General features: G+C 32.6%; 4 protein-coding genes across 5 annotated transcripts; 1 reads left to right on the plus strand and 3 right to left on the minus strand.

Moving 5' to 3' along the window:
- Positions 1-10,180: 10,180 nt before the first annotated feature.
- On the minus strand, positions 10,181-10,648 carry LOC131647022 (uncharacterized). The gene has a single exon (XM_058916940.1). The coding sequence runs from the start codon at positions 10,646-10,648 to the stop codon at positions 10,181-10,183; it is 468 nt and encodes a 155-aa protein (XP_058772923.1).
- A 15,236-nt stretch (positions 10,649-25,884) lies between these two features.
- LOC131647033 (putative F-box protein At5g55150) lies at positions 25,885-26,946 on the minus strand. Its single transcript, XM_058916952.1, has one exon. It carries the CDS (start codon positions 26,944-26,946, stop codon positions 25,885-25,887), a length of 1,062 nt encoding a protein of 353 aa, XP_058772935.1.
- A 5,798-nt stretch (positions 26,947-32,744) lies between these two features.
- On the plus strand, positions 32,745-36,704 carry LOC131643288 (fruit protein pKIWI502). Its single transcript, XM_058913478.1, has 5 exons — positions 32,745-33,506; positions 34,733-34,832; positions 34,927-35,022; positions 35,113-35,193; positions 36,425-36,704. The coding sequence occupies exons 1-5, from the start codon at positions 32,953-32,955 to the stop codon at positions 36,485-36,487; spliced, it is 894 nt and encodes a 297-aa protein (XP_058769461.1). The 5' UTR covers positions 32,745-32,952; the 3' UTR covers positions 36,488-36,704.
- Positions 36,705-39,427: 2,723 nt separating this feature from the next.
- Positions 39,428-41,988, minus strand: LOC131643289 (uncharacterized). Of its 2 annotated transcripts, none has more exons than XM_058913480.1 (3): positions 41,833-41,988; positions 41,609-41,684; positions 39,428-40,691 (listed from the first exon to the last, which is right to left on the minus strand). In XM_058913480.1, the coding sequence occupies exon 3, from the start codon at positions 40,664-40,666 to the stop codon at positions 39,737-39,739; it is 930 nt and encodes a 309-aa protein (XP_058769463.1). In that variant the 5' UTR covers positions 40,667-40,691; positions 41,609-41,684; positions 41,833-41,988; the 3' UTR covers positions 39,428-39,736. The 2 variants fall into 2 exon arrangements, with proteins under 2 accessions (XP_058769463.1, XP_058769462.1); XM_058913479.1 differs by having other exon boundaries at positions 39,428-40,725.
- Between the last annotated feature and the right edge of the window lie 30,101 nt (positions 41,989-72,089).

Genomic DNA, 72,089 nt, shown 5'->3' on the forward strand with positions numbered 1-72,089 from the left:
CTTCAATTCCTTACATCTTTTGGGACTATATTGTAATCTAATGCTTAACTATACTTCATAGAGGTTGTGATTCTTTGACTGTAAAATACATGTAAACCTAGCCGAGTACTTGTAAAACACAACAATAATTTAAAACCTAATACTTAAAACTAAATCATAATTTAAAATTATAAATCTTGACAAGATAGTGGGGTTATGGTGGACTTGAAATAAATATCTTACATCTGAAAAATAATTAATACACTAAGATGAGATGCCAAAATTTCACTGAGTTCAAAAGAGTTTAAACAATCAATCCCATTGAAAATGTGGTAAAATCCAAAAAGGGTATCTTCCATAATGACCACTATATATATAGATTTTTCATTCTTTATATTATAGATCTCCAAATAATCATCAAAGTAAATTGAATCTCTTTCCAACAATTTTGAGAAATATGACTCCGAGATTGAAATTGAATCACCTTTTCCCAATAATAAAATATTATCTCCCAAACTCTTACGTTTATATATTTCTTCAAGCTTTTCACTCTTTGCATCTAGTTTCAATTTGTATACATGATATATATTCCTATGCCGGGTACACGTTCTCACCATCCATAGTTCTCCATTCAAAATTTCACAAGAAATATATCTTGAAAAATATCTTCATCAGCCTTTTTGATATCAAATGGGACTTATGTAAAAGTCACACACACTTCTAATAGAGAAAAAAACAAGAGGAAGTAGTATTTAACTCTTCTTAATATTTCTTTTGAAACTGATATATTTTACAACCATAACATCCATGCCTTTGTATTAGGGGTGTTCAAAAATATGGTTAATTGAATTGTATACTTGAACTGAACTGAATTAAACCATAAAAAACTTGAACCACTTAAATGGATAATGAACTGAACCATTTAATTTAAACAATTCAAATTCAGTTTAAAACTGGTTCAAAACTAGTTTTTTTTATAAACCGGTTTAATTATATAATTTTTTTTAAAAAACCCAAATTATTTTTTTCCAAAAAAATTTAAAATAAAAAAATCCAAAAAATTAAAAAAAAATCTGAAAGTAAAAAAATATATTTTTTTCTTCATCATCTGACCTATCCCTCTCTTTTGAAAAAATGTGTTGCTTTTCCATTGTTCTTAGAAATGCAAATAAAAGTTTAGAGTTTCGAAAGTTCAGTCGTTTTTTATTTTGGATACAATGCAAGACATATATATATATAGAGGAGGGATCAAATTACACCCTAAGAGTTACACCACCAGTTACACTCATTCAATAACTACATTTCGAATTAATATTTTTTAAATTCAACCGTTGGATTGAAACATAATATCATATAGATCATACCTATAAAGTTTGAGCTTAATCTATAATAATTTGCTATACGATCAAGATATCCAAAGATTAACGTCAAAATGAGCTTTCATATAACGTTAATTTTGATCTAATTCAATGACATAGTAAATCATTATAGATTGAGCTCAAACTTTATAGGTATGATCTATATGATATTATATTTCAATCCAACGGCTGAATTTAAAAAATATTAATGAAAAATGTAGTTATTGAATGAGTGTAACTCTTGGTGTAACTCTTCGGGTGTAATTTGATCCCTCCTCATATATATATATATATATAGAGGAGGGATCAAATTACACCCGAAGAGTTACACCACGAGTTACACTCGTTCAATAACCACATCTCGAATTAATATTTTTTAAATTCAACCGTTGGATTGAAACATAATATCATATAGATCATACCTTTAAAGTTTGAGCTTAATCTATAATGATTTACTATATCATCAAGATATCCAAAGATTAACGTCAAAATGAGCTTTCATATAACGTTAATTTTGATGTAATTCAATGACATAGTAAATCATTTTAGATTAAGCTCAAACTTTATAGATATGATCTATATGATATTATATTTCAATCCAACGGTTGAATTTTAAAAAATATTAATTCGAGATGTGGTTATTGAATGAGTGTAACTCGTAGTGTAACTCTTCGGGTGTAATTTGATCCCTCCTCATATATATATATATATATATATATATATATATATATATATATATATATATATATATATATATATATATATATATATATATATATATATATATATATATATATATATATATATATAACTTGAAAACTAGAACATAAAACATTGTGCAAGAACCATAGCTCACTTTGATTTTAAGTTTTGACCCCTGATTTTGACGCGGTGATGAGTCCTTGACATGAATCCATTGTCGCATTTTATATGTTTAAGAAGAAAATATAATTTTGAAACATACAGCATGTCAAGGATTCACTTGTTGATCTCATATCCTACACGGATCAATTAATAGCATAAAATAAAAGAATGTGCAAAGAAAATGATGCTTATTCTTTGATAATATTGATGAAGGAAATTATTTTTCTCAATTAACATGATACATAGATGCATATTCCAATATTTCCTTTAGATAATACAGAAACAAAGATTTGATTCTAAGCTCCTATTCCTGTAAAGGGGAAAAGAATTATCCTACAATGAATCCAATTCAATTTCTAAACCTTGCATTAAAACTAGTTTCGAAAGATTTCCTTTAGATCAAAATACCGACTGAAACAAACAATATATATATATATATATATATATATATATATATATATATATATATATATATATATATATATATATATATATATATATATATATATATATATATATATATATATATATATATATATATATATATATATATATATATATATATATATATATATATATATAGGGAGCGTATCCAGTGAGAACTGATATTTATGTGAGAAACGAGAACTATTAATACCGATCGTTTGATTTAATTAATGGCTATGATTTAAAATTTCCATATAAAGAACACTTTACTTGATTTTTTGTAGTATGGTTAATATTTTAAAGAAAATCATTTAAAGATATTCTTACCAAAAATATTTTTATTTGATTAAATTGTTATAAAAATATTGTGAAATATATTTATTATAATCAAAATGTATTTAGTATTTTTATTTTCAATTAAAATTCTCTAAGATATATATATATATATATATATATATATATATATATATATATATATATATATATATATATATATATATATATATATATATATATATATATATATATATATTCAAGACTAAAAAAAATACTAAAAAATAAGATAAACTTTAAAATAATAAGAAGTATAAATTTTTTTAATAATTTTATTTGTATTTAAATTATATTCAATTAAAATTATATCATCTATTGTTTCTAAAAAATATTAGTTCTTACAAAATTAATATAATTTATAAAAAAAATTAACGTTTATTCTTTCATTTAAATTTTTTATAACAATATAACAAGTCTTTCTTTTTAAAACAAAACATGCTACCAAATATTTTTAAAAAAATTTAATCATTGCAATGGAAATTAATAAGTAAAAATTTAACAATAATTATATAGAACAATGGAAATTAAATTGACCGCTTTATAACAATTTATTTACCTAAATAAATTATGAAAACAATATAATTCTATAAACTGTGAGATATATACAATGTTAGATAAGCTTTGTTTAAATTTAATTACAATCGGTATATATAATTTAAAAAATTAAACTTTTAAATCATATACTTTAATTAAATTGTGATTAAAATATTTGGTAGCATGTTTTGTTTTAAAAATAAAGACTTTTTATATTGTTATAAAAATGTTAAATGAAAGAATTAAACGTTAAATTTTTCTTATAAATTATATGAGAACTGATATCTTTTATGAGAAATGAGAACTATTGATATCAGTCATTAGATTTAATTAACGTTTAAGATTTATTGATTCTATATTAAGAGCACCTTACTGAATTTTTATCAATTATGATCAATATTTAAAAATTCCATAAATAAAGTATCTTTTTAAAAGAATATTTCTATTTCTTTAATTATTAAAATATTATCAAAATAAGAGAATCCTTTTCTGAATTATTACACTTAATATTTTAATGTGATCATAATTTTTTTTTTTACTAATGTGCTATTATTTGATCAAATAAGATTAGAACATTGGTGATAAATATATTTTAATCTTATGCTTGAATAAATAATATTTTAATCATATTTATCACTTATAAGATTTATTAATTCCATACAAATAGCATATTATTGTCTTTTTATCTAGTATGCTCAGTATTTAAATTTTTCATAAAAAATATTATTCTCGATTTTTTTTACTTGTTTTAATTATTAAAATTTTAACACAAGTATAATTTATTTTAAATGGTGATGATAGTTGAAATTTTAAAAAAAGAAAAATTACCAAGCTTGCAAGTTAATAATTCAACCAAATTTATATATATCTAATAATTTTACATTCTTAAAACTTTTAATCAAATTAAAATATATCTGATAAATCAAAATTAATCTATTTTGAAAATTATATTTTTAAAAAAAATCTTATATATATATATATATATATATATATATATATATATATATATATATATATATATATATATATATATATATATATATATATATATATATATATATATATATAAAAGATTTTTTTAAAAAATAAAATTTCAAAATAGATTAATTTTAAAATAATTTTTAATATAAAATTAGTTATATAACTATACATTGGTTTTAAACCGGTTTATATATACAAATTGGTTTTAAACCAGTTTAAATATACAAACTGGTTTAAACCAATTTATAACTGAATTAAAACTGTTTTAACAATTAACTGAATTGTTATTAATGTGGTTATTAAAAACTGAACTGAACCATTTATATGGTTCGATTCAGTGCAGTTCATGAACCATGAACACCCCTACTTTGTATAGGCTTTCCATTCTTAGCTTACAAGTAAATAACCTTACATATTAAGTAAACTACTATTCTATATGGCGGTTCATTTGCCTTTTGGTCCAATTGCCTATTCTCTTAATGGCTAAGAATTAGCACACCTCATGCTATATAACTTAGTGACTAAGAACATATTTTAATATCTTAACTAGAGTTTTCTAGTCTCTCTTTCCAACCAAAATCTAGAATACTCTTTTAAAATCTTGATTTAATTCTAACATTGCCTCCCTTAAATCAAGCTTTCAATTTTATCATTCCAAGCATTTTCTTCAATTTGTAAAATAGCTCAATCTTCAGAGGTTTCGTAAATATGTCTGCAATTTGTTCTTCAGTGGGACAGTACTCGATCACCACTTCTTTCTCAGCTATCAACTCTCTTATCTTATGAAACCGAATATCAATATGCTTGGACCGTCCATGGAAAACTGGATTCTTACTCAGTGCAATTGCCGACTTGTTATCGCAATATATCTTTGTAGGACTTTTTTGTTTCTGATGTATCACTTCTAAAATTCTTCTTATCCATACTGTTTGAGTAGCACAACTGGTTGCTGCAATATATTCTGCTTCAGCAGTAGAAAGTGCAACAACTAGTTGTTTCTTCGAAGACCATGAAATTGCACCTGTGCCCAAATGAAATGCGTACCCTGACGTGCTTTTCCTTGTTTCTATATCTCCAGCCCAATCACTATCTGTGTATCCAACAAGTTTCACATCATTATTACTAGCATAAAATATACCTTCGGTAAGAGTACCTTTGATATAACGAAGAATCCTCTTTGCTCCTTGTAAATGGCTAAGACATGGTTCTTCCATAAATCTGCTGAGCAATCCAACTCCATATACTATATCTGGTCTTGTTGCAGTCAGATATCTCAGACTTCCAATCAAACTTTTATATTGGGTTGAGTCTACCCTCTTTCCATCATTTTCTCTTGTTAGCTTCAACTTTTCTTCAACGGGTGCGTAAACTGGCTTTGAATGCTCCATCTTGAACTTCTTCAAAATATCACTTGCATACTTCTTTTGAGATATGAAAATTCCATCATCTTGTTGGACGACCTCAATGCCAAGGAAATAGGACATTAGGCCCAAATCTGTCATTTCAAAATGTTGAATCATAGCCTCCTTGAATTTTGTAATCATCTCTGAATTATTTCCAGTGAAAATCAAGTCATCAACATATAGGCACACAATAAGGACATCTCCAGGATCAATGTATTTGATATATAATGTGTGCTCGTGAGGACATCTCTGAAAACCATTCTTCACAAAATAAGAATCAATCTTGTTATACCAAGCTCTTGGCGCCTGCTTCAAACCATATAATGCTTTCTTCAATCTATAGACTTTATCCTCCTTTCCTTTGACCAAATATCCTGCAGGCTGCTCAACATACACTTCTTCTTCCAGATTTCCATTAAGAAATGCAGACTTAACATCCATTTGATGTATTTTCCAACTATTTTGAGCTGATATTGAAATAAGCATTCTAATTGTATCTAACCTTGCAACAGGAGCAAATACCTCAAAATAATCAATACCTGGTTTTTGCTTGTATCCTTTTGCCACCAACCTTGCTTTATAGCGATCAATCTCACCACTGGGTTTGTACTTTGTCTTGTACACCCACTTTACTCCTATAGCTTTCTTGTCTGCTGGTAACTCTGTCAGCTCCCATGTTTGATTCTTCTCTATTGAATTGATTTCTTCATTCATGGCTTTTCTCCAATTTTCATCATCAACTGCTTCTTCAAAAGTAAATGCCTCACAATCTGCAAATAAAGCAAAGTTGATAATCTCCTCATCAGATGGGTCATTATCATTGCCCAAAACACAATCTTGCAGTCTGGCTGGTAATCTACGCGGCCTTTGTTGTCTGTTGGAGGTTTCTGGCTCATCAAGCGTTGTTTGTTGTCTATTGGATGTCTCTGGCTCATCAGGTGTCAGATTATATTCATTCATCTCTTCGTAATCATTTGAGGTCACTATTGGATCTTTTTGTGACTTTGAGGACCAATCCCACATTCCTCCTTCATCGAAAGTCACATCTCGACTAATAATCACCTTCTTTGTCTCTGGATTGTAAAGCTTATAGGCCTTTGAGTTTGAACTATAACCAACAAAGATGCATCTTTCTCCTTTGTCATCTAACTTCTTTCTCAATTGATCTGGTACATGAGCATATCCAATACATCCAAAAACTCTAAAGTGTCGGATTGATGGTCTTCTTCCACTCCAAGCTTCTTCGGGAGTCTTTTGTTGAACACTTTTTGTTGGACATCTGTTTAAAATATAAACTGTGGTAGCAACAGCTTCTGCCCAAAATTACTTAGGCATTTGTTTAGCCTTCAACATGCATCTCACCATATCCATGATTGTTCTATTCTTTCTTTCAGCAACTCCATTCTGTTGAGGTGTGTACCTTGTTGTTAATTGATGCTCAATTCCATGTTGCTCAAAGAAACTTGTACCAACGAGGTACTCTTGGCCTCTATCTGTTCTCAATGCTTTGATTCTACAACCACTTTGTTTTTCTACAAATGCCTTGAATGTCTTGAAGGCATCACATGCTTCTGATTTTTGTTTCAAGAAATACACCCAAGTCTTTCTACTAAAATCATCAATAAAAGTAATAAAGTACTTACAGCCACCAGGTGTTGGTATTTCCACTGAACACAAATCTGAATGAATTATCTCCAGTAGCTTCTTTGCTCGCCAAGACATTCCAGTTGGAAATGAATCTCTATGCTTCTTGCCAATCTGACAAGTCTCACATACTCCATTTGGAATATTCACAACAGGCAATCCAGAAACATATTCTTTTCTCGACAGGTAATTCAAGCCAGAAAAATGAAAGTGACCAAATCTCATGTGCCATAACCAATCATCATTTGGAATGATAGAACTCAAGCAAGGAAATTTTTCATGTTGAATTTTCAAAGGAAATAAGCGGTTTGGTGTCATTCTTATCTTTGTGATGAATCTGCCATTTCTATCGATTAACGTGCAAAAACCATTGTGAATCTGCATGTTATAACCTTTCTCCGACAGTTGTCCCATACTCAGGAGATTATGATGAAGACCAGGAGCATAGAAAACATCACCAATAAAGTTTTGAGTTCCATCTTTCAACCTGATAGCAATTCGGCCTTTTCCCAAAATTGGAATTTTTGAATTGTTTCCAAACTTCACGGTAGATTTTACCGTTTCGTTTAGAGAAGAAAATAATTCCTTTTTCCCACACATGTGATTACTACATCCAATATCCAGATACCAAATATCCTCTTCCTCAGAAAATGTATTACTGGCCAAAAATAAATTTTGTGGATTTTCAAAATACTCACTTGTATTTTGATACGAACTTTCTGCCACATTTGCCTGATGTTTGTATCTGCAATCAGATGCTTTGTGTCCAAACTTTCCACAGTGATAACAACTATAATTCGTCCTTTCTTGGTTGTAGATACCTCTTCCTCGACCACGATTGTTGAATCCAAAATTGTTTCCTCGACCACGATTGTTGTATCCAAAATGATTTCCACCTCTTCCTTGATTGGACGGAGTGAAATTATTGTCTCTCCATTGGTTAAAGTTGCCACGTCCTCTTCCTCCATAATTTCCTCGGCCTCTGCCTCTATAATTTCCTCTTCCTCTGTTGAAAGTATTTTGACCTCTTTCTTCTACAATATAACTTGACTCAGAAGTGTTGTTGAAATTCACCTGACTCTTTAGAGCTTCTTCTTTTACCACTTTTTCGGTATTTTCTAATATTCTGTTGACATGACTTTCAATGCTTCCCTGTAATTCTGCTACAGACAGAGTATCTGTATCGTGGGACTCAATTATTGTAGTCACCACATGGTCAAACTTCATCGGCATCATACGTAGAATTTTTTCTACCACTTTGCTATCTAGAATATCTTCTCCATATACTCGCATCTTGTTGACGAGATTTATAACACGAGAAAAATATTGTTCTACTGTTTCTGAATTAGACATTTCGTACCTTTCGTATTCTCTACGCAGCGATTGTAATTTGGACTTCTGAGCTTTCTCTACTCCTTTATGTGACAACTTCAATATGTCCCACGCTTCTTTAGCAGTTTTGGCATTTGCTATTTTGCCAAATATTGAGTAATCAATTCCTTGATGAATTTGTGAAAGTGCCAACTGGTCCCTTCTACGAGCAACTTCATCAGCTCCTTCTTGTAAACCAGGATCTACAAAGCTCCAAACATTGTGAGCTTTTAAATGTGTTGTCATCAACAATTCCCAGTAACTGAAATCTAACTCTGCGGTTAATTTTGGACCAGACCAGACAAAATTGTAATTTGCCATATCTCTCAAAAAATACTCACAATAATTTTTGACACAATGAAAACTCTTTTGTTCCTCACACACTCAAAAATATTTTTTTTTTTACACTCACACTAGCAGGACCTAACCTGCTCTGATACCAATTTGATATCAAATGGGACTTATGTAAAAGTCACACACACTTCTAATAGAGAAAAAAACAAGAGGAAGTAGTATTTAACTCTTCTTAATATTTCTTTTGAAACTGATATATTTTACAACCATAACATCCATGCCTTTATATAGGCTTTCCATTCTTAGCTTACAAGTAAATAACCTTACATATTAAGTAAACTACTATTCTATATGGCGGTTCATTTGCCTTTTGGTCCAATTGCCTATTCTCTTAATGGCTAAGAATTAGCACACCTCATGCTATATAACTTAGTGACTAAGAACATATTTTAATATCTTGACTAGAGTTTTCTAGTCTCTCTTTCCAACCAAAATCTAGAATACTCTTTTAAAATCTTGATTTAATTCTAACACTTTTCTGGTAAAATAACATTTGAAATTATCCTCTTTTTATGCAAAATATCATTTGAACCACAAATATTAATCGATACAATCTTGCGGTGGACACTAAGAGCAAATAGTAAACCCTTAATAAAATATTACATCCATAAATAAAGGTTCCAATATATCGATATAAGTCCAATTTTTTTACCTCTTCTAATGAATGCAAAATCATCACTGCCGGCTTTGGCTAATATGCATAAGGATTTACTTATGCACCATGCATAAGCCTACATAAGTCATTAGATCATATTTTTAATCCAATATTAGGTATTGAGTAATGAGTATTGAGTGGTAAGTATTGAGTATTGAGTAATAACAATTGATGTCTAAAATTTGATCCAAGAGTCCATAATAATTTATGCATGGTGCATAGATTTTTATCTATGCACGGTAACTGCATCCACCACTGCCGTAGCGGTATGGCGGCAACTACATAATCATTTGGACTTTTATAGGATCAGCAGACAAAGTAACCTTGTAAACTTCATAGAGGGGTGGGAGAATAATGTGAGGTATATCTTTAAAAGGATTCATTAGTGTTATGATAGACATAAAATCGTCTACCAATGCAACCCAACCATGGCTAGAACCACGAAATCGATGTTTAGGCTTAATAAGACCGAGTTGAAATTGAAAAGGGTACAATCTTTTGTTTGGAATTCCGAACAATCCATTTTTCTTAGTGAAAGAAGCATCTTGTAAGCATAATGATTTTGTTGGTACCATGAGCATGGGTATTGTGTTGATCTTGAATTGATGATTTTGAAGGTTGAGCTTTGCAATGAATTGCCAATTTTTGCAAACAGCACTAAACCATAGATGATCAATTTTTTCTTCTAACTTGTCAAGAACCAAACTCAGAGGTAGTGCTTGTAAATTTGCCCAATCTGGCTCCATGATGCTGAATGAAAAAGAATTGAAAATAAATATTATAATTATGTAAACCACTACTCAAACAACAATTTTGTGAAAACAGTTCGATTAATATAGTTATATAAGATTTGAGTTATACTTATCCCTAAAAAAGTTCATATTTAAATTTTCCTTAACAAACTCATGTTTAAATCCAAAGTATGAAAATCTTATTAATTAATAAATTATATTTATATAAGATTTGTTGAACATCTTATAGAGTTTAATTTGGATTTTTTTTAATTTATTTATAATATTAATTTGAAATTTTTTCTAAAGCTTTTTATTAAATTTTTTTTGTTACTATTTTTCTGTTATTATTCATGAAAATTGAAAACAAATCCGGCCGATGTTATATTTACAGAAACATTCAATTCAAACTAAAATTTTTAATTAATTTTCTTTCACAGTTATTTATTCTTTTCATAAGTCACGTTATTACGATCTCAGATTTAAAATTTCAGGTCTTTTATGTAACCGTGAAGTAGTAGTACACTTAGCTTTCACATTTATTTTGATTTTTTGATTTATATAATTATTTATTTTTTATATTTAACATAAATATATTTTTAAGAAATTATATATTGATTTAATCTTATATACTACTAATTTTATTTAATTTATTAATCACTTATAAGCTAATTTTGGGAAGAATTAATTTATTGAATATAATTCTTTTTCTTATATTTTATTCCCCAACTATTAAGATTGAATATTGACAGACTTAATATTAACTTTCATTAATTACATATATTTTCTTATTCAAAGATATAATTTACCGACGGTAATTAATGACATAAGATTCAATATCAATGATATTTTAGGAAACTACATTGAATTATATATAAAACTTATAAAAACTTCATGTTTAAATTTCCTAAAAAATTTCTTATTTGAATTCAAAATATAAAATCTAATTGATTAAAAAGTTATTTTTTAAGATATTGTCTTATATAATTTAATTCATATTTTTAAATTTATTTTAAATATTTCCAAATAAATATTCTTAGATTTTCTTATTAAGTTTTACTAGAATGCCATAGTAACCGTAAAATAATTAATGAATATTTCACCAATGCAAATTTTTTTGTTACTACTTTTACCAATTTTCTGTTTTCTTTTTGAAAAAAATAAAATAATACTCAGCTCCGTCTCACAATAAGTGTGATCTTTTTTATTTTTATTTGTCTCAAATTATTTGTCCACTTATCATATCAATGCTATATTTATTATTTTTTCCATTAACTTACTCTTATTTATTGTATTTTTATTCATTTAATTACTCCACTATCTATTATTAATAAGGCTATTTCAGTAAATATTATTTATTTTATCATTAAAATCAACATAATTAATTATTTTTTTAAAAATGTAAAAATCTAAAAAAAAAAAACACTTATTGTAAGTCGGATGGAGTAATAGTTTTCTATTACGAGAACAAATTTTAAGGATTTGTTGGCATTCAATATGGAAATATATTTAGATAAAGATCCAATTCAAATTAATTTTTTTCTCTATTTTTCTTTTTCAATTTTTTAACGTTCAACAATATTTTATTGGGAAAAAGGAAATGCACCGACAATGTAAAGTATTTTTACACTGTCAACCAATGAGAGACATGCATCAGAATAAATTTTATTTTTAAGTTTAAAAAATTGAAATTACATGGCAAATTAAAGCATTTTGATTGGCTGTACGTGTAAAACTGTTTTACACTGACAGTGCACTATCTTTAAACTCTATTTTATTTAACTTTTGAAATTCAAGAATTTGATGAAATTTAAATTATATTTCAGTCACACATTTCTTCTTAACATTTTTATAGGAGATTAAAAATAGTGCACCATTAAAAATATCTAATTAATTGACAGTATAAAAATATGTTATAATGTATTTTTAAAAAGCATTGAATGTGATTATAAATAATATGTGTTATTCTAAATTGATGACTATGTGAATTATTTGGGAGTGAATGTAATTTATTAAAATAATGCTAAATATGAATTATGTGTGCTATTATTCAAGCGGGAGTCTTTTAGTTTTGACAGTTGTTGGTCCGATGTGGTTTCTAATTCGTGGTGGTGGCTTTGTTCTTTTTATAAATTAAAATCGTGTTGTAATTTTTACGTTTGGTATATTCTACCGCTCTCTTGTTTTGAGCATTAGAAGCTTTCCGCTTATTTCTTCAGGCAGAGCACCCCTTATACTTCTTATTAATTCCATTGCCTATTAAAAAAAAAGAATTATGATCGCACGTTTAGTTTGCATATATTATACTTTAGATGATTTGTTTACTAAATCTGTGTTGTAAAATTTGTTTTATTTTTATGTGTTATTTGTTATTCATCAAATTATGTATAAAACAAGTAGTTCAACAGATTTGTTCTATATTATTTTGTTTAGTACTTATTTTTTTTCAAATTAACTATTTATTTGTAGTATTGTATTTGTATGTATATGTCAAAGGTTTTTATGGTTCATACTAGAAAAATCTTAACTCTGGTGGATGATTCCTAATTGAGAATTAAACTAAGGGATTCTTCAGGTGAATTTTTTTTTAATATTTGTAAAACCACTATGAAATAAATAAGCATTCAGGCCCAGGCCCTTTTGTGTGGTTGGATATGTGATGTGATGATGGATAGTTAAAGGATAAATGTTTAAGTTTTTACAATATATGTGAAGAGAAACACATTCTCATTAAAGATAGGTTAGTATACGATCAGGTAGAAGGGATCGGATTTTTAAGCGGAGTAGAGATCTTTCACAAGAAAAAATAGCATTAAAAAATGAAATTGGAGAAAAAAATTTAAAATATAACATTTGATTCAAAGACGAGGGATAGATAGAATTGGGGTCTAGGGTAATACTCAGTCAAAGACGCTTATGAGATTATTATGGTGAAAACATCATCAGATGAAGAAACAAATTTCATAGAAGCTTGGAATAAATATGTACCGCTAAAGGTTGCAGTTCTAGTTTGGCAATTATTTCAAAATAAGATTCTATCGAAGAATAACTTAGTGAAGAAAGGAGTTCTCAATCAACCTCAATCGGATTGCCCTTTTGGAAGTGAAGATACTGAAAATGCTTCCCATATTTTCTTTGAATGTAGTTTCTCTATATAAGTATGGTAATTAGTCCTAAGGTGGTTGAACATTTATACAGCTCTACACAACAAGGCCTTAGAAAACTTCCACCAGTTGAAGGTCTTTGCAGAATGGGCAGAGTGCAAGCGGGGAAATTTAGCATTATTTGATTCGCTTGTATTTTAGTAATGTGAAATGGACATAATGAAAAAGTGTGCAGCGATAGACCTCGAACGGTGGAGAAAATGAGCGGAAAAAATTAATATCGCATCGTGGAAATGGTTGAAGTACAAATTGAAAGGTTTCAACTACTCCCTCAATCAATGGATAATCAATTTGTCTACTTGCTTAAGAATGGGGCATCGAATGACCTTCGTATCCGTAGTAGGACAATATTAGGAGGAATATTCAAGAGTTTAACATTTCAGCATTGCGTTTATGGTTAGGTTATTCTATTGTTGTTTAGGTGTGCAATTCACTTTCTTACTGTATGGGTAGTTTTTACGCATCTGCAATATTCATTTTGTATTGGTAGTTACAGTTTGGACTTTGTACGAGTTAGACTCGGCATGGCTTATGCCTTATCTATCTTATTTAAGTTATGATATTTAGCCTTTTTCAAAAAAAAAAAAAATTGACCCATTGAAGTTGGTTTAACTTTGTAAGTGACACGTGTTGTGTATTTAATGTATATGCTAAGTTTGTGTAAAAGAAATTTAAAACATTTTTTCTTGTATATTTTCTAATATCTAATTTAATTATTATTAAATAATTTTTTTTTGATGTTACATTCTTTGTCCACGTGTCTAATAGCGATTTAATAAATATATCATTGGTGAGAGTTATATGAAGATTTATTAAATTTATTATTGAATAAGTTTAAAAGAATGTTTTTTTAGTTGGTTTGAGAAATATAATATTAAACATTAGATGTTCTGGATCGAACAAAGGTCCAATACAGACGAGATCAACGCGCTAAGTTCAATAAGACGAAATTCATTAAAATTATCCATCATTTATAACAGACACATGTAAGCCATAAGATACACACACCCTTTTCAGACTTAAACCTTATTCATTTTTGGACTTTGTAACTGACTTGTTGTTAAAGTAGTAACCTTGCACATCCACCCTCACATTATCGTCTCAAATGTTAATTCTCTGAATTTTGTAATTGGCATTTATGTTTGGCTAAACTATATATGATCATAGGGTGTAACACTTGCAATTAGAAAACAAGTACAATGCAAAACAGGTAAAACAAGAGGATATCCTATGAGATGTTAGAACATGTACTGGAATAACATGTCCTATGGAATAACTATTGACATATCGCGCCTGTTGAGCTGGGTTAACAAGATTCAGTTTCAATTTAACAGATGCAGAATATTCTCAGAATATTATGCAAATCATATAAGGTGTTATATGTTTAAAAGGTCTGAAGAATCAATAAGAAGATTTGAAGAATCATTCAGAAGAATCAAATTAGAATATTTGAAGATTATATAGTTTCTAATTATAGATATATTCTTGGAAACTAACATATTGAAGACCTTGATTGTAGCAGAAGTTACTGCTATATTGTAACAGAAAATATGCTATGATTGAAGGCCCAAATCCAGTTGGGAATAGGTTATAAATAGAAGACTTTGTAACCTTGAAAAACAAGACAACCACCGAGTATAAAAGATGTAATCTTTAGGGTTTGTTGAGGTAAACCTCCCGACCTGTGGGAAGGTTACCATTATGATCCTCGAAGCCTATAGGAAAGAGGAGTATTGTTCTTGGAGGATGCTTTAAAGAAACTCCAAGTTCGTGGGTCATAGTCAAGAGTCTTGGCTAGGGATTGTCATGGAAGTATGTCTTCCAAACTGTTTATCTGTAGGATCAAAATGTGTTGGATATTGAGTCTTCCAAATTGTAAGTGGGATGGGGATATTCCATATATAGGGAGGACCTAGGTAGAAGGGTCATTGGGTAGGGATTAAGTGAGGGGTTGTAAACTTGGGACTAGTTTAGCTCTGAATTAATACTGCTGATAGTGGACTTTATTTCTGGCTTGGTATGCCCCTAGAGTAGGTGTGATGTCACCGAACTGGGTCAATAATTACTGGTGTCATTTATCTTTCAGTTTGACATAATAATGTGTATATATCTTGCTGATGTTTCCTGACAGATCACATGTTTCCTAACCTTCAAGTTCTCTGAGCTATTGTATAAAATTGTCGTATTGCACGTAGAAAGGTCTTTTTGTGCGTTTGTTAAAATTGTCGTATTGCACGTAGAAAACTCACTATAACCAAAACCTGATTACAATTTTCTTAGACACACTCGTTCAATACTTTCTGCTTAATCTCACCAGAAAGAGACTTCTTGCCCAAACTCACTGTCCATGACTTCTTTGCTCAATCACACTAGAAAGAGACTTCTTGCTCAAACTCACTATACATAACTTATGTGCTAAATCATACTAGAAAGAGGCTTCCTCGATCAAACACTCAACTTGAGTTTGTCTTGCTCAAACACAGTTCGAAACTTTTACAAGTTCTAAACAAACTGTTTAGGATTTACAACAAGATGTACTTGATAAACAATAAGTGGTATAATTAAACAAACACACAAAAAGACCTTTCTACGTGCAATACGACAATTTTATAGAATAGCTCAGAGAACTTGAAGGTTCTAGTAGAGATGTGTTGTATGTTGCTTTCTTGTTGTTCTTGTTGTTGTGCATATATTTCATTCTTATCTCCTTATATATAGGGAATGAAAAAAGGCGTTGGAAGTTGCTTGCATAAATGTATTTGCTGAAGAAGAAGTTTCCAAGAGAGAGACGTTGGAGTTGGTACTATGAAGATCTTCATCTTCTGAATAATCTCTTCATCCTTTATGTCTTTCTCAAGTAAGGCGTACATATACATGGCGTAGTAGACTGAGGGATTCATATCATTCAGCCTTGAACCTTCTGCTAAACCTCTAGTTGACTTTTTCCATATTTCAAGGAGTCTGATAAGATGGCACTGCTTTTGCACAGAATATGGTTAGTGAACGTTCTTACTTGTGTTTTCAGCAAGGCGCTTGAAGCTCCAATTTGAATATCAGATGGTGAGTCATATATGGCGCTGAGGTTTTATTTGAACATCAGATTCTTCTTTAGTAGAATCTGGATTGCTTCTTCTTTACAAGCTAATTAACTAAATCAGAACCAAGTTAATAACTAGCTTTAATGAACCTACACACTTCATCAAACATTAGTATACCCTTTTGTTCTTTAAGTACTTTTTTATCATCAAAACCAAAGGAGAATGAGCATGAAATGATTTTTTTCCTACACTTATTACCTATTTTGTTAGGTGATTTAAAAGTTGGAAATGCACTCATAGACTTGGGTGCTAGTCTAATCTTGATACCACTGGCGGTAGTTCAAAAGATCAGTGACCTCTAGATAGAACCAACCATGAAAACATTATAAGTGGCTAACAAAATATCCAGGAAGTCAGTGGAAATGATTAAAGATTCGATGACAAAAATTGACATATTCTCATTTTCTGTAGATTTCATTGTACTAGATGTCATCATATTGAGGAAGATTCGAAGATATCTGTTACCATAGGAAGACTCGTCATGAAGATCGCATGGATGCTCGTGGATATTTACAAAGGTCAAGTGAATGTAAGGATCAAAGATCATGAGGTATGTTTCCATATGATTGGTATAACCTAGAAATAATGGTGTCAAGCTAGTGAAGTTTAATAAAGCTCTTGTTGGGAGGTAAACCGATCCTTTTTTAAATTTTTTAATTTTATGGTAGATTTTTTTAGAATCTAAGATGATGGTCATTAGGACTTAAGCTTAGAAGTTGACATGATTATGCTATGCACTTTATGTTACTATTAATAGGAATTGACGAATCTGTTTAGCTTGACTATTGATTAACTAAGTATATTCTATTAGAAACATATAGGACAAATGAAACATAGTTAAATCATGACCTAGTTTTTCATAAATCATGTTAAAACATCCTGCATAAGAAAGAAAGGTTGAATTTTCATGTATTTGATAATCTTACCTAGTAACGATTTAATCCATGTATGTTAATTAAATATTCTAGATGGCTCCAAAGAAATCAATGCATGAAGAAGGACAACTAGAGTACCCTATGATGTTCATAGGTTTAGAATCATGGTACATGAATAATTTGTTGGACATGAGGCTCCACACACAAGTGGGGGAATGAAGGTGAATTGGGTGCTTTAGAAAAATGATAGTTTAAAAACTTATTTTTATCATATGCAGAATTTAAAATCATTTTGGTATAAATGTTTGAGTAATGGCAACAGAAAAGTAAACATAAGAAAAAATAAAGAGTTAAGGGTAAGAGAAATGACACCATAGAATTATAAATGTTTGGCCAAGAAGATCTAATTGTGTCCCTAATATTTGATCTTGAGAGTTTCCAGTATTGCTTAATAGTTTTTAGTAGGTTAAACTATTGAACCCCCTTATACAATGAAAAATGAAGTTTTAGGCTAACTTCAAACCAAATAAAGAACAGTGAACTAAAGCGATTAGTCTTCAATCCAAAGAACGGACTGAAGCGATTAGTCTTCCTTCCAAACAGGAGACTGAAGCAGTTAGTCTTCCTTCCAAACACGAATTTGAAGCGGTTTGACCTTAGACTAAATTGAGATTTTATACAGACTTATCTCAAACCAAACTAGTGTTTTGAGAAGGCTATCCTCCAAACTGAACTAAGGTTTTGAGCAGACTGACCACAAACCAAGTTGAGATTTTAAACTGGGATGAACTCGAACCAAGATGATATTTTAAACCTGAAATAATCTCAAACTGAAGTAGGATTTAAACATGCCAAACTTATGTACCGAAACAGAGACTTAAGAACCAAAATCCCAAACAAATATTTTAATGAGCTTTGAACTCAAACAAACACTTCCTTATGAATAAATTATTCAACCAAGAAAAAAAACGCTCTTTGGTGAATTTACAATAACACCCTTTCAAAAATACAAAACTCCTCACCAAACAAAAAGACTTTCTCACAGTTCTATTGCTAAATTAAAGTGAGAGAAAGTAGAAAATATTTGAGAGTGAGTGATATATATATATATATATATATATATATATATATATATATATATATATATATATATATAGAGAGAGAGAGAGAGAGAGAGAGGAGTGAGATAGAAGGGTCACATTTTTATATGAAAATGTGAAAAGAGAGGACTCTATTTATAGGATAGAGGTTAACAAAAAAAGGAAAGATTCATAGGCAAACATAAGTTATCCAATCGACACGGACCGTAATCAATCAATTAGAAGCCCTCAATAATCGTTTAAAGGCTCTAAATGAAAAGAATTAATACATGGATGTTTCTCTTCATTAAGATATTGTCACAATCGTTTATGGATACTGTTTGCATTAACCCAGCCGATTGTATAACTATGTCAATCGATTAGATAGTTCAAAATTTGTCTAAAACTATTTTGGCAGTTCCTGATCCATTTGGCACGGTTTCAGAATATTTTTGAATATTTTCTTTGAGAAATATAGGCTTGAAAACATGTTTTAGTTTTTCCGCGCGCGTGTGAGATTTATCTATATAAATTTACTAAAATCCATTGTGTTTCTCGATGATTTCTTCTTTCTTGGATTTTATTAGAAAATCGTAAACACTCTCATCTTTTGATTTAAGGATTGGATCCGGTTTCTGATTCTAAATTTTAATTCTTAGATATTTGTTAGCAACAAAAGTTCTAACATAGTTTCTTATATTTCTAAAGGTTGAACACCGCATGTGAAAGTAACTCTCACGTTCATGTGGTGTTTCAACTTCTTTGTCTCGCGTGTTCATCCTCTTTTGTTCGATACTTGGATATACTCCATAGATCATTTCAAGAGTAACCCACATTTCACTTGTGGAATTAAAATTAAGTACATAGAAGAATTGATTCTCATTTAAAGACAAAACTATTTTTTTAATTTTAAAATCGATTCTAAACTTTTTTCTTCTTCGGTCCAAAGGAAGTCTAGTTTATTTACTATTTCACTATTAATACAATGAGTAGTGATAAACGAACCATTGATTATTGTTTCTCACATTTCAAAATCAAAACTTTGAATGAATATTTTAAATAAAGTTTTCTACAATTAAAACCTATCACCCTTAAACAGTGGATGGGTGTTTTTGAAAGTCCTCTTGTGAAAATAAGTGTTTGAAGTTATCTTCCTCGTGAGATAATTTGCCTTTAAACAACAGTTAAGCTAAGATGCCACTTGTTCGACATGTGAATCCATACATAAGAGAGAGGGATAGAGAGATGCATATACGGAAACATTTGATGTTATATTCGCGTCAGAATCTTCTCCTCCCTCATTCTTGAGAGAGAGAGAGAGAGAGAGAGAGAGAGAGAGAGAGAGAGAGAGAGAGAGAGAGAGAGAGAGAAAGATGCATATACGGAAATATTTGATGTTATATCCTCATGAGACAATTTGTCTTTAAACAACAGTTAAGCTAAGATGCCACTTGTTCGACATGTGAATCCATACATGAGAGAGAGAGAGAGAGAGAGAGAGAGAGAGAGAGAGAGAGAGAGAGAGAGAGAGAGAGAGAGAGAGAGAGAGATGTGTGTTTAAAAAAATATGATTTAAAACATAATCATGTGAGAAATCATTGTTTTAAACCATTTTGAAACACAATAAAAAATAAGAAATAAAATATTTAGAGTAAAGAAAAAATGTCTCTTCCTATTTGTTCAGAAGAGAAAAACGCAAGCAAAAGAATAAGAAGTTGCAAATGCCTTCTTTTTCTTCCTTTCACAAAAGTTGATCTCTTCTCTCTCTCTCTCTCTCTCTCTCTCTCTCTCTCTCTCTCTCTCTCTCTCTCTCTCTCTCTATATATATATATATATATATATATATATATATATATATATATATATATATATATATATATATATATATATATATATATATATATATATATATATATTCTCTTTTTCTCTCTTTTGACAACCAGACAAAAACCTTCCTTCTCTCTGAAAAAAGTCTAACTCCTCTCTCATGAGCAAAAACAACAACTCTCCTTTCTTAATGAAAAGGAAATCTAAAACGTATAACAAAACACAGATTTGAACCTCCAAGTTTTGATGATGGAGACGATATGGACTTGTGGCGACCCGAAATGAAGGAGAGGCGACGAAGGGATTCGAGGTAGTGTGAATCTTCATCACATTCTGTTTTACATTTCTTCTTCCTCTGTTCGGATTTACTGATTTATTGTTGTTTTTCCTTCTATCTATTTTTTCCCTACTGATTGTTGTTGTTAGTGGATGAAGAATGTGGGTTTTGAAGGAGAAGATGATGAAGGTTTTTTATTGTTAAAATGGAGAATTAAGTTTGTTTGCATGGCGTTAATGGGAGAAAAAGAAGATCAAATATTGTGTTTTCTGTAATAAAAAAAATAGAGGTTTCTTTCTTGCGTATTCTCTTTTTTTCAATGTTGTTGTATTGTGATAGTCATGTCGTATGTTTGTTGCTTTGCCCCCTCTATTATATTGTTACTCTTATAGTGGGACAATTAGATCCTTTTTTCTTATTAAAAAGAAATTATTGGTGATGGGAATTAAACTTGTGAGACTAAATTAAACCCATTTTTTTTATGTTGTTGAATAAAATGCAATAAAATAAAAAATAAAAAATAAAAAATCTACATTTTAAAATATTTTTCATGACTTGGACAAAATTGGAGTATTACACTAAGCATGTGGCCCCTTTTTGAGAATTTTCATGACTTTATCAAAATCGCTTAGGCCATTAACATTGTTGGTTGCCCTATGATTATCCTTACTAGAAAACTCCAAATTCTTAAGACTAGCCTTAGTACTTGGAATAAGATTGTTTTTGGTGACATCATAACATGGTCATAACTTCTAATGAAACTCTCCAAATATCCAAAACCACATCAACAAAGATGGAATGACTGAAGAACTTAGAACTCAAGAGAATTTGGCTCAAATTGAATTGGAAATTATTTTGGCCAAGGAGGAAGTTTTTTAGCACCAGAAATCTAGAGTAAAATGGCATCTAGACCGAAATCCAGAGAATTGTCTTGGCTTCATCTAAACCACTTAGGCCACTTACCTTGATGTTTGTCCCTTTGTTTATTCTTACTAGAAAACTCCAAATTCTCAAGACTATCCTTATGACTTGGAATAAGACTGTTTTTGGTGACGCTCATAACATGGTCAGAACTTCTAATGAACTCTCCAAAATATCCAAAACCAAATCAGCACAGATGGAATCACTAAAAAACATAGAACTCGAGAGAATTTAACTCAAATTGAATTGGAAAAAACATTGGCCAAGAAGGAAGTTTTTTTGGCACCCGAAATCCAGAGTAAAATGACATCTAGGTGAAGATAGAAACACAATTTTTTATCACATAATGGATAAAATAGAAATCTATATAAGCCTTATAACTTATATGAGGAATGAAGATGGCATTATTATAGATAAAAATGTGTTGGCCAACCATGTAGTAGAATATTTCACTAACAATATCGATTTTTAAGGCAATTGTTAAATATCATAGGAGCTTATGGAAGTCATTCCTGGTATGGTAGATGCAAACATGAACACAATGCTTACAATAATACCTTCAACTATAGGGAGATTTCCAATGTTGATTTCAACCTCAACCAGAATAGCGCCCCTGGCCCAAATGGTTTTGGTGGATTCTTCTACCAAACTTATGCCTAATTACAATGTCAACACTATCACTCTTATCCATAAAGCTAATGAGGATGACTCAGTGCATAAATTTAGGCCCATAACCCTAGCTAACATTAAATTCAAGATCATAACTAAGATTCTTGTAGATGGGCTTGCTACTTTTATGCCTAACTTGGTCTCCAAGGAACAAATGGGTTTTATTAAGTGGAGACTCATTAGAGATTGTTTTTGCTTGGCATCAAAAGTAGCCAACCATCTTCACAGCAATGCAAATGGTGGTAATATTGCTATGAAAGTGGATATCTCCAAGGCATTTAACACTTTGAGCTGGAAATTTATAGATTGCACTCTTAAATTGTTTGGCTTATATGTCAAGTTTTGCAGCTAAATCAATGTTATTCTCTTTTCTTCTCACCTCTTTATTTCCATCAATTGAGGCCTTAAGGGTTACTTTCAGTTTAATATGAGGTGTTAGGCAAGGAGACTCTCTGTCTCCTCTCTTGTTATGTCTGGATGAAGATGTCCTCAGTAGGAACATTTCTAAGCTTGTGGATAATGGTGAGCTTTAGCTAATGAAAGGAACCAGGAACTTCAAAATAACTTCTCGCGCCCTTTATGCAGATGAAATCATCATATTTTTCATAGGTAAAACTTAAAGCATTCAAGCCCTCACTAACATTTTTACCTCTTACTCTCTAGCCTATGGTTAGCTTTTTAGCACTTCTAAATCCACAATATATAGTGAATCTCTATTTGTTGGTGGGATGAATAGACATTCCAAGATGACGAATTCTTACCTGGGTGTCCCTATCTTTAAAGAATAGAATCAAAGCTACTCATTTGCAAACCATTTATGACAAAATTATCTCCATGCTATATGCTTTGAAAGGTTCCTTACTTCACATGGATGATAGAGTTATGTTAGTGAAGTATGTATATATATATATATATATATATATATATATATATATATATATATATAAATATATATATATATATATATATATATATATATATATATATATATATATATATATATATCTTTGGACAATTTCTCTTCTTAAAGATGTTGAAAGGCCATCTATAAATTTCATTTGGAGTGGCAATTTTAACACTAGGAAAATGGTGATGGTATCTTAGAAAAAACTTTGTACCTTACATATCTCTAAATGAAGCAACTAAATTGAAGCTAGGTTGGGACATGCTCGTTAGTCGTGAGCCTTGGGCTAATATTCTTAAAGCTAGAATCATGAGATCCATTGGCAGCATAAAGCACAACATCTTCTCATCCACATGGCTTGGAATTAAATCTGAGATGAATCTTCTGAATAGTTACTACAGTTGGATTCTAGGAAAAGGTAACTACATTAAATTTTAGTTGGATAATTGGTGTGGGTAATCTCTTCATCTGGAAACTAGATTGAAGTTTCTTGATTCTCAAGGCATTAACCCCTATAGCAAAGTATTTAACTTCATTGTGGATGGTCAATGGAATTTTCCTCTTAATTGGATGAACTTGTTTCCTTTTATTTTAATTATTCTAGCGCGGACTTGTTTAGATGATAATGGAGATGATGATCAGTTGATTTGGGCTCATGAAGCTTTTGGCACCCTGAGCTAGAAATAAGCTTACTTATTCAAAACAGTCCTTTCTTCTATCCTGGCTTGCACAAAACTCACTTGGAACAAGGACACCCCCTTCCAAAGCAATGTCTAGAAATTGATGCTTAGGAAGATCTCCATAGATGAGCAACTTATGGCTAGAGGCTGTAATGTGGTTTCTGTTTGTTCCTTTTGCAGGTCTAAAAACCTGGAGCATATGTTATTCTTATGCAATTTTACAAGGCGTCTCTGGAACTAGTTATTCATAAACTTAAACTCAAATCACTCACTTGTCAGTTTGGATGATTTATGAAGGATTGGTGGAATATCCCCTCAATGCTACCATGTGATAAATTCATCCATTGTCAAAATTATCAATGGATTCTAGAGTGCTGCTGGAAATGCAACTAGATTCAAGAACAAATCCCCATATCTCATGAACAATATTGCTAGCATCAAAATTCAAGTTACTTCTACAAGAAACAACACAAACCTTATTGCAGCCTTAGGACTTCATATTTAATAAAAGATTTTGACATCTCTCTTAGTCTTCTCCGAGACCCCTCTATAAAGAAGTTCATTTGGCAGCATCCTTTAAAGGCATGACTCAGGTGTAACTGCAATGAAGCCTTTTGCCATGAAAATGGTAGGTCTGGATGAGAGGGAGTCTTCTGAGATATTTATAGAAATTTTATTCTTGCGTTCTTTGAGAACATTGAAAGTCAACCATATTTTTATGTTGAGTACATAGCGATTATTAGAGCAATTCAAATTACTTATGACAAATCTTGGAAAAGACATTGGATCGAAACAGTCTATCTTTAGTAGTGCAGACTTTAACTAACCCCTTCATGATTCCTTGGCAATTAAGGAAGCTTTTGAATGACTAGTTGAATATTATTGCAAATATGATTTTTGTTTTATCTCATATTTATAGAAAAGGAAATAGTTGTACTGATTTTTTTGCTGAAATCAGTCTCACAATTATTTTCTTAACTTACTTTGATGACATTCCTTTAAACATTAGGTAAGATTTTGTAAAAAATAGACTTGAAATGCCTTTTTTTTTCTTCAAGTTCACTTCTTTTTGAGTGAATTTTGGTATAGTTTCACATGGTTTTATGTAACTATTTTCTCTTTTCAATATATCATTTTTATTTAAAAAAAGTTGTTGTAAAGAATAAAAAGCTGACATCTTTTTATGGGTTAAATTGTAATCTAATAACTATACTTCATAGAGATTGTGATTCTTTGACTCAAAAATACATGTAACCCTAATCGTGTACTTGTAAAACAAAACAATACACATCGGTGAATATTATAGATTACTTAGACTATCTTCAATACATGTAGCCGAGTACTTAAAATAATAATGGTTGTTATTTTCTTTAGAGTTAAGACTATAATCTCACACTTAGTCAATATGGATAAATGGGATTTTCACAGCATAAAACCTACAACAAATTATATAATACTTAGATGTAACATGCAATTTCATGTAAAAAAAAAAGTACTGTATCCAATTATATTTTTTCAATAATGCTTAAATTTAAAGAATAAAAAATTTCTTTTAAAAAATAATTTGACATCAAAAATAAATTATACAATAAAAACATTAAAATTAAAATAAAAAATACATTTATTTTTTTACCATTCTTATAACTTAAAATTCTAAATCTAAACAAGATTGTGATTCATTTAAGTGGATTGAAATAAAAATAGTACATTTGAGATGAGATATTACAATTTCACCAAGCTCATGAGCATTTAAATAATCAATCCCATTGAAAATGTGGCAGAATCCAAAAAGTGTAGCTTCCATAAGGACTATGACATCTAGATTTTCCAGTCTTCATATTATAGATCTTCAAATAATCATCAAAGTAAATTGAATCTCTTTCCAAAGACTTTGAGAAATATGAGGCTGAGACTGCAATCGAATCACCTTTTCCCAAAAATAAAATATTATCTCCCAAACTCTTAAGTTTATATATGTCTTCAAGCTTTTCACTCTTTGCATCTAGTTTCAATTTGTATACATGATATATTTTCTTACTCAAGGTACACCTTCTCACCATCCATAGTTCTTCATTCAATGATTTCACAAGAAATTTATCTTGTAAAAAACCTTCATCAACCTTTTCTGGTAAAATAACATTTGGATTTATCCTCTTGTTATGTAAAAGATCATTTGAAACACAAATATTAATAGATACAATCTCACGGTGAATACTAAGAGCAAATAATAGACCCTTATAAAATATTACATCAATAAATGAAGGTTCCAATATATCGATATAAGTCCAACTTTTTTGACCTCTTCTAATGAATGCAAGATCACCGCCGTTGTTGCCATAAATGGCTGCAACTACATAATCATTTGGACTTTCAGTAGGGTCAGCAGACAAAGTGATCTTATAAACTCTATTGATGGGTGGAAGAATAATGTGAGGTATATCCTTAAAAGGATTCATTAGTATTATGATAGATTTAGAGTCATCTGCCAACGCAAGCCAACCATGACTAGAACCACATATACGAAGTTTAGGTTTAATAAGACCTAATTGAAATTGAAAAGGGTACAATCTTTTGTTTGAAATTCCAAACAATCCATTCTTCTCAGTGAAAGAAGCAGCTGCTTGTTGTAATGATTCTGTTGGTACTATTAGCATGGGTATTGTGTTGATCTTGAATTCATGATTTTGATGGTTGAGCTTTGCAATTAATTGCCAATTTTTGCAAACAGCACTAAACCAAAGATGATCAATTTTTTCTTCTAATTTGTCAAGAATTAAACTAAGAGGACATGCTTCTAAATTTGCCCAATCTGGCTCCATGGTGCTCAATGAAAAAGAATTGAAAGTAAACTTATGAAAACAGTTCGATTAATAGAGTTATATAAGATTTGAATTTCCTAAAAAAGTTGATATTTAAGTTTTCCCTAACAAACTCGTGTTTAAATTCAAAGTAAGAAATCTTATTAATTAATAAATTATATTTGTATAAGATTTGTTGAACATCTTATAGGGTTTAATTTGGATTTTTTTTTAATTTATTTTGAATATTATTTTGAAATTTTTTCTAAAACTTTTTATTAAATCTTTTCTGTAACTATTTTTATTTTAAAACAATTTTCTGTTACTCTTCATGAAAATTGAAAACAAATCCCACCGATTTGTTGGCATTAAATATAGATAGTATATTTACAGAAATATTCAATTCAAACTAAAGTTTTTTATTTAATTTTCTTTCACAGTATCTATTCTTTCTGATCAAAATTTAAAATTTCAGGTCTTTTTGTAATCGTGAATTACACTTACCTTTCATATTTATTTTGATTTTGTATTTTTATATTGATTTTTATTTTATATTTAACATAAATATTTTTAAAAAGAGTTTAATGGTTATGCACTGACAGTGTAAAAAAGTTTTACACTGTCATCCAATTAGAATATAACGTTTTGTCATGTCATACAAGTTTTTTTAAATTTTCAGTATGACTTATCCTGATTCATGATCGTCATTGGTTGACAGTGTAAAACTATTTTACACTGTCAATCCTTTTTTTCCTTTTAAAAAAAGTGTATATTGCTTTAATCTTATATACTACTAATGATTTAATATAATTTATTAATTGGAAGAATTAATTTATTGAATATAATTCTTTTTCTTATATTCTATACCCGACTATAAAGATTGAATATTGACAGACTAATTATTTCGTTCATTAATTACATATTTTCTGATTCAAAGATATAATTTACCGATGGCAATTAATCACATAAGATTCAATATCAATGATATTTTAGGAACATAAAAACTACAATGAATTATATATAATACTTATCCTAAAAAACTTTATGTTTAATATTTCCTAAAAAATTTCTTATTTAAATTCAAAATATAAAATCTAATTGATTAAGAAGTTATTTATTAAGATATTGTCTTATATAATTTAATGCATATTTTTAAATTTATTTTAAATATTTCCAAATAAATATTCTTAGATTTTCTTATTAAGTTTTACTAGAATGCCACAGTATTAACCGTAAAATAATTAATGAATATATCACCAAATGCACATTTTTGTTACTACTTTTTAACAATAATTTCCTGTTTTCTTTTTGAATTTTTTTTTTAAATAGTTTTCTATTACTATTGATGAGAACAAATTTTACGGATTTGTTGGCATTGAATATGGAAATATATTTAGATAAATATCCAATTCAAATTAATTTTTTTCTCTATTTTTCTTATGCAATATTTTTGTTTAACGCTCAACAATATTTTATTTAACTTTTGAAATTCAAGAATTTGATGAAATTCAAATTATATTTCAGTTACACATTTATTCTTAACATTTCTATAGGAGATTAAAAATAGCCACCATCAAAAATCTCGAATTGATTGAGGCCTTGAGGGTATAAAAATATTTTATAGTGTAATTTTTTTTGCTTTTTATAAAAGCATTAAATGTAATTATAAACAATATGTGTAGGGGTGGAAATAGGCTAGGCTAGGCTTTATAAGGCCTGAGCTTGACCTACGATAAACTTGAAAGGCTTGAGTCTGGCCTGTGGCCTATAATAAACTCTTTTTTGGCCTGGCCTGGCCTTTTTAAGAGTCTGGCCTGGCCTGAAAGCCTATTTAAAAGCCTATTTTTATTATGGTTTTCAATTAATCTATATTATTTAAAAAATCTTATAAGTTGTCTTATATATATATATATATATATATATATATATATATATATATATATATATATATATATATATATATATATATATATATATATATATATATATATATGCCGACCTATTTAGCATTTGTTCTAATATATGTGCATATATATGCTTGCTTATTTAGCCTTTTTCTAATAAACATGCAAATATAGGCCGATCTATTTAGTCTATTTTTAATATACATGAAAATATAGGCCGACCTATAAGGCTTGATAGGCATTTTTAATAGTCTAAGCCTGACCTATTTTATTAAATAGGCTTTTAAAAAAGACTAAGTCTGACCTTTTTGTTAAATAAGTCTGGCCTGACCTGGCCTTATATAGGTTAGGCCATAGGCCCCTGTAGGCCGGCCTGGCCTATTCCCACCCCTAAATATGTGTTACTCTAAATTGATGACTATGTGAATTATTTGGGAGTGAATGTAATTTATTAAAATTATGCTACATATGTGTTATGTGCGCACGTTTAGTTTAGTTTGCATATATTATACTTTAAGATGATTTGTTTCCTAAATCTGTGTTGTAAATTTTTTTTATTTTTTATGTGTTATTTATTACTCATCAAATATCTTTTTTTGTCAAAATTTATAAATCCCATTTTATATTTTGGCCCATAAAATTTTTTTTATGGATTTTTAATTTTATTCACATTCATATCTTAGTTATAATATTAAAGAATCTTTAACATTTGAAGATGGATTTAATCAAGTTAAATATGAATGTTCTAATGAAGATGATATTGTAGAAGGATTGAACTTTTGATTAAGTTGAAGATGAAGATGAAAAGATTTATTTTTTTGAAATTGAAAAACTTATGAAAACTATTGTTTTTTTATAATCTTTTGGATGTTACATTTTATGATTTGGTAGACAATTTATGTAGTTTGATACAAGTTTGTGAATATTACACTATATCATGATGATATAGTACATTTTTGCTTTATAATTAAGTTGAAATTTTAAATAATTAATGCATTAAGAATAGTATATAAGTATATATATATATATATATATATATATATATATATATATATATATATATATATATATATATATATATATATATATATGCCGTATATATAAATTTAATATAATTATAATATGAGGTAAATTCTATGATTTTACGTTTCAATTTTACCTAGGTAAAACGAGTCGAGGTAAAAACTCGATTCTGACAACCTTGGTTTTTATAGTTCATATTAGAAAACTCTTGACTCTAGTGGATGATTCCGAATTGAGAATTAAACTAATGGATTTTTTCGGTGAAATTTTTTTAGTATTTGTAAAACCACTATGAAATATAAGCAATCAGGCCCTTTTGTGGTTGAATTTGTGGTGTGATGATGTATAGTTAAAGGATAAATGTTTAAGTTTTTACAATATATGTGAAGAGAAAAATTTCCTGGTTAAAGATATGTTAGTAAACGATCAATAAGAAATGATCGGAAATTTAAGCGGAGTAGAGATCTTTCACAAGAAAAAATAACATTAAAAAACGAAATTGGAGAATAAAATTTAAAATATAACATTCGATTTAGAGAGGAGGGATAGATGGAATTGGGGCTAGGGTAATACTCAGTCAAAGACACTTATGAGATTATTACGGTGAAAACATCATCAGATGAAGAATCAAATTTCATAAAGCTTGGAATTAATATGTACCGCTAAAGGTTACAGTTCTAGTTTGGCGATTATTTCAAAATAAGATTCCATCGAAGGATAACTTAGTGAAGAGATGAGATCCCAATCAACCTCAATTGAATTGTCCTTTTGGATGTGCAGTTACTAAAAATGCTTCCCATATTTTCTTTGAATATAGTTTCTCTATGCAAGTATGGTAATTAGTCCTAAGGTGGCTGAATATTTATGCAGATCTACACAACAAGGCTTTAGAAAATTTCCACCAGTTTGAAGGTCTTTGCTGAATGGGCACAGTGCAAGCGGAGAAATTTAACGTAATTTGGTTCACCTATATTTAGGTAATGTGGAAGGACTCGGTACGGGGTCAGGAATACACTAATTAAATGTCTTAGGGCTAACACATATCTCTTCATTATCTCTCGTCATGAGATGTCCAACATCAACCCAAATGTGGTTTGTCATCAATTAAACATTAATCCTAATGCTTGATGTATCTTAGTGAAGAAGATGGAAATCCTCAGAGAAAGCTGAAGCTACGGCCAACATGGTACAAGGCCTATTAGACGCAAATTTTATTTCTGAAGTAAAATATACATAATGGCTCTCCAAAGTTGTGTTAGTAAAAAAGAATGGCTCTTCAAAGTTGTGTTAGTAAAAAAGGTCTCAAGAAAGTGGAAGATGTGTTCCAATTATACCAACCTCAACGGGGTGTGCCCGAAGGATTCATATCTGGTGATAAATATAGACAAATTGGTAGGAAGTATGTCCGAATACAAATTGTTGTAATTCATGGATTCTTATTTTGACCCTTTGCTAAAGAAGATAGGAACCTTGTCTTTAAATGAGGTAACTCTTATAAAAAAGCTTTCACCTCGCATGAGTAAGTCTCTTCCTCTTATTTTAGCTCATTTATAGCGGCCACAAGCACATAAAACAAAGTTTCCCAAAAATACTTTGTTTCACAAGAAACTTGTTCCCTCTTCGAGGATTGGCAAAAGATTAGTCACCCTGTCATCTAACTCCGTTGCAATGTGTTTGAGTTGTGAAAGTGTTTTATGATGAGAATGTGTGACACTTTATTGGTGAAAATATATTATGGTTATGTTATAAAATACGCTTGAGGTTTTAGGATGTTACATAGTTGGTATCAAAGCCTTGTTGGTCCATTCAACCTAGGTTATGTGAATTTGTTTGATTCCCTAGCATACGACGTGTGTGTCAACACTATCTATACTCGTGTTTCTTTCTTAACTGATTGCCAACAAAAGCGAGATTGAAACAAGTGGAAAAGAAACTTATGTTTCTCTAAAATATTTTAAGTGTGGAGGATTGGATCAGCGTGTCACTTACTTTAGAGTGCTATGTTTTGTAAATATATTTTGAAAAAAACACGAGTAGAATGGCAAAGGACATGTAATAATAAATTGTGAATAATGTTTAAAAGTAAAAAACTGAAAAACAAAATTGAAAATAGTATAATTAAAATGGTTATTGAATAAGATTTTATTGAAAAGAAATGAGTATAATTTATGGACTTGGTAATACAAACACTCGATGGTTTTAAAGAGCAAATTTGCATGCAATAAATCCGGTCCATTCATCTGAAATGAAAATCAAGATTAAATATAAAATTAAGGGCCAGTTTGTTTCAGCTTTAAAAAAATGGATTTTTTCTTTGTATTTTTGAAAATAGATTTTCTAAAACCGTTTTTCAAAATATTACAAATTTTTTTATATTTGTTTTTTCTAAAATGAAACACTTAATTTGACATCCTATAACATAAACATACATAATTGAAGAATAAAACTTAGTCAAAATCATAATTTTTTCAAAAAGTTGTATTTCAAAAATGATTTTTATGAAAATCTATTTGAAATAGCTTCAAAATTAAGTGATTTTTTGAAATTTTGATATCCAAATTTTTTCCCCATAAATAGATGAAATACCTAAAATCACATTTTAAGAATAACTATTCAAACAGATTTTTCATTTGAAGTTTTTATAAAAAGTTTCTTTGTAAAAAAAAATTTCGCAAAATTTGATAACACTATAAAAATTATTTTTAAAAAAAGCCAAAACAAACGGGCCCTAAAGTCCACCAATAACATTTCAGATGAAAATCAATATTGATACGTCAAAATCAATAATGAAAATCAATATTGATACGTGAAAATCAAAAATGAAAATCAATATTGACAACATTTCAATGAGAGAAAATGCTATGTTGCATTATTTTTGGCTTATTAACTTGTTGAGTAGTATGTGCCACTCACTTTTCATGCATCATCTTCATCTCCAGTTATATCGCACCATCAAGAAAGCTTGACACGTGGAACCCTCATAAGCCTCACTTTATAATACGCACACAAAGCGCATTTTATCAAACGCCGCCACTCCTGCCGCCACTGACCAAACTCCTTTCACCACGCCTCAATACATACAAACAATTTTAAAAAAGACATGTCAGTCCTTTCATTCACATCGCTTCACCCTATTACCCTCCACTCCCATGCGCACTTTAGCCCCTCCCCTTTTCCCATGTCCATCCTACGCCGCCTCAATCTAAACCTCCCCAACCACCATCTCCGTCGCCGATTCGCAACCGTATCCGCCGCCGTACGTCAAGACACCACCGTCTGGACCCCAGCCCCTCTCTCGGTTATTGAACCAGCCGCCGAGTCGCTTTTCCACGTCACCATCGACGTGTCCGACGCGCCAGACCTTGCCACGTCGCACACACGCGCAGGGCAGTATCTTCAGCTTAAAATTGCGAACTCGCCGAAACCGTCGTTTCTGGCGATTGCGTCGCCGCCAAAGGTTGCGATTTCGCGTGGAGTTTTTGAGTTTTTGGTGAAGAGTGTGGCGGGGTCCACTGCAGAGGCGTTGTGTGCGTTGAGGAAAGGGGATGTGGTTGAAATCACTCAGGCGATGGGGAATGGGTTTGATATTAGTCGGATTGACCCGCCCGAGAAATTTGGAACCGTATTTATCTTTGCCACTGGATCCGGAATTAGGTCAGTTTTTATCTTCTCCCAATCTGCGTTCTTGTAAATTTGAATTGGAATTGACAATATCAAATCCTCCTCTAGACATTTGGTGCCATATCAGAGATTCATCGACATTTGGTGCCACATAAATTTGAATAGGGGATTTATGCTGGTTTTGTGCTGTAGATATTGAGATTACTGTCTATATAGGACAGCATTGTTGCATAATGTTTAGGTGTTAATGCTACTCTTTGAAGCTGTTTGTCATGCCTACATTAGTTCTCATAAGCTAGTTACAATTGGCGTTGCCTTTATGTCGCCCTTTCACCGTGAGTTTAATGTCATTGGTGTATAACCTAACTGATGGACTGTCAACGGGAGCCCCAAAGTTAGAGATCTATATTAGTAAGACTAGATAGAATAAGATTAGAAATGATAATATTAGAGAGAGGGTTGGGGTAACAACTATAGTAGAAAAGATGATGGAAAATAAACAGGGTGATTTGGACATGTAGACAGAAGACCTGAAGATTTTGTGATAAGGAGAGTAGATTAGATGGAAAGCAGTCAAACAGGTGGAGATAAAGGTAAAGGAAGATATAGAAAAACTACTAGAGAAGTTATTGAGAAAGATCTCGAGATTAACGATTTTGATAGAATCTTGATTTTGGATAAAAATTATGGCGGTAGTTGATCCATGTAATCGACTCTAGTTAGTGTGATAAGGCTTGATTATAACCAGTGAAGAACTTCATTACTCTGCAGTTTGACTTTCAATTGTGCCCTCTTACTTGGGTGCTTTTTTATTACATTTAGAATTTAGATATTTTGGCCAGGGTCGAAGCGAAAAAACAGTTATGGCCGTGGCTGTAAAAGGACTATTTTACTTGGTAGACTTGTGGATTGATCACTTGGTTTTGTATTTTCTTTTCCTTGTACCCTTTTCTAATTATTCTAACCTATTTTATCTTTTTCTGCGAATTCCTTCCTTATAGTGATGGTCTTGTTTTCATGCATGAGCTGTTGTTTCGAACCAAAAGTATGATTTCAAAAACTTAAAAAAACACCTTGAAAGATAGATATTCTACTCCAACAACTCTTTATGGCCTTTGATTGTAGTTGTAAATCACTCTGTACCTGAGAATTTTCTAATACGTACTATAACTATAATACAATATATGCTATTAATCCAAATATTTCTTTTTACTCTCTCTGATATTTGGTGTTATTTTCATTTACTTTTTTGTGTGCAGTCCAATTCGGTCACTTATTGAGTCAGGATTTGGTGCTAGCAAGAGGTCTGATGTGAGAGTATATTATGGGGCCAGAAACCTTAAGAGAATGGCTTATCAGGTTAGTTGATTTGTTAATGGTTTATCAATAGGAAGCCTTATAATCGGTGATTTTGTATTAGAGTTTTATCTAAGAATTTTCTCTTATATTATAGGATAGATTTAAAGACTGGGAATCTTCCGGTGTGAAGATTGTGCCTGTATTGTCTCAGCCAGATGATTCTTGGACAGGAGAAAGTGGCTTTGTACAGGTAAAGTATGGGGAATATATAGGATTGGATTTTCACATCTACCTTCAAAAGGTTAAGATTGTTTATACACATGATTGATTACCTATGCAGGCCGCATTTAAGAGAGCAAAAGAAATATCTAACCCATTGTCAACTGGTGCTGTACTGTGTGGACAAAAAGAGATGGCTGAGGTGCGTTATTATTGCAATCATCTTTCATTGTCTATCTACATAATTATGAAAGAAATTTTTTTGGGTTTTATTAAATTTTCAATGGGTAAAAAACTTCTATTAAGTGGTAACTAACTGGTATATAGCCACTGTCTTTCTTGTTTAGTTATGAGAAGAAACCTATAATAGAGTGACAGAAAGATGAAAGTAATGGTTGTTTTGAGGAAACTGAATCTCCTAGGATCAACACTCTGGAATGAAAAGTAAATTAGCACGCAGATCTTTATTGTTTCCTCTTCAGGTAGACTTCAAATAGAATCAAGATGACTAAAATTTAAAACATTCAAAAAGAATTAGAATCGGTTGATGCACATAGCTAAAGAAAAATTGTATGATTCAAAAGTGTGTCCTCTTTTCTTGGAAGATAAGATGTGTAATCAACAAAAACACCATCAAGCTCCTCTCTTTTTTTCTTCATCCAACAACTGTGAGGCTACTGCCTAAAATGAACTACAGAACACACTGCCTTTGCATTGGTAGTAGAATCATCAAGACACTGCCTAAAATGAACTACAGAACACACTGCCTAAAATGAACTACGAGTCATCATAGATCCTTCATAATTGGGATCAATAATGAAAGATGAGCCTTTATCCTTCATAATCTGTATCTGTTTCCCCTTTAATCTGCAAGTTGTTGACAGAAACAGTACCGTTCCTTCCCTCCCTCCTCTGTCTGATGTAAACGGCCACATGATAAAATAAATTTCTTCTAAAAATTCCCCACCCTTCCCTGGGTATAGTCCATATACTCCCTGTCGGGCTCATGTAGATACCAATAGTAAGGGTAAATTTGTCCAAAATGATGATATCGTTGTCACTAAAGCCTACTGGTTGAACTGGGATAGTGAGGCCATTTTAGAGAGGATGAGCCGTGAATGACACGAGGCATCATCCATAAAGGAGCTAGAGAATACCATGGCTCTTGCAGGGGCTGTGCGACAGGAAAGAATGAGAGGGTTCCAATTGGGAGCATATATATACCTCATCAACGCAAATACTAGGAAGATCAAAATATTACTGTTGCAACAAGTCATCTTTGTTTCGATGCTTCATCTCCCAATACAATGTCTTGAATAGTTTGGGTCAACTGGGATTAAAAAGAGAGTGGTGAGATAAGTTTCAACTAGGATTTACTTGCATTTCATTTTATAATTCCAATGACCTTCCAATATCAATGTTAATTGTTGCAGGAAGTTACATCTATTCTTGTTGCTGATGGAGTGTCAGCTGAGAAGATACTAAAGAATTTCTGACCAAAATGGAATTTGGCATTGTTGTATCATTATTTGAATTATAGTTATAAGTTATTTGTTTGCCGCCATTGCTGAGGATCTAGCATCTCAGCATGGAATGTTGCATAAGCAGTTTTGAAATCTAGTCTATGTATTAGAAACTACTTTTGCAGTTAAAATATAAGACAGAAACTCACCTCTTAAGAAAAAAGAAAAGGTGAAGGGTTTGTTTGCTGAACTCTCACATTGTCGGATTTTATTATTACAGGAATCTAAAGCATTATCAAACACGCATTGTATTTGCATTTTTTATCATAAAAAGGTTTTGAACGATTCCTCTTTGAAATTGGAATTTCGTGACAAAGTGGTATATGAAATTATAGAATCCATAAATATTTCTGAAACTGTACATTGCTGGTATTTAGTCAATTTGTTATTTTCTGTTAACGAATATTTTGAATTAGCCCCTCACATTAATAACTAAAATATTGATGGCTTAATTAATATAACTAAAGTCAACTTATTTATTTATTAAAGTAATCGAAGTAATGATTACTGTGTCTCAGTGTCTAGAATGTTCTGTTTGACAAAAGATGTTGTCAATGACTAAGATTTTCTCTTTAATAAGAGATGTTGTCACTTAAAAACCTATAGAATAATTTGAATATTTTGATACTTTTGAATTTAATTGGATATTCATACTTTCAACTGACTAACCATATCATTTTTTTATAAATTAAAATTTTAAAACAATTTGTCCTACGGATATTCAACTTAAATTCATATTTAGTAAAGAAGTTCTCATAGAAAAAAATAAATTAAAATTTTAAAAGGATTTGTCCTATGGATATTTAACTTAAATTCATATTTACTAAGAATTTCTCATAGAATTGTAGTATGTTTAAACTTTACTACAACAGCTAATAAAGTGTATAACATTATAGCTCCGCTATTAAACATCGATAGTAACTTGGTTTACAGATGGTGACAAATTCAAAGGGGAAATTACTATATCTTTTAAACATTTTTTGTAAGATGAGGAGAGAAAAATAAATTCGTAAAATGAAATGAGATTCGTAGATCAAATTGAAGAAGGAGTTGAGAATTAAAAATTTAAAGATGTTTAAATGATGTATGTACTCTTAGAAAAATCAAATAAGAAAGGAGGGGTTGTGGTATTGAATATTGGTAAATAAATATGGGTTGATCGATCAATGGAATCCTCTAATGAGTAGAAGTAAAAGAGAGATTTATTAGGGCTTCATCTCGAATATTCTAGAGAATTTTTTAACCCATATATATATCTAAAAAATATCTTATGCAATTCAAAAATTACCCTTCGATTTTATGAGATACATCTCCAAACGCATGTTTTGATTGTTTAAACGTTAGATTGCTTCAGAGATGCATCTCCGTAATGTATTTTCTCTTGATTTAGGGTCTAATTCATAAGTGTGTTGAATTTTGGTGCGTTTAGAGATATATCTCTAAAATTCAGAGGCATAACAATATTTTTATGAGGTGTCCTAATAATACATGTGCTGCATTAAGAAATTCTCATATATTTTAAGTTTGGCTAATCCATTATGGTCAAAGACTTGAAATATGTAAATCTTTGGTGTTTAATGTAGATAAAATTTTAAAATAGAATTTGAATTACAGATAGTCTTTTTAAACGAAGAGTGATTAGTCAGGAATCTCTCCTGTGTCGGATAGTGTGAGAGCGAATAGTCGGTGTCTCACCTTGAGTCTCAAGTGTTTGCAAGTGTTTGACTCTCTATAATGAGTGTGGCATCAAGATCAATTTGAAGGGTTGCTGGGCAGCTGCAGAACATTGTCAAAGTGTGTCATCCTAGTGTGTGGTTTGCATGTGTTTGGAGCACAAAGACAAAAAATGACAAGATTTTTTATAATAAGAAAATTGGTTTGGAAAAGATGATAGAAGAAGTGAAATTATATTCCTAGAATTGGCTGCATATTAAGCTAAATGGTAATTCATAACATTTCACAATGGTGCTTGAACTCTATCATAAATATTTGTTAGATAAGCAAACTTAAGCTGCTGTTATCTTGAGTTTCCTGACTAGCTGCATCTCAAATTCAAGTATGTTTTGGGCTAGTGGTAATCTGCAGAGGAGTTTGGCGTGAACAGTCGGAGTTTTGTTTCCGATCTATAGCCTAATTGCTCAGGAGTTTGGCGTGAGTTTTGTTTCCGTTCTATAGCCTAATTGTTCAAGTCGTTCTCGTGATAATCTGTAATCTCAGTCTGAGTTTATGCAACTGTACAGCAGTGATGTTGTCGAATGTTGCTGAATCGCTATCCTTCTGTTTTAGGCCTAGGGGTCAGCAAGTCTGGGTGGTAGAATTTGTAGTTTAAATTGGTTGCAAATTGCAATGCTGTGATTAAATGATTTTTTATTTGCTTTTGGCTGAGCATGTGTTTTTTGACTGGTATTTGAGACAGATAGATACTGTACAGACAGATACTGTTATGGTGGCCTGCATAATATGCAGACTTGTAACTTTTGGCTGGCTGATTAATAAGATTTGTTTCTTCTAATAGAACAACACTAGCAAGTGTATATCATCAATTTAATGGATTAGACAAGGGTAGTAGAAAATGACTTTTTGAGAAACTTTGATGGTCCTATAGACCAAAATATGTGTTGCTTTGGTGTACTTGGTTTATACATGGGGAATTTTTCAAGCACCTCATACATTTAAATCTGCTATAAAGTTTTAATGATTTTTCTGATACTCCTTTCATGTTTTAAGGATGGATTGACAAACTCACCTCATGGTACGAAATATTTTGTGGATAGAAAAGAAAATGTAATAAAAAATAGTACCACACATCTTTTGATACAAGTGGTACTCCTATAAATATCTAATGATAGTGAACAGTGGAGGGCTCAAAAGAAGAAAAACAGAAACATAGGCTAACATCCTGAAAATAAAATATAACCTTCAACTGTAAAAGCTTATAGCTGATTAATAAGAGAATAAAATTAGTACCACCAACAATAATAGTTCAAGATCAGTTTACATAATCAATAATACTGCGGACATCACAACAGACATCAAACAATGATGAAAATTGTTCACTGGAATAAGTACGGGATAAGCACAACCAAATCCCATGAAGAACAATAACGGTAACCAAACATGTTTTTTTTAACCTGCAACAGAACATAGATTATTATAAAACAAGCAATTCCTCCAGCAATATTCTCAGGCATAGGTCTGCCTTCATGATGACCAATCTTTTCTCTAAGCTCCAGTTTTAGCAAATTCCTCCTCATGCTTTCCATTGATTTTTGGTAGATGGAGTGAGTGATTTCTCTCATCATCCAAGCAGGGTTCGTGTTTATTGAAATGGTGATGGTTGTGATGGTGATGGTGATGAGGTCCAGAACGTTTATGCATTGATCTTTTGCTTTCTTCTTCAGAATTTTCATCCGAGGACTTCTCATACGATCTGTATTTTCCACCATGCCCATGATAATCAGAATCAGATGACCTCACCTCAGTATTATGTGAACGCCTATTATGCTTATGGTGCCTTCTGTGGCTTCTCTTCCTGTGAATATCATCACTTTCATCACTCGACAAATCAGACTCACTAGATTCCGAGTGGCGGCGGCGTTTGTAATGCTTTCCATGACCTCTCTTCCGATCAGACCAATCTCCCTCGTCACTAGAGATGTCAGTATCACTAAATTTTGATGGATGATGTCGCTTGTGCCGCCTTTTCCTCTTGTTGGCTTCATCAGCATAAGAATCAGAATCACTGGAATCTGGTCTTGAACCTTGATCTCTTATCTTCTTCCTTTGCCTCTTCTTTCTCCTCCTCTCCTCTTCAGAGCTACTTACAGAGTCATCACTACTAAAATCGCTAGACTCTGAAGACCGCTTCTTTGTCTTCCGTTTGGAACTTATGTGAGAATGCTTCTTGTGCTTCCTATGAGATCTTTTACTAGCCCTTTTACTCTCATCATCGGTATCATAATCACTTTCCGTACCAGAGCTCGATCTCTTCTTATGTTTTGCAGCCTTCAGCTTCTTCTCTTTAGCTTCAGCATCAGCCTTTGCTCTGGAAGCAGCTTCCAGCTTCTGCTCCCACTTCAAAGGAGCTTCCTTTTTCTCCATGATTTTCTTCTTTTTCTCCTCAACAAGCTGCATGAACCGCTTGGTGTCCATATAGAATCAATATCCAACTCAAATACTGCATTATGGTAAAATGATGGCCGGAAGTGCATCTCACAGAAGAGAAAAAACAAAGTTAGGTCTACAATCAAATCAAGTCATAGTAATCAACTTCTCAAATTCCTAGTCACACAAAAAACTAACATTTATCAGTTATTGCATGTTATTATATGCAAATAAATCTAACACTTGTTAGTCCAATAAGTAATAAGAACTTGTTAGCAGGAAATAATAAAGAAAGGGTAAAGAAAAATAAAGTATTGTGCAAATTCCTCCTCTCTAGCAAATTAATAACAAAACATATAATACATGGTGCTTAATGGTGTATGACTAGTCTTAAACAACAGGTTGGGACAGGGTGCATGGCAACCAAAAAACAAGTTCACAAATATCCTCAACAATCTATTACAAATATGAAAATCAGCTCTCTCTAAACAAAAATGGCTAGACTCAATAACTGATGAATGACTGAAACTGTCCATGTAAGAATAATGGCACAAATCAATCACTTCAAATTTTTATACACCGCCTAATACTTTTAACAGGCAAAACTTTCAATCAAGTCTAAACACAAATCTTTTGATCAACATACAACAATGGCATCTGTGGCCAAACAAAATATATCTCACTCTCATTGTTATCTAAATGTCGGCAAATAAAACCTAGCACCTTTACCAAATGATAACACAATAACTGAATCAAAATTTTCCTAAACTAAGTTCACATCTCATGAAAAAACTTTTAAGTACACTTCCCTAAAAAAAATACACTTTAAAACGGGAATTTAGCAGTGCAGTATGAATTTCAAATTCATTAGAACTGCCACAATCACAAACAAAAAGTAGCATCATACAGCTAAAAAAACATAGTTGCACATAAAAGATTGAACTGGATATATAGCAAACAAATCATGACGCACTCTCCTTCCTTTCTTACCTTATATGTGAAAGATGGAAAACCCTAAGCAGCAATCCACCCCAAATCCAGCAAATTGCTAACAATTTCAAAGAATCTGCAACAAATCAAACGACAAAAATCACAATTCCACTCCCAATAATTCTTGGCTTAGTAAAATAAAAACAAGAACGATCACTGAAAAATTGAAATTGATAAAACAGAATAGATCAATAAGAGATAATTGAAAAGAAAAGAAGCGATACCCAACGAAAGAAACCGAGGAAGAGGAACGAAAGTGCCGGAAAATTTAGGGTTAGGGTTGGAGGTAGGGCTTGCTGCTTCTAATCAGAAAAATCAAAATTCAATCGAGAGAGACGGAAGGGGATGTGGGTAGCGTTAATATATACACGCTTGTAGCTGTATCTCGAGCCGGACCGGGTTCCATTTACGCGCATAAACCCGGTTGGTCGGTGCTGTTGCTAAAACGCGGTTCACACAAATAAACTTAATCCATTAATTTTTTAATTCATTTGAACGTGATAATTAAAAATTTTAAAAGAATTTTAAATTTGAAATAATTTAAATGATTTAATTGAAATTCGTTCATTTTAAAATTATTTTGTTTGGATAGAGTATTAAGATAATTCATTGTTAAATTTTTGGGTATTTTTTATAAAATTTAAAAAAAATTGGACTAAATTAAAATATTAAAAAGTAAGGACCAATTTACAATTTTTAAAAATTTGAAGGACCGAATTGTAAATTTTAAAAATTATCAAGGACCAATTTACAATTTTTTAAAATTCTTGAGATCAATTTTATAATTTTGAAAAATATGAGAATCAATTTGTAAAATTTAAAAAATTAATAATTACAAATACATTCTATGGAGTATGAGAGGAATTTCAAATTTTTTGGTTTTTGGTGTTATTTCAAAATGATTAACTTTAACTTAGATAAAATACTCCATAAAATTTTATCATTTTAACAATTCTTCATTTTTGTATCCGAACAATAAATTTTGTGCATATCATTTTAAATTCTCGCAAAACATTACATTACCTCATTAAAATGTTTCATCCAAACACACTCTTCGAGAATATCTCATATTCTCCTTCTAAGACATCCGGAAACACCTTCTTCTTTTTTTGCCAAAAATTGAATTTATTGTGGAGGTGTATTTACTGAGGTATTTTAAACCAGTAAACGTTGGGGAAATACAAATTAATTCATTTCAGAAATTTTTCCGTAGATGTACATACGAAACGACTTAGTGACAGAATATTTCGTAGATGTATCGACGGAAGTATCTGATATAGTTTGAATCAGCATGATCACTCCCATGTTGTTACATTTCTTCTTCAACACTCACTTCTCTACGACCTAAAAACCATACATCATCAATATCATGTTTCACTCTAAAACACTAACATTTTGGTGCGACAAATCAAAGGGAGTTAAGGAAGATTGAATTTGAGGTAAATAATCATCTTTGTCCATTGCATTGCTCACATTATGCATCAATTTTTTGTCAAAAAAGTGATGTTGCTTCTGTAAGTTCATCTACGGAACGTGTTGAAGATGAACATGTTTCGGAGGTGCATCTACGGAACGTGTCTGTGTTGTTTTTTCCAGCAGTCTTGTGATTTTGTGTTATTTATGTTATTTTTTACAAATATGTATGGTGCACTCCGATAATATCTCAAAAGAATTAGTTCCTTTAGTCGATGTTTCTCTAAATGTTTAAGGGGTAGTCGTAAAGGCGGTAGATGTAGGCGATGACTTTAATAACAAGCAAGAGTTTATGATCGTGAAAGCATGCTCACATATATTCGTAAGAATGCAACTAACCATGGTTTTGGTGTGGTAATAGAAATATTTGATAATGGTACGACAAGAAGAAATGCTTTCGTAACAATGTTGTGCGTAAGAAGCGGGAAATACCATACTCCTCTAAGGAAGTTTAAAAGAGACGACACGGGTACTAGAAAATGTGAGTGTCCATTTAAAATTCATGGTTATATGTTGGCTAGCAAGAAGTGGAAATTTAGTGTTATTTGTGGTTTGCATAACCATGATTTATGCTTAAAGTTACAAGGTAATCCTAGTGTATGTTGGCTCAAACCGGAAGGGAAGACATGTATTAGTGACATGTCCTTGAATTTTGTCCAACCAAAGAATATACTTGTCACATTGAAATGGAAGGAACCCGACAGTGTATCAAATATAAGGCAAGTGTATAACATTTGGTACCGCAGTAATAAGGCGAATAGGGGAGATAGAAGTGAGATACAACAATTGTTTAAATTATTAGATGATAACAAATACGTGTCACGGTACCAAACTTGCGATGATGGAGTTACATTCCAAGATATTTTTTGGACTCATCTGGATTCGATAAAGTTGTTCAACACGTATTCAACAGTGATCATTATCGATTATACCTACAAGACCAACAAGTATAGACTTCAATTATTTGAGATGGTCGATGTTACATCCACCGAGAAGACATACGCGCGGTTGGTTTTGCTTTTTTGGAGTGCGAAAAAAAGGGTAATTTTACATGGGCATTAGAGGTGTGTCGGTCATTTTTTAAGGAACAAATCGAGATGCATAAGGCAATTGTTACGGACTGCGATACCACGTTGATGAATGTGGTGGCAAAGGTATTTTCTTCTTTTAACGCATTACTTTGTCAATATCACATAACATGCAATGTGAGAAGTAAGGTTAAGCCCGCGGTAGGGACGAAACAAGTAGAGACCAAAAGTAGAAAATCGGTGAAGTCCAGTGTGATTGTTGAACAAATAATGGATGCGTGGAGTCGTGACAAGCCCCTCTCAAGCAATGTTAACCCTGCGATCCAAGGTAACAATTTTGATTTGAAACCCCCTCAGCTGCAAATTGTGTAGCAAAATCAGTTCTCTGTAACCCTACAGAGGACCCAAACTTGCACCTTTTGGTGTTCATATGTTGACACATTAAAAACCAATGACTTAGACCTTAAATCCATTTGGACGAGCCAATTCCCTTCTCCCTAAGGGCCAGAGCCCGCGCTTGGCTATAGTCCCTACCGCAAAATCTCACGACGACATGGGATGAGTTAAAACCAAATTGTTGATGTCTTTCTATTTCTCTTATCTCTTTTGCTTTTTAGCTATTCTCTTTCCTCTGTTATTCCATCTTTTTCTTTATTAATATGCTTATTTTTTATTTGTTTTAGAAATGATTTTAAACTCTGATTTTTTTAAAAAAATTGATTTTAATAAAAGATTTTCAAATCTTCACGAGTCACACTCTTCTTGTGTTTAAAGTCATTTGTCTAACCGTATAAATCGAGAATCCACTTAACTACGATGGATCCTATTATTTTTACTTAGCCATAAATAATCATATAATAGTACATATATATGTATTTAAGTGCAAAATGTTAGTTAAACAATTATTCTATATACAAACTTGTTGCATAAGAAAACACAAATAACTCATCGTGTTACAACACATAAACTATAAAATTCATTACAACTAGATTGCCAACACGTGCCCCGCACGAGATTGATTTGAATCTTTACCTCAAATATTATTTTAAATAAATAAATATATTTTAATAAATATAGTTACATATAATATACTCATAATAATAATAATAATAATAATAATAATAATAATAATAATAATAATAATAATAATAACAATTATTATGAATTTATACTATAATAATTCTCGAAAATTTTATAAATCAAATAAATTACAACATAAAAATCAATATCATTCTATATATACCATCAAAGAAATTATGTATTAGTTACTATTGAATGGAAAATAAATTGTTTGTCTAAATTACGTAAAAGTACATTATTTTACATTTAATTAGCAGTTTAGAATATGAATAATAAAAAATATAACTTATAAAAAATATAACTTATAAAAAATTAAATAAATCACAAGTATGGTAATAAATAATGACTAGTCAATAATAGAGGAAAAATGATGAGATTTTTTAGTTAATAATAGGCTAAATTACCTCTAGGGCCCTTTAAGTTATTTAATTGTAACGATTTGGTCATTTGTCTTATTTTTGTTACAAATAAGTCCTTTAAGTTACCAAACGTCTTCAGCGCTGCCCTTCCTCACAGATTCTTTTCCAAAAAGGATGATGTGTTACTACGTTGTTGAGGTGTACATTAATGTTGCTGAAGTGGCACTAACGCTGCTGACATGGAATTTTTATTTAATTATTTTAAAGATTGGTGACATCGATTTTTTTTTATTTAATTATTTTAAAGATTTATTTCAAATAGTTAAAACGAAACTTTTGGGCCTTTAGCACATCCATTACAAAGCTATTTCATTCTAGTCCAGAACTTTTTTAATCTTCTAGTTTGTTTAATCAATATATACACCTAATTTTTCTTTACACGAAACGATGTGAGACTAAATGGAAATTGATTTTTCCCCTCCATCTCTACATATACCACATGTATCATCATTTGGATCATTACCATCAACATTTATTGAATGGAAACTGATTTTCCTAGAATTCTCTTGTTTTTCCCACGCATCTAATAATCAAGGAGAGTAACATCAAAAAAAGAAAGTGATGGGTGGTATCTGTTCTAGGAAGAGACAAGTTTTATAAGATGATTTACGCACGGGAGTATCTGGAAGGTACTGTAGAAGTGCAAGAACAAAATGGTTAGGAGCAAGAACTTTACGTTCTAAGACTAAATTGATGCAAAAATTTGGATATTTCTTTGCAAATGTGATCTAGTCACCACTGCATACTGTAACACCCTTCTAAACCCCGCGGCAATTTTAATAATTAATCAGAGTAAAAACATATGCACAAGGGTGCCACAATTATTCAAAACAATTAAATCAACTAAGGTCAAAGTCATGCTTCATTAGGAAACGGTTCACCAAAACATAATCATGTTTATCACAGCGGAATACTAAACATCATCAAATACAACCAAATGAAATCATAATTCAACACCAAATAAAATGGATAATTTCATAAAAACTCTATAACTATCGTTCCCCAGTGTTACAGATCAGAGCATGACCGACACAACCCAACATAAACGGATAAACTCTACGAGTCATCCTCACCGAGCACTAATGCCGCTACTCTTCAATCTGAAAATGACAACATGTAAGGGTGAGTCTCATTCTCAATTAGTAAATACTATGCAATTCATAAGCAACAAGCATCATAATATACCGTTCACCCAATTATACATATTCAGATTCACATCCATTATTAATTCACACAATAATAGATTACAACACACACTACAGAAATCCATACAATCATATTATGACAGAATGCATATGACACAACTGACATTATGCATGTGGTACCAATAAACCGTGGAATCAATCCACCTAACCGATCTACGCCACATCGAGATACGGCCCACCGACACAATTTCCACACAATGGGAAATATGTCCACCAACGATCCAAACATCACCGGGATCCAACATCAATGCATATGAATGAATGAAACACATATAACATACTTAAAACACACCGAATCACGATGAACAACTCATCTCAACCCCACATCACCGAATAAGTATGTACATGTTTTCAACATCATTCAAATAGTCATGCATCCATCACAATCATAATAACAAATCACAACCAATTCATCATCACATCAAACACATTGTCACACCTATCTCATATGTACACAATGTTCAATTCTCATCAAGTAATTAAATCTAGTTTTTAAGGAAATAAAGTCGATTATTACCAATATTCATTATCCATCTTATAAAACACTTAATTACTTGCACAACGCCCAAAACGGCACTAAGAAATGATTCACGGGTCAAAAGATACGTTATTTTGAAGTTTGGAAAAATTCACACACAGCAAGGTTCGCTCAGCGGAGCAAGGCAGAAGCGAAACCCTTCCAACCCCCGCTCAGCGGACCTCAAGCGACGTCAAACAGAAGCGAACTACGTTGGAACCTCCGCTCAGCGGACCCCCCTCCGCTCAGCGGACCTGCGATTTCAGCCAACCCCAAGTCTGCGACAGACCCTGCGATTTCACTCCCTTTTCACCCAAAAACGAATCCAGACATCACATACAGACATATAATCACCATACATTCAATTATACACCATAAAACATCATCCAAACTCATTATTAACCAATTAGTTCACACAATTATCATCAATTCAATCCAATTATAACACCCTAAACTAACAATCCCAATATCTAATTGAACCAAACCATACATCAATCTACCTATCACCTAAGATCACATAAGAGATACTAAAAGGAAGAGTCCCCCCTTACCTCGATGAATCTCTTGAATGCTCTCCTTCCGGTTTCACGTTCTTGCCTCTTTCTCTTCTCTTGCTCTTTTCACGTGTTCTTCTTTTCTCCCCAAATGGTTCTTTTTTCTTATTTTATGAAAAATAAAATAAAATAAAATAAATTAACCACAACCTAGTAAAAGGCCTAACTAATTAGCACCCCTCTTTTGCTATCACCACACCATAAGCCCAATAGCTCTTACTCCCTCATTTTCCAATTAAATCCAATTTAAATTCTAAAATTCCAATTATTTAATTTAAATCCAAATTAAATTAATAAACTGAAATTATGAGTGTTACACATACCTGATCAGAAAAATTTATGAGATTCAAAACATGTTTGGATATGTTAATTAAAGTATACTGAGAAGGAGTGAAAGAAAGTTTGATACTACACTACACGTACTTTTCTTGATACGAAGGTTTGTATAAACGAAGTAAACTGTGTCTCATAAAAGGAATATGAGAAATTGTTTCAAACAAGTGGGTCTCATTAGAGGTGGGAATAGGCTAGGCTTTATAAGGCTTGGGCCTGGACTACGATAAACTTACAAGGCCTGAGCCTGGCCTATGGCCTACCATAGGCTCGTTTTTCAGCCTGGCCTGGCCTTTTTAGAAGCCTGGCCTGGCCTGAAAGACTATTTAAAAGCCTATTTCTTATTAAAGTTTTCAATTAATTCATATTACTTAAGAAGCCTTATAGGTCGCATATATATAAACATTTAGACCGACCTATTTAGCATTTTTTTCTAATGTATATGCATATATAGACTAATCTATTTAACACTTTTTCTAATATATATGCATATATAGGCCAACCTATTTAGACTAATTTTAATATATTTGAAAATATAGGCCGGCCTTCAAGGCTTTATAGGCTTTTTTAATAGCCTCGGCCTAGCCTATTTTATTAAATAGGCTTTTAAAAAAGCCCAAGCCTGACCTTAAGTAGGCTAGGCAATAGGCCCCTGTAGGCCGGCCTGGCCTATTCCCACGCATAGGTCTCATAGTTAATGTGTCTCACAAAAGGAAGAAGAGAAATTGTTGATTCCTAATGATGATGATGACGATCTGCAAGATAAGAAGAAGGAAGCAGGAAGCAAATTGCCACAACCATATATTTCATTTAGTCTCACATTGTTTTATGCATAGAAAAGTTTGGTGTATATGTTAATTAAACAAACTAGAATATTTGAAAGGTTTTGAACTGCAATAAAATAGCTTTGGCAATGGATGGGCTAAAGGCCCAAAAGTTTAATTTTAACTATTTGAAATAAATCTTTAAAATGATTAAATAAAAAAAAATCCATGTCAGCAATCTTTAAAATGATTAAATAAAAAAATTTCACGTCAGCAATCTTTAAAATGATTAAATAAAAAAATGGGTTAAATGCAATTCACCCCCTGCCATTAGGGCGTGTTTCACATTTGCCCCCTTGAATTTTTTTTTTAAGAAGACACCCTTATAAAATTGTAAACCCAGTTTCACCACACCCTTTTACTACCAATGCTGACTGGGCTTTGACTGATTGGCTGACGTGGCAAATGAATTATGCTGACTATGTTATCTTCTTCAAAATAAATACATTTCTAGGGTTTTCCTTCTCCCCCAAACTGAAAATTCCTCGTACCAGTTTCAATTCCATCCCTGTGCTTACCCTGTTCTTCCTCGTCCATTCAATTCGATCATCGCGGAGTCATGGTTGGATGCAGTTCACGAATGAGCACGGTTGGGTCAACATCATCGCATAATTTGCCCAGATGTGGGTGTGGTTTAACGATGAAGATGTGGAGAGCCAAGACAGTGCAAAACCCCAACCGAAAATTCTGGAAATGTCGAAGCGCTTGGGTGAGTATGATTATCTCATCATCTAATATTGATCTTTCTATATGCTAACTCAGGTTCCATCACATTTTGTGTAGACTGAGAATAGATGTGAACTTTTTCTATGGGATGATGAAATCGTCGAATTCAACAAAGGAGAAACTGCCACTTCACCATTTTGTAAGAAGTGTGATATACTGCAAATGAAACTGGAATCAGTGTCAAACAAATTGGAGAAAGTGAAGATGAAGGTTGAAGTTCAGAAAAGGAAAAATATGCAGCTTAGGATAGCACTTGTTTTGTGTTGTATGATTGTTGGTTTTATTTACAATTTCATGTAATTTGTCTAATTTAGTTAGGGTTGAATGATGTAATTTTCGATGATGTGTAATATACTTGGAAACATGTTTTTAATGGAAGGTGTGTGCTGATTTTGTTAACAGTTTTATTAGCTTCAATTTGATGAGGTACAAGTACCAGTTTACAATACTACATAATTGAGAAATAACCAAAAGCACATATGTGCATAATTCATACTTGATTCATTACCAATAGCACAAATGTGCATAATTCACAATACCAAAAGCACAATTGTGCATAATTCAGTTGATACCAAAAGCACAAAATGTGCATAATTCAAAATCACATATAAATAACCCAAATCCATACTTGATTCATTACCAATAGCACAAATGTGCATAATTCAGAATACAAAAAGCACAATTGTGCATAATTCAGTTGATACCAAAAGCACAAAATGTGCATAATTCAGAAAACCATAATGCACAAATGTGCATAATTCAGTCAATACAAAAAGCACCTAAGTGCACAATTCAGAAAACCACCAAAAGCACATATGTAAAAAGACATAGTGCATAATTAGTTCATTACAAAAGGCACCATAATGTGCAACAGACATAGTAAACAGACATAATAAATTACAAGTCATTGATAGACTTCTTTTTTGGGGTATTCTTCAAAATCTTCTTAGGAGTAGTCTTCACCTTCCCTTGTGATGCATTGTGATTTTCTTCTTCTGTTATCAAAAATGGTTGTTCTGGTGCATACCCAGGGCCTGTGAAAGGTTTTGGTTTTTTAAACCAATTTTCTTTAATTCTCTCACTGACCCTCTTTCTCACTGGTTTCACTTGAGCTTTTCCTTTGTCTTTGGCACTGACTTCAGCTGGAGTTGGTTTGGCTTTACTTGTCTTCACTTCTCTTGGTCTGCCCTCACTTGGATTGCCTTCTCTTGCATTGCCTTCATTTGGATTGCCTTCTCTTGCATTGCCTTCATTTGAATTACCTTCACTTGGATTGGCCTCATTGACCACATTTATTTTGACCTCATTTGGATTGGCCTCATTGACCACATTTGTTTTGACCTCACTGACCTCATTTGTGTTGACTGCACTAGCACTTGGAGTGACTGCATTTGCATTAGTAGCAGTTCTCAATTGTCCTTTTTTCTGCAACATAATTACATTATCAGTAACAGAATTTAAAGCAAAAAGCAATATCAATATCCATTAAGATCATACCTTTCTTTTCAAGGCACTTGGATCTTGCACCTTGCTCTTGCATGACTTAATATTATGCCCAATCTTGTCACATCTAGTGCACCTGTAAGACACATCAGGTAGCCTCCTCCTAGCACCTTCCTCTCCAGTCTCCCTAATCCTCAATTTCCTTGGTCTACCAGGACCCTTTTTGAAGTCAGGAGGCAAGAGATCTTCACTTTCAACCATATGCCACATGTCTTGTCCATTTATAGGACTAATAAGATGACCATAGCATGCATCATATTTCTCCCTGCTATAACATTCATGAACAAACAATTCTGGATTTTGCTGTCTAAAGCCTTGGGCAGCAACCACATGCCTACAGTGAATACCAACTAGCTGCCAAAAATTACATGAGCATGACCTTTTAGCTATGCCAACTATAAATTCTTGGCTGTTAAAAGAATGTGTGACTTGAAATTTTCCCCCATTGCCCAAGTTGGTAACCACTGACCACTCGTAGCTACCTCAACATCTAATCTCCTCCTAGGGATTGACATGATTTTGTGTGGCCATTTATCAAGTTTCAAAGTAGATTGGCTACACCTATTCATTAGATATTTCCTAATCTACTCACACATTGTCAATATGGGTTTATCCCTAGCGCATAAGATTGTTGCATTAAAGGATTCAGAGATATTATTCATTAAAACATCACACCTAGGATAATAGCTAAAAGCATGCTTACACCAAGATTTAGTTGGCACCCCATTAGCCATGCCCAAGCTTGTGGATCTACGGCCTTTAATGCAGTCATCTTCTGCAAGAATGCTTGATGGTATGTTGCCTTGGCTGCTCCCATCATTAGATCTCTTATAAGTGCTCCTCCACCAAACTTTTTCTTGTAATTTGCATACAAATGCCTCAAGCATAGTCTGTGCTCAATCCTCTCAAACATTTCTTCAAATACAGCCACCAAACCCTGCAACAATGATAGATAACACATAATCAGTTTAAAAACACATAAATAACAAAGTATATAATTAAATGTTGGAGGCAATACCTTTTGCTGGTCTGATATAAATACATATCTTTTTTCTGTTCCAATATCTTCCATTAACAGCTGTATAAACCACTTCCAAGATTATTTTGTTTCTGTTTCAACAACCCCAAAGGCCAGTGGAAAATATTGATCATTGGGGTCCCTTCCCACTGCTATCAATAACTGACCTTCATACTTAGTTTTCAGATGACAGCCATCCACCCCAATAAAAGGTCTACAACCATCTATGAACCCTTTTTTACATCCCTCAAAACAGAAATAGAAAGAACCAAACCTTGGTTGGATGGAAGGTGATGGTCTCTCAATGTTGATCTTTACAGTGTTTCCAGCATTCACCCTATGCAATTCAGCTGCATACCTCCACAAATTTGAATATTGCTTATCTGCATCCCCTTCTATCATTTGTCTTGCTATCATTTTTGCTTTCCATGCCCTGCCTACAGTGATACCCACTCCATAATTTTGTCTCATATCTTGAATAATATCACAGATCCTCGAGTTGTCACAAGTCTGCAATTTCTTTACAACTGCCTTGGCCACCCACTTTGAATTTGCAGTTTTATTATCCAAAACCCTAGCACATGTGTGAGTGTCCTTTATAGTCTTAATTGCATAAGTGTGCTTATGGCCCACTTTGGAACAAAGCATTAAAAAACCACACTTGGCTTTACATTCAACTCTCACCCTATACCCCTCATTTTTTACAAATGTTATTTCCCTACCATTTAAACTGTCCACTCACGTATAGCACCCCTAAAGTCATCTAGGGAAGTGAAATCCATACCCCACTTAAACTAAAAATCCTTTGTAAGTTGTTCTTTCTTAAACTTTTCAAACTTAGGCTTTTTGTCATCTTCTGAGTTATCAGGGTCAAAACTATTAAGCTCTTCACTAAGGTACTCCTCTTCATCATCAGCATATTTCTTCTTCTTTGGACATGGTAACAAACCTGCAATGACTGGACCCTCCCTAATTGGTACAGTGACATCAATACCATCAAGCTCTTCAAACCCATCAACAATGGCAGTTGTCCTCTCATCCTCACTATCATTAAAACCTTTAACAACCTCTTCATCACTAACCTCTAAATCAGACTCAAACTTAAGGCAATTACCAACTACACTTGGATCATGTTCCACAAAAATTTCCCCATTCACTTGCATCGCACAACCATAAGTAGCAAAATCATAGGCATCCCCATCATTTCTTATCTGAAAGTAATTAGGGTCTATGTCTAATATTTTGGTCCACAACCTAAAAGAACCTTCTAAGTACCCCCACCCAGTTACTAAGTTAAGAACATGATGCATTGTCCACTCATTTATATGTTCCCCGGAAATCAGAGTAGAAACACCACCCTTGTAAATCGTTTCACCATTATTATCAATAAACTCTCCTCCATGTCGAAACACAACATTAAACAGTACATTGTTCTGAAATGTTAAACGTAATGTAAGAAAAAAAGTTTACAAAACCATGATACAAGCAAGTTACAGACATCGATTAATGGAACTAACCTCTGAACTTTCGCCATTGCCGTCCATTGATTCGTCTTCCTCCACTTCCTTGTGCTTCAGAGTCGTCTTCTCCAACACAAACAATGAACCCTAGCTAAATCTAATTCACGGGGGGTAAACATAAAGACATGTTAACGAATTTTAATTTTAAAAATAATTCATTTGCCACGTCAGCCAATCAGTCAAAGCCCAGTCAGCATTGGTAGTAAAAGGGTGTGGTGAAACTGGGTTTACAATTTTATAAGGGTGTCTTCTTAAAAAAAATTCAGGGGGGCAAATGTGAAACACGCCCTAATGGCAGGGGGGTGAATTGCATTTAACCCTAAAAAAATTACATGTCAGCAACGTTAACAGACACCTCAGCAACGTCAATGACACATCATCCTTTTTGGAACGAAATCTGTGAAGAAGGGCAACGCTGAAGACGTTTGGTAACTTAAAGGACTTATTTGTAGCAAAAATAAGATAAATGGTCAAATCGTTACAATTAAATAACTTAAAGGATCCTAGAGGTAATTTAGGCTTAATAATGTTTTCAAATAATATAATACTTAGTCAATATCTTCAAAAACATACCTTATATATTTTATTTAATGAAATAAAAAATATTTAAAGAGCTCAAGTATTTATTTTAAATTTAGTATCATGGAGGTCAAATTTTAAATAAATAAAAACTAAATCATGAAGGTCAAATGATTCTTGAAAAATATTTCTGAAGAAATGTCGCAGTGTGTTCCATCAAATAAAATTTTGTAATATATGTCAATGGTTTGTCAGCACATCCATTTTATTTATTGTTTAGATTTATCTTTTTTTCCTAGTTCACATGGAAAATAACCACACATTAATAACTAAAAAAAATGAAAAAGAAAGATAGAAAAACAAACTAACAAAAAATATATCAATAGAAAAATAATTGATTTATACAATTATTACATATAAAAATATATACTTACATGAACAACCATTTCATAGACTTCTCAAACAAAAATGATGCAACATAAATCTATCCTCTTCACCTGATTCACATAAAAAGCCATATTCATATCAAGAAAAAAAATTAGTAAGAAAGTTAAAATACTAAATTAACAAAAGTTAAATCAATAAAAAGAGTTTAAATATTTAAATAAAATAATTTAAGTTTGTATTCTTCCACAAAAATCAATATAAAGGCATGAATAGAAATAAAAACTGTTATACAAAATCGAACTATACCACCAAAAAATTGTTTGTAGACAATGATGATAACTCAATATCACACATTTATATGTAGAGTGATTAGGGATAGAACAAAATATATATGATTATGAATATAATTAAAGAAAAGGAGTTATAAAATATCATAAGCCTTTGACTACTTATAATTAAAAGGAGTTATAAAAAATGTGATTATGTAACTCATAAATCTTTGAATTACTTAAAAGAAAAGTAGTTACAAAATATCATAAACCTTTGAATCACTTTTTTATGTTGGTATTTTGTAACTATTATTCTTTAATTATATTCATTAACTCATTTATTGTATTAATATAGATTTTAATTAATAATTTAAATTATTATTTTATTATTTATTATTGTTCTATCCATAATCATAAACCTTTGAATTACTTTTTTTTTTCTACTTTGTAAATCCTATTCTTTAATTATATTCATTCACTTATTTATTAAATTAGTATAGATTTTAATTAATAATTTTAATTATTATTATTATTTATTATTGTTCTATCCATAATCACTCTGCATATTGAGTTATTATCATTGTCTACAAACAATTTTTATCATAATTAGTTATTAAAATAATTTTTATATTTGTGATGTGTATTATTATTTATAAAAATTAAATAATTCAAAATTTATATTAAAATATGTATAAAGTAGTAAATAGTTTTATTCTTACTTGATTTCTTTCATTTACAAAATATGTGATTATGTAACTCATAAACCTTTTAATTACTTAAAAGAAGAGTAGTTACATCTTAATCTTAATATATATATAAATGGAAGGTTGTCAAAGGGATATCGCTATGGTTGTTTGGTTTAACCACTGTGACACACACACATATACATATATACCTATCCCCAGGCTGGTAATGACAGTCGTTGTGAAATAATTTATCTATATATAAGCGAATTAACTCTCGCTTCTTAACAGTATCGTCGTATCTTTCACAATAAAACCCTAACACCTATTCATCTATATATAAGCGAATTAACTCTCGCTTCTTAACAGTATCGTCGTATCTTTCACAACAAAACCCTAACACCTATTCATCTCTTATTCTTCGTCATTAGCTTTTATATTCTACCACATAGCCGTCAATCTTGTTCTCCATACATAAAGGTATTCTTCCTTATTCTCTCATTTTCGTGTATGTTGTTGTATATTGTTGCATGTTATTGTTGATAAATGTAGATAAATATTTGTTGACATGATTTCAAATTATTTACTTCGGTTTCACATGTTTTGTTGTTGTTTGTTGTTGTTGACAAACCATTTTTTCTGATTCGTCTTCACCACCTTAACAAAGCGCATACTTTGACTATGGTGGTACATATGGTTTGCATTGATATAGAAACTTATAATATGAAAATTAAATCATATTTGAAAACCAACTTATATCAATCAATATTTTCCATATTGCATGCGTCTCATCGTCCATTTCACGTTCTTTAGCATTTAGAGTGTGATTCAATGACTTGACTCCTTCATTACATTGATATATCCTATTATAGTTTAATTTGGATAAAATCTAATTATAGGCTAGGTCTACCTTATTGTTCTCACTTATCATCTTGATTGTTTTGATGTTAAGTCATAATAATAATCACGATGATAACTTGATAAGTGACGATAACGAGGCACAACTTGCCAACAAACTGGTGTTATTCAAATTATTAGGAAGATCCTAAAGTCCCATATTGGTTTGAGATAGAGCATTGAAAGAGTTTATATAGAGTGACACTCCTCACCTTACCAATCAATTTTGTAAGGATGATTTAGGTCAAACTCTAATATGGTATCAAAGGCTATGATTGGACCGTGGATCGCCCACCGTTAATATCCATGCACCGAGCTCAAAAAGAATGTTGGGTGTGAGGGGTGTATTAGGAAGTTCCTAAAGTTCCACATTGGTTTTAGATAGAGCATTGAAAGAGTTTATATAGAGTAACACTCCTTACCTTACCAACCGGTTTTGTAAGGATGAGTTAGGTCAAACTCTAATACAAATTAAACTAGAATTGAAAAAATAGATGCAATGAAGGAATTATACCATTGAACCATATTTTATGTGTCAAAGAGTAGGAAATGAATGATGAGAGACATGCAATTTGGAACACAATAGTTCATTTAAGTTGGTTTCCAAGAATAGTTTAATTTTTAGATTATATCAGTGTCGACCCTGTGCAGGGGCAACAAGACCTATTGTACAGGGCCTCCAAATCATAAGGGATTCTTAATTTCTAGTCGGGGCTATTGCTATTTATTAAATGTAGGGAAATTAAACTTGTTTTAAAGATTAGAAGAGCAGCCTTATAAACACTGCACTAGTTACTACTTATTTATATAGGTTACTCTACCTTTTGCCTTCAGTATATACTTATATACTCGACATGAAACTTAATATTCCTATTATATATATTTATATTTAATAATTAAAATAAAACTTTAAAACATAAAATCAAAGTATTCATAGTATTTATTTCCTAAGAGATTTCTTAATCAATTGAACAGTTATAAAAAAAAAAAAAAGGAAGATTCAAATTAATTACCTTGTATTTAAACTAAAATATACAAATAAATTTGGTCCTCTTCAAAAGCAATAAGTTTTACAACGTAGAACCCTAAATTTTGAGAGGTCCCAAATTTTAAAAAGTCTATTTTTTTTCTATTAGTATTAATATATAAAAATGCTATTTAAAAATTCAATAAATAAAAAAATGCTATGATAAAAATCTAATACATTAAAAAATGAAAATAATTAAAATTTTAAATAATTATAATTAAATTTATTTTTAATTAATATATAAATATATTTTTTATATGTCATTTTTAGTCATTATAATTTATTTTTTAAACTTGGGCCCATTTTGTAAAATAGAACTGGGTATATGAGTTGATTGGGTCGGCCCTGGATTATATATTTCTTCATCAATTTGAATGGTTGTATTTCTTTAACGAGGTGATTTAAAAAACAAGCAATCTACGTAGTTCCGAAATGTCGCTGTTGAGAATAGAATCTGAAACCTTTAAGTCTATCACAACGGTTGAGTGAACTAACCGTTGTAATATCGCACACGCTTTCTAGTATACTCTACATAACAACGTCAGGACCTGCGTGATTATATATCTTTTCCAACTGTTATTAAATAGCTTTTTCGTAGTAATTACACCTGCTAATTATGACTAGCCTTAATTCCAAACATAAGTTCATCTTCCATCCATAGCAATTCTTATAATTCAATTTCACCCTTATTTATAAATCATTTCTAGTGATAATTAAACAAAATATCATTGCATTATCCATTGGGTCATTACACATTTTAAAATAAAGTTTTATATAATAAAATGAGATTTTGAGATATTTTGGGGGCCATGATTCACGCCATTTTGTGATTCGAACAAGAAAGTTAATGGGTGTAATCCTGATTACGTGAATTGATCCATGCACCCCATATGATTTGATTCAAGGGTCCAAAATGACCCTAATTAGATTCAAATCCCCTTAATCGAATCAAACCGAAACTCAAAAAAAGAAATTCTATTTTCGCACTTTCAAACTATCGTCAAACATATCCTTATGATTTGTTATACTCACAAGTCGTTCATACATGTTTATAACATCATAATACATAAATCACAATATTCCCTAACATATATTAAGGTTCACAACCCTAGGTTTTATCATGCGACTATTCAAATTTACAATTCTATTCCTTATACTAATTATTAATCATTCTAATATCATACAATCTAATTTATCCAATCTAAACACGTGACTAAAAATAAATCTTAAAATCAACTTTGATGTCTTGATATGAAGTTTACTACACAACCCTGACACAACTTCTTTTATGACGTTCCATACATATTTAATCTAATTTAAACAAAATAATATTAAATCTACAAATTTAAAATATGTAAAAGTTCACCATTTTAATTTATGTTTAGGTCACATTGATAATTAACATTTTAATAACAAAAACTAAATTAATTTTTGTTATTCATTTGAATGTTGCCATAATGATTGTTTTCACCTTTTATATTTAACTTATATTGTGGGGACAATACTTACACTTTTTAAGAGAACAAAATGAAGTTGTTAATTGTTTAATACAAAATACATAAACTTGTGGAGGTAGGAGCCCCTAATTACTCCAACCTAGATCTGTCCCTGAGTCTAACAGTGGTTAACGTTGGATTTAGTATAAAGGACCACTGTTTAATTTTTCCAAACTGTAAATTGAATTAATTGGACCAGTAAATCGGATAATGGTGGTGAAAAAAATAATATTGAAAACTTATTATATTTGGAAGTTGGAACTTTGACTAATATGTTATAGTTATTAAATTTATGTTAAAAGTAAAATTAGCAGTTGGAAAGCAAATCTTTTGTCATTTCCGGGCATAATCCATCTTATCAAGAATGTTCTTAATAGCATGCTCTCTCATTCTATCACTATTTACTCATGGCCTAAATCATTGCTGATAGAGCTAGAAACCATCTTCAAAAATTTTGCATGGAGTGGAGACTTAAACTCTAGAAAATTAGTAACTATTTCTTGGAAAATCATCTGCACCCCTCCTGATAATGGAGGATTGAGCCTCAGGTATATTTCTTACATAAATGAAGCTTCCATGTTGAAACTTTGTCATGACATGTTCAACTTTGAGAATCAATGGGAAACTTTTCTTAGAAGCATAATCATTAGAGACAAGTCGTGTATCAAATATCATATCTATTCGTCCATTTGTTCAGGCATCAAATCATCTTTTCAAACTCTATTATCCATCTCCTTCAGGCTCTTGGGCAATGGAGGTAAAATCAATTTCTAGACTCATGACTGGTCTGAGTTAGGCATTCTGATGAACCATTTTAATCTTCCTCAGTACTTGAGCTCTAAACTCCAAGCAAAAGTGGCATATTTCATCTTCAATTATAAATGGTATATACATTTAGATCTACTTGCTAACTATGTTTCCTGGTCTCAATGATGTTACAAACAACATAGTCATTCCCATTAAACCAAAATAGGACAAATTTATACAAAATCATTCAACTATAGGGGTGTTATCTATTCAGGATGCCTATTCCTTAACTTGCAAATCATATCAACCTCACCAGTAAGCCAAGCTTATCTGGAATCCAACCATTCCTCCTTCCAACTCAACACTTATTTGGAGGATTATTCATAGGAAAATGCCAACAGATGAGAATATTGTTATCAGAGGTTGTCATTTTCCCTCAAAGCGCTCCTTGTGCAACAAGAATTCTGAATCCTCTAGACATCTCTTTTTTTACTGCCTTTTTGCCAAAAAATTATGGAACTAGCTACAAAATATCTTGAACCACTCCATTGATTTTACCTTTGCAATCACCTCTCTAAATGGAAAAAAAGGATAGAGTCCTCAATGTGCAATAGTTATCACTGCAGTTGTGATGGCTATTTATTAAGCCATATGGTTCTATAGAAATCAACTTAGATTCAAAGGTAAACAGATTTCTCATAATGCAATTATCTCCTCCATCTTTGCTTCTGTTGCTCTGACAGGAAATAGTATCAAACTTTCTACTGGTCCTTCCATTTTGGAGTTCATTATCCTCAAAGATTTTAGCGTTCAAACTCATCATCCTAAAGCTCCTCAAATCATATAAATCATTTGGTTCCCTCCTCTTGGTCATTGGCTGAAATGCAACACATATGGACCGGCCTCAGGCAGCCCTAGTATGTCTGCCTATGCTGATATCTACAAAAATAGTTTTGGAGAATGTGTGGGCTGTTTTGCTTCTAATCTTGGCATCCAGAACTCTCTCTTTGTTGAGCTTATGACTATCATTTTGGCAATTGAGCAAGCCAAACATAACAATTGGAACTTTATTTGGATTGAGACGAATTCCAAAATTGCTATCATGGCCTTCACCAACCCTTAGTTAGTGCCTAGGCAAAGCAACAAAATGGGGTAACTGCATTGCTATCTCAAAAACCATGCATTTTTGGATCTCCCACACCTATAAAGAAGGAAATCGTTGTGCCGACACATTAGCTAACATATGCCTTTTTCTTGAAGGTTTCATTTGGTGAAACTCTCCTCCTATTTCTATTCAAAAGAAAATCACTTTGAACAAATTGGGAATGCCCAATTTTAAATTTGTTCAAATGAGTTTTTTCCTTTGACTTCTTTATGGGTTTGGTCTCGCCCATCTGTCATACCCCAAAATTTGCCCATCCTATTTCTCTTAATTCAAATTCAAATAAAGGTACAATGTTCAAAGACACCCTCTCCTAAACAAGGTTCAAAGAACTAGGGTTTCGTTGTTCTGAGAAGAAATCAATGGATCAAAAGCTCCAAGGCATCCCATATGGTCTATGATACTCCACACTACCTCCATGACAAATTTCAGGTCTCAATTCAAAAGATTGATCACTCAATTGCTTAGAAAGTCAACAGTCTACTATTTTGACCTAAAAGTCAACTGTGGTCAAAATACAGTCAAAACTCCTGATTTTTTGTCAACATCCTCATATTGAAGTATAATTCACCATTTGATCAAGAATTGATCATGGTTCATCAAGGAAAGATCAGAAATCAACAATTCCAAAAGTTTCTAAATTAGGGTTTTCATAGGAGAAAGTCAACTGAACTTTGAGCAGCCATAACTCCTACATGGAACATCAGAAATTTTCCATCCAAAGCTCATTTTGAAGGAAATTGAATTCTCTACAAATTTGTCTCTCACATGCCAAATATACAAATGCTTCATTTGGGATATATGACTCAAAATATTACAGGTCTCTTTTGAAAATCAACCAAAAGTCATCTTTTTCAAAAGAGCATACAAGGAGCATGGAAAATTATTTTGACATGAGACCAAAGACATTGGTTAGAGGATTATTCAAGGTTTCTAAAAAGTCCATGAAATTGGAAAATTGTTGAAGGATTAGGAAATGGCAAGGTGTACATGTTCACCTATTTTCAAGGGTATGCATGAAGAGAAAAGGTCCAAAAACTCCAAATATTTCCAAATGGGCCTATATCCTTCTCATCCAATCTTTATCTTAAGCCCATGCACGTCCCAAAAATATCTCTCTCTATTTTTTTTATTATTTTTATTGATTATTTTATGGTTTTATTCATTTAAATCATAATCTAATTGTATAAAATAATAAATTAAATAAGAGATATAATTTTGCTTTGATTTTAAGCCAAATACCAATCAAATATTCTCATTAAATCACCCAAATTCATTCACATGACTTGAGGAGCAAACAAAATCAATCAAGGCCAAATTTAGAAAGCATTCAAAATCAAATTCCAATCAAATTGCCAATCATTGATTCAAAGGGATTCAGTCCATAATTGTTAACCTAAAAGCTTGCATTATAAATATATAAGTCATTCAGATTGCAAGGGACGAAAATTTCTGCAAAGAGAACCCTAACCAAGTGTGCAAAAATTCAAGAAAAAAGTCAAATCGGTTTCCAATTTGCAGAGTGATTCAAAGAGTTTAAAGGTTTCAAACACCTTCCAGAGACTCCATTGAACGATTCCAAATCATTACCAGCCTCCACGCATTTGGAATCAGCTTTTATTGCTCACGGTTTGTCTAAACTTAAATTGATCCGAGTATCTGAATCCATGCATCAATATTTAAATTCAACTGCATATATGTGTTTGCTATAATGGACTAATCGTTTCTGGAGCGTTAATTACGATTCCATGTGTGTTTGCCATAGATACCATAGTTAGGGTTTTCCAAATCGTTTTAGGGCTTTTTTCTATTGATAAATTTAGCCCCAATTAAGGGTACGGTTGAAATCGTGAGGTCTGGACGAATGTATCCATGGCCTCGTGAAAAATTTCCATGGAGTTTTGCTTGTATTCGTAATGCAGGATCTATAGCCACGAATTGCGTCTGTTGGTAAAACCTATTGCAGAGCTAAGGCGATGGGAGAGAGGTTGAAGACGAGTACGTGGCCCTCCCCCATTGGCCAGTCTCGCGCGCGTTCCATTCAAATCCAAGATGATCTGGCGGATTAAGACGTACGCTTTATGGTGTTCTCTCATTATATCAACCATCTGATCTCATTAATAACAAATCCAACGTCTCTGGTAGCGAGGGTGCATCATGGTTCATCTGCGCGCATCACAGAAGATCGAAAGTTATGTTTTTCATAAATTTTTTTATTTTTAATTATACAACCTATTATTTTATTTTTATTATATATATATATATATATATATATATATATATATATATATATATATATATATATATATATATATATATATATATATATATATATATATATATATATATATATATATATATATATATATATGTGTTTATATGATTATATTTTTTTCAATAATATTTTTTCTTAACAAACTTTTTTTTCTCTAAATTCCTTTTTTTTATTTATTAAAATAAATTTATATTTTTAATTTATTTGATTTAAATTATTTTCTTTTATTCAAATAATTTTATAAAATCATAATTAATTGCTTTTAATTAATAAAAAAAATTATGGTAAGGTCATACATTTAATCAAAATTTATTTTTCTATCGATTTAATTAATTAGGTTAAAAAACCAATAATTAATTAAATCGATTACTTATTCTGTTAACTAATTCGTACCCTAATCAGGGTTTACGAAGATCACGCCTACACTAAAATTTCCTCTTTTCTTTGTGTAGCTTCAGGGTTAGCACCAGGGTTTCCTCCGACTACAAGCCATATCAGATCAAAGCTAAGTCCCCGATTCTATTTCTTTTTACATTTATTTTTGCCTTGTAATTTAATTATTTATTTTTGCCTTGTTAATTTAAAATTAGGGTTTAGTATTCAATTGCCAATGAATTAGCCATACACTCACTATTTTCTGTTTATTTCCTCCTTTTCCAATTTTCAGGGTTAGCCAGCCGGTCAAAGCTCGATTAGTCGGTAACCCTAGAAACTCATCTTTTAAATTCTTTATTATTATTACTTATGCCAAACCCTATTGCGTTATTGGGGTTTGAGTTTATTGTTTTTTTTCTTTTCCCCATCCCCATGATTTATTCTGTATCTGCTTCGAGGTTGTATTATGTGGCCTTGAAGGCACTTAAACTGTGATATATTATATTATTATTGCGTGGTTAGTAACTTAGGGAGTGGTAACCCTGAATTGAATTAGAATCACTTAACTACAAGATAAATTATTTTGAATTTGATCACGTGATTGTTGCACCCACACACCTTTTATGGTACCCCTCTTGTTGCCTGTTGCCTTGTGTTTTAATGCAGAATAGTCAAGTCCCTCGAATACGAGGATACCTCAGCAGTGTTGCCCTCGGTTCATTCAGATCATAAGTCCCTAATGATGCTGCCTTCGATTTGCTAAATATGATTTCGTCCCTCGAAGTTGCCTACGAAGTGCTAAGGTATCCTCTGGTTGCCTAAACGAAAAATGGATATTATGATCCTTCCCTTAGACTACCTGCCCCTCTATGGCTAGGGACAGTCTTTTGGCGAACGATAATTCGACGACCCTTCAACCTCCAAATCAAAGGACTTCCTTAACCTTTTATGGTAGGGATAGCCCTGAAAGGCTAAAAAGAACATTTTTCATCTAACTAGGTAATTTGTCCATAATTGCTGTGCTCTGGTTTAAAAATCTTTTTCTTACACTTTTTCATAAACCTTCAAAAAGGCTACGCTCATTTACGAGCTAAAGTCCTTATTTCTCTTTCTTCTACATTTCTGAACTTTTGGTTTCAAAGAGCAAAGCAATTAAGAGCCCATGGAAAATCATGGATGCAAAGGGTGCCTTACACCTTCCCTATGCATAAATTACCCCCCGAACTTAGTTTTTTATTTAAAAGGTTTTTCCTGTTCTTTTAGCCTTTCTGATAATTTGGATAAAATAAAAGTCGGTGACGACTCTTGCTTACCGCGACATTTCTTTAAAAGTCAGTTTACCGTATTACAGAACTGGCGACTCTGCTGGGGAAAAGATTTCGAATAAAAGAGGGGTTACCTTAAAAGCTTAGGATTCACTTTAAAATGTTTTCTATTGTTTGCTTTGCTTGCTTTAAATTTTCGAGGCTGTTTTGGGTATTCTGCTGTGTGAAAGATCCTACACCCGGATCTAGTGTACCTTAGGTATGTGGCATGAGACCAGGGAGGCTGTACGACATGTATCGTTATGGTTGAACTGGTGGCCACCGTTAGTGCGACGCTTTGGTTTGTCCTGATGGCCCTTGAATCTGATCGAGGAGACATTTGGCTACCGCGTGGCGTTATGAGCACTAATTTGCCTTTAGAACCTTAGTTGAACTTGGCTTTGACTTATAAGAAGTAGCGAGATGGCTGGCTTTGGATTCCTGAATGAAGCCGGTTGATACTCGATGCTACACTCATTGAGATTGGACTCTAGGGATGCTTTTGGCTGGTCGATTGAGCGCTATGTTGAGACAATGCCCGCGAGAAAGATCAGGGATATGAGCACCATAGAACCCAGTTACTTTTTAGGACAGGTTGAACCAACTAAACGAAAGGAATGAGGGTATATACCTATGGACTTCGTGCAAGCCTACCCTTAAGGCAATTGTGTGACTTGTTTGTGTTTATTATCTACTTGGCATCATGACATCATGACATCATGGCATATCATATCCACTAACGATTTCAAGGACCAATAAATTTATCTTTGTACTGTTTTGTAGGACATGGCTTTTGTTACTAGGGATTATGTACGTCTCAACTTCGTGGGGATACCTTCTGAGCTTAAGGAACTTGTCTTAGAAGTTCCTGGAGATTCTAAGTTTGCTGAAAGACACGGTCATCTACTCCAACTGGTCACCTTTCAATTTGAAGAAGATATGATGAGAGTCTTATGCCAATTCTTCGATTCCGAGCATCATTGTTTTACTTTTCCAGATTATCAGTTGGTACCTACCTTGGAGGAGTTCTCGGATTTACTTGGTATACCCATTTCTGATCAGTTACCCTTCACTGGTTTGGAGAGCACTCCAAAACCTGAGACTATTGCTGCTGCGCTACACCTAAGGAGACCAGACATTGCTTCCAACTGGGACACCAAGAATGGGGTCGAAGGTCTCTCAGCCAAATTCTTATTTGGGAAAGCTCGACAATTCCTGAAAGCCATGAGTTACCACGCCTTTGAAGATATTTTGGCTTTGTTGATATATAATTTGGTATTGTTTCCTAATCCTGATCAATTCATTGATGTGCACGCAATCAAGGTCTTCTTGACTCACAATCCGGTACCTACATTACTTGGAGATATTCTACACTCTCTCCACTCTCGCATCATGAAGAAGCGAGGAACTCTTATGTGTTGCACACCTTTGCTAGCTAGGTGGTTTATTTCGCACCTTCCTCGTTAAGTAGTAAGAAATGATCAAAAGATGCAATGATCCCGAAGGATTATGTCACTTTCTCATTCAGATATCCGTTGGCATGTCATATCTCAGGAGTACGTCACTATTATTGATCATTGTGGGAAATTCCCTAATGTGCCACTCCTTGGCATTAGAGGGGGAATCACCTACGACCCTTCATTAGCCCTACGACAATTTGGTTATGCTCGCAGAGATGGTCCTCATCACATGATTATTGAAGGGGTCATTTTCAGCTATGAAGAAAATGTTCAAAACCAACGCCGAGAGTTCATACGCGCTTGGAACAAAGTGTATAAGGTTGATAGCAAGATTTGGGGTCAAAAGAACTCCCTTCCTTCAGAGCCTTATCTCAGATGGGTGCGCACTCGCGCTCAGCGTTTCGTCATGCCATATCCCTATGTTAGACCTGTGATTGTGGAACCTAAGTGTGAAGAAAAGGTTCCTTTGGTTATTCTCCATCCGGACATGCCTACTGATTTAGAAGAGCTACAAAGGTCATGGGTTCAGTTGAAAGAAGAAAGAGATACTTTTGAAGCTCAATTCTGTGCAAAAGAAAAGCACGTATTAGAGCTCACGAAACTACTTCATGCGGAGCAAGGCATCAACAGCTTCATCGGATCGAAGAGAAAGCGTCCATGGGAGACTTGAAGAAGTTTTATTTTATTATTATTATTTCTAGTTGTTTATTATTTATTTGTTTTCTTTTGTAAGCCTAAAAGTGGCAAAGAACTATCATTAAGTACAATTTAATTATTATTAATAAATTTGTTCTTTCTTTTTTGTCTAAACAAATTTAAATTTCAAGGTCATTGAAAACATTGCATACGCATCATCATACCATTCATAAACATTACATCACATGTTTTATAAAAGAAAATGCCTCATCTTTCCGCTGTTTATTTCAGTGAGAAAATGGATCTCGAACAATCTGTCAAGAATCTCCAGGCTCAAAATGCTGAGTTCCAAGCTTTGATCCTGAACTTATCCAAAGGGAAAGATGAGCTGAAATCCCTTCTGACTAAGAAGGAGAAGAAGACCAAGAAACCTAAAGGTGTTCTCAATCTGGGAAGAAGATTCAAAGGCCCTCTCAAAAAGGTTGAAGAAGCTGAAACTCCCATAGAGGAAGAAGAAGATGATGACGCTAGTATCAAGACCAATGCCAGAAGCAATGTAGGTTCTACTAATCAAGATGATGATGAGGGAGACTATTTCCATGATGAAGACTATGCTGATGAGAAGTACAGGTTACTAGAGGAGCGTCTGAGAAATATGGAAATTCAGAAGGTACCTGGGTTGGATTTTGAGGAGCTGGGACTCATTCCCAGAGTCGTTATTCCTCCAAAGTTCAAGACTCCAACTCTTGCTAAATATGATGGAGTTTCTTGCCCCAAGATGCATCTAAGATCATATGTGAGGAAGATCCAACCTCATATTCAAGATAAAAGACTGTGGATTCATTTCTTCCAAGAGAGTTTGTCTGGGACTCAATTGGAATGAAATTATCAGCTGGAGAATGCCAATATCCGCACTTGGGAAGACATGGCTGCTGCTTTCTATAAGCAATATCAATACAATGCGGACCTGGCACCAACTCGCATGCAACTACAAAGCATGTCTATGGGACCTAAGGAAAGTTTAAAGGAGTATGCTCAAAAGTGGAGAGATTTAGCTGGAAGAGTCCAACCTTCCTTGATTAATAGGGAGTTGGTGGACATGTTCATGGGCACACTAACTGGGCCGTTCTATAGTCACTTGCTGGGTAGTTCCTCATCTGGTTTCACTGATCTCATATTGATTGGGGAACGTGTGGAAAGTGGTATTCGAAGTGGGAAGATTCAAGTAGGCACATCTTCTGGTACTACGAAGAAGCCCTATCATGGAAGAAACGAATCTAATGTTGTTCATAGTCAGAAGGGCCGTAATAGGAATGATCAAAATCAATCTGTTGGAGCTGTTCTCATCTCTACACCAACACCTCAACAAGCTCCTAGACAAGGGTATCAACGCAAGACAGACGAAGAAGACAATTCACTCCGATCAACATGCCTTTGTCTCAAGCCCTACAACATCTATTGAAAGCTAACTTGGTCACCCCGAAGGATCCTCCAAAGTTTGTCAACACTGCAAATCCAACTTATGATCCCAAAGCCACATGTGCTTATCATTCCAATGCTCCTGGGCACCATGCAGATAACTGTTGGGCCCGAAAGAACAAAGTCCAAGAATGATAGAAGTTGGTGAAATCAAGTTCGATGCTCCAGAAACTCCTAATGTCATTACTGCTCCCATGCCGAAACACGACGAGACTGTTAACGCTATCATAGACACAGTTCATGTCTATGATGTGAGAGATCTGTCAACTCCCCTCCCTAACATCAAGAGAAAGTTGCTGCAAGCTGGTTTATTTCCAAGTTGCGACCCAGGTTGTTATTACTGTGCGTCCCTACCTAATGGTTGTGAGAATCTGAAAAGAGGTATCCAAGGCTGGATGGATCGTGGCACTATCAGATTTGAGAAGATTCCTTCTATTGAGAATTTGTGCGAAGGTTTCTCTCGTGGCCTGAAGATTGAAGATGTGTCCGTAATTTCCAAAGCTCCACTAAAGATCCCTACTAAGGCTCCTTTCAAGATTTCTGCTGAACCCCGTGTGGCTCCCATTATCATCACTAAGTCTGGTCCAGTTCCATATTCTTCTGACAAGGCTATCCCGTGGAACTATGGTGCCGAGGTCTATATTCAAGGAGTCAAGCAAGAACTCATAGCTGACAAAGTTTCTGAAGACACCAATCCTGATGTGGGAAACATTTCCGGAACTAGTAAAGTGACAAGAAGTGGAAGAGTGTTTTCTCCAGAGATCTCTCCAAACACTGCTTCACCTACTGTTACAAATACTCCTCATGCTGATACTCGAGGTAAAGAACCTGTCTAGACACCAGTTGAGACTGTTACTGAAAATTCATCTCCTGAAGAAGCAAATGAGTTCCTGAAGATCATCCGCAAGAGCGATTACGACATTGTTGAACAAATGGGGCATACTCCTTCCAAGATGCTGATCTGATTCCCAGTGGAAAGAATCATAACAAGGCGCTACATATCTCCATTGAATGTGGGGGCACCACTCTGGCTCATGTACTGGTTGACAATGGCTCGTCTCTGAATGTGCTACCCAAGTTGGTGCTGGACAAACTCAACCCTGACAGAATTGAGCTGAAACCCAGTGATGTGATAGTAAAAGCTTTCGATGGTACAATGAGTACTGTATATGGCGAAGTTGAGCTCCCGATCAGAGTAGGTTCCCAGACTTTCAATACCGTGTTCTATGTGATGGACATTCGTCCCGCCTATTCCTGTCTACTTGGGCGTCCTTGGATACATGGGGCAAATGCTGTGACTTTAACTCTCCATCAGAAACTGAAATATCCAGCGAAAGGCAAGATTGTCACTGTGTATGGTGAAGAAGAGTATGTGGTGAGCTTCATAGATGAGACCAAGTATGTTGAGTTCACTGGAGAAGCTTTTGAATCTCCCCGTCAAGCGTATGAATTAGTCCCTCAAGTGGTTCCTGAGACTAAACCCATCAAGACTATTCCTAAAGTTACCAGAGTTCCTCCTACAATGGCTTCCCAAAAAGATGCTAGGGCTGTGGTAGAAGAAGGTGGCTGCACTATCTGGGGGCAATTACCTGACATTCCGTACAAATCCAACAAATGGGGTTTAGGCTGCACTGCTAAGGATCAGAAGGGAGAACAACATCCTCGTCCAGAGGGTTTGAAGTATCATTTCATCAGCAAAGGAGTCAATGCCATTGGAGAAGATGAAGATAATTACAACCTAGACAAGTGGATTTTCCCTACACCTGACGAAGGGCTAGACAACTGGAAGACCGAATACATTGTCTCTATCTCCTATAGTCAAGAGTAATTGTCGTTTCTAGTTTTGTTTTCTTTTATGTTTTCAATTTTAATTTCTGTACTTCAATAAACAATAAACTTTAAAGCCGTGTGTCTTGTCCGGGGCACAACGGTCCATTGTTAGGGCTTGTCATTTCATATGCATATTTTCATTCAATAAAACATTGGACGTTTCGTATTCAAATTGTGTGTTCGCTTTTATTTTTCTTTACTTTTTATAGCTATGTGTTCTCACACATACCCACATAATGCACTGCAGATCCATATCCACCCTGGATCCTATTGATAACGACTCTGCTATTGCTAAATATGATTTTGAAAATCCGATCTACCAAGCTGAGGATGAAGGTGAGGAAGATTGTGAAGTGCCTAGAGAACTTGCCAGATTACTAGAGAAGGAAGAAAAGACTATACAGCCGCATAAAGAGCCAATTGAGGTCGTGAATATAGGTACTGACGAAGAAAAGAAAGAAATCAAGATAGTGGCCGAATTAGAGGATGTTGTCAAACAGAGATTAATCCAGATGTTACGAGACAATGTTGAGATCTTTGCTTGGTCCTACGAAGATATGCCTGGGCTCGATACTGATATTGTGGTTCATCATTTACCTATCAAAGAAAACAGCCCTCCGGTTAAACAGAAGTTACAAAGGAGCAGACCTGACATGGATCAGAAAATCAAAGAGGAGGTTGAGAAACAGTTCAAGGCCGGTTTCCTGAAAGTTGTGAGTTATCCACCATGGATCGCCAATATAGTACCGGTACCCAAGAAGGACGGAAAGGTCAGAATGTGTGTAGACTATAGAGATTTGAATCGAGCTAGTCCTAAAGATGATTTTCCCCTACCACATATTGATATTCTAGTTGATAGCACTGCGCAATGCAAAGTATTTTCTTTCATGGATGGTTTCTCAGGTTACAATCAGATTAAGATGGCACCCGAAGACATGGAAAAGACAACTTTTACTACTCCTTGGGGCACCTTCTGTTACAGGGTCATGCCATTTGGATTGAAGAATGCAGGGGCAACGTATCAATGTGCAATGGTAGCTCTGTTCTATGACATGATTCACAAAGAAATAGAGGTCTATGTTGATGATATGATTGCAAAGTCCAACACCGAAGAAGAACATCTGGTCCACCTGCAGAAGTTGTTTGATAGGTTGAAGAAATACAGGTTGAGACTGAATCCAAATAAATGTACTTTTGGTGTGAGGTCTGGTAAGCTATTGGGTTTCGTTGTTAGCAGCAAAGGTATTAAAGTCGATCCTGCGAAAGTAAAAGCCATACAAGAAATGCCGGTTCCACGAAATGAGAAAGAAGTTAGAGGATCCCTGGGACATTTGAACTACATTGCCAGGTTTATTTCCCATCTGACCGCTACTTGTGAGCCGATCTTCAAACTATTGAGGAAAGATCAAGCAGTAAAATGGAATGACCAATTCCAAGAAGCCTTTGACAAAATCAAGAAATATCTTCAAGAACCTCCAATTATGATACCACCTGTTGAAGGAAGACCTCTAATTGTGTACTTAACAGTATTGGAGAACTCAATGGGGTGTGTACTAGGGCAACATGACGAGTCTGGTCGAAAAGAGCATGCAATATACTACCTTAGCAAAAAGTTTACCGATTGTGAAACAAGATACTCACTACTCGAGAAAACTTGCTGTGCTTTGGCATGGGCTGCTCGCCGACTGAGACAATATATGTTGAACCATACCACTTTATTGATCTCTAGGATGGA

This window comes from Vicia villosa, linkage group LG1 (genome assembly GCF_029867415.1).
Source record: "Vicia villosa cultivar HV-30 ecotype Madison, WI linkage group LG1, Vvil1.0, whole genome shotgun sequence".
In the NCBI taxonomy this organism is placed as follows: domain Eukaryota; kingdom Viridiplantae; phylum Streptophyta; class Magnoliopsida; order Fabales; family Fabaceae; genus Vicia; species Vicia villosa.

Coding starts and splice junctions, on each gene's coding strand:
- LOC131643288 (XM_058913478.1), top strand. CDS start 32,953: ATGTCAGTCCTTTCATTCACATCGCTTCACCCTATTACCCTCCACTCC. Junction 34,833..34,926: donor TTAAGAGAATGGCTTATCAG/GTTAGTTGATTT, acceptor CTTATATTATAG/GATAGATTTAAAGACTGGGA. Junction 35,194..36,424: donor GACAAAAAGAGATGGCTGAG/GTGCGTTATTAT, acceptor TAATTGTTGCAG/GAAGTTACATCTATTCTTGT.
- LOC131647022 (XM_058916940.1), bottom strand. CDS start 10,648: ATGGAGCCAGATTGGGCAAATTTACAAGCACTACCTCTGAGTTTGGTT.
- LOC131643289 (XM_058913480.1), bottom strand. CDS start 40,666: ATGGACACCAAGCGGTTCATGCAGCTTGTTGAGGAGAAAAAGAAGAAA.
- LOC131647033 (XM_058916952.1), bottom strand. CDS start 26,946: ATGGAGCCAGATTGGGCAAATTTAGAAGCATGTCCTCTTAGTTTAATT.